At 34.5% G+C, this 69,770-nt stretch overlaps 7 protein-coding genes and 2 pseudogenes across 27 annotated transcripts in view; 6 read left to right on the forward strand and 3 right to left on the reverse strand.

The window, feature by feature from the left end:
• Positions 1–4,896: 4,896 nt before the first annotated feature.
• Positions 4,897–9,414, forward strand: LOC147275488 (proline--tRNA ligase, cytoplasmic-like; annotated as a pseudogene). The gene is made up of 12 exons (XR_015123833.1): positions 4,897–4,933; positions 5,034–5,230; positions 5,318–5,410; positions 5,688–5,804; positions 5,937–6,124; positions 6,371–6,435; positions 6,994–7,118; positions 7,218–7,370; positions 7,466–7,750; positions 8,034–8,252; positions 8,756–8,848; positions 8,961–9,414. The product of XR_015123833.1 is annotated as a proline--tRNA ligase, cytoplasmic-like (transcript).
• Positions 9,415–11,389: 1,975 nt separating this feature from the next.
• Positions 11,390–23,222, forward strand: LOC147275489 (UDP-Glycosyltransferase superfamily protein). Of its 12 annotated transcripts, none has more exons than XM_086254062.1 (15): positions 11,390–11,524; positions 11,682–11,753; positions 12,833–12,926; positions 13,059–13,201; positions 13,794–13,864; positions 14,334–14,415; positions 14,615–14,716; positions 14,937–14,992; positions 15,341–15,375; positions 15,549–15,765; positions 16,030–16,245; positions 16,814–16,873; positions 21,548–21,590; positions 21,883–22,104; positions 22,846–23,222. In XM_086254062.1, the coding sequence occupies exons 1-15, from the start codon at positions 11,444–11,446 to the stop codon at positions 22,900–22,902; spliced, it is 1,551 nt and encodes a 516-aa protein (XP_086110188.1). In that variant the 5' UTR covers positions 11,390–11,443; the 3' UTR covers positions 22,903–23,222. The 12 variants fall into 12 exon arrangements, 9 of the variants coding, with proteins under 9 accessions (XP_086110188.1, XP_086110190.1, XP_086110189.1 ...); XM_086254064.1 differs by having other exon boundaries at positions 21,910–22,104; XM_086254063.1 differs by having other exon boundaries at positions 21,551–21,590.
• A 4,319-nt stretch (positions 23,223–27,541) lies between these two features.
• On the forward strand, positions 27,542–33,990 carry LOC147275490 (bZIP transcription factor 12-like). 4 transcript variants are annotated; one of them, XR_015123955.1, is made up of 5 exons: positions 27,542–28,322; positions 28,441–28,512; positions 28,873–28,906; positions 31,434–31,622; positions 33,648–33,787. XR_015123955.1 is itself a non-coding variant. In XM_086254897.1 (4 exons), the coding sequence occupies exons 1-4, from the start codon at positions 27,657–27,659 to the stop codon at positions 33,770–33,772; spliced, it is 897 nt and encodes a 298-aa protein (XP_086111023.1). In that variant the 5' UTR covers positions 27,542–27,656; the 3' UTR covers positions 33,773–33,990. The 4 variants fall into 4 exon arrangements, 2 of the variants coding, with proteins under 2 accessions (XP_086111023.1, XP_086111024.1); XR_015123954.1 differs by having other exon boundaries at positions 28,873–28,902; XM_086254897.1 differs by lacking the exon at positions 31,434–31,622 and having other exon boundaries at positions 33,648–33,990.
• A 1,069-nt stretch (positions 33,991–35,059) lies between these two features.
• LOC147275491 (protein BYPASS1-LIKE pseudogene) lies at positions 35,060–37,366 on the reverse strand (annotated as a pseudogene). 4 transcript variants are annotated; one of them, XR_015123905.1, is made up of 3 exons: positions 37,186–37,366; positions 36,961–37,038; positions 35,060–36,775 (listed from the first exon to the last, which is right to left on the reverse strand). The product of XR_015123905.1 is annotated as a protein BYPASS1-LIKE pseudogene, transcript variant X3 (transcript). The 4 variants fall into 4 exon arrangements; XR_015123903.1 differs by having other exon boundaries at positions 36,961–37,045; XR_015123904.1 differs by having other exon boundaries at positions 36,961–37,108.
• Positions 37,367–41,838: 4,472 nt separating this feature from the next.
• On the forward strand, positions 41,839–47,780 carry LOC147275492 (tubby-like F-box protein 8). 2 transcript variants are annotated; one of them, XM_086253482.1, is made up of 6 exons: positions 41,839–42,142; positions 42,322–42,403; positions 43,054–43,484; positions 43,695–43,782; positions 45,706–45,838; positions 46,456–47,780. In XM_086253482.1, the coding sequence occupies exons 3-6, from the start codon at positions 43,137–43,139 to the stop codon at positions 47,162–47,164; spliced, it is 1,278 nt and encodes a 425-aa protein (XP_086109608.1). In that variant the 5' UTR covers positions 41,839–42,142; positions 42,322–42,403; positions 43,054–43,136; the 3' UTR covers positions 47,165–47,780. The 2 variants fall into 2 exon arrangements, with proteins under 2 accessions (XP_086109608.1, XP_086109609.1); XM_086253483.1 differs by lacking the exon at positions 43,054–43,484 and having other exon boundaries at positions 41,842–42,142.
• A 3,509-nt stretch (positions 47,781–51,289) lies between these two features.
• On the reverse strand, positions 51,290–54,513 carry LOC147275493 (golgi apparatus membrane protein-like protein ECHIDNA protein). Its single transcript, XM_086254397.1, has 6 exons — positions 54,362–54,513; positions 53,201–53,257; positions 52,887–53,090; positions 52,690–52,749; positions 52,200–52,326; positions 51,290–51,670 (listed from the first exon to the last, which is right to left on the reverse strand). The coding sequence occupies exons 1-6, from the start codon at positions 54,374–54,376 to the stop codon at positions 51,582–51,584; spliced, it is 552 nt and encodes a 183-aa protein (XP_086110523.1). The 5' UTR covers positions 54,377–54,513; the 3' UTR covers positions 51,290–51,581.
• Positions 54,514–63,758: 9,245 nt separating this feature from the next.
• LOC147275494 (octanoyltransferase LIP2p, chloroplastic-like) lies at positions 63,759–65,291 on the forward strand. Its single transcript, XM_086254744.1, has 4 exons — positions 63,759–64,046; positions 64,137–64,401; positions 64,483–64,633; positions 64,781–65,291. Exons 1-4 carry the CDS (start codon positions 63,946–63,948, stop codon positions 65,143–65,145), a joined length of 882 nt encoding a protein of 293 aa, XP_086110870.1. The 5' UTR covers positions 63,759–63,945; the 3' UTR covers positions 65,146–65,291.
• Positions 65,292–65,466: 175 nt separating this feature from the next.
• On the forward strand, positions 65,467–66,234 carry LOC147275495 (Disease resistance-responsive (dirigent-like protein) family protein). The gene has a single exon (XM_086254745.1). The coding sequence runs from the start codon at positions 65,487–65,489 to the stop codon at positions 66,027–66,029; it is 543 nt and encodes a 180-aa protein (XP_086110871.1). The 5' UTR covers positions 65,467–65,486; the 3' UTR covers positions 66,030–66,234.
• Positions 66,235–68,868: 2,634 nt separating this feature from the next.
• The window catches only part of LOC147275496 (ethylene-responsive transcription factor ERF071-like), a 1,577-nt gene continuing 675 nt past the window's right edge, over positions 68,869–69,770 (reverse strand). The window contains exon 2 of the mRNA XM_086253242.1: positions 68,869–69,757. Coding sequence (XP_086109368.1) covers positions 69,039–69,757 — 719 coding nt within the window. The 3' untranslated portion in view covers positions 68,869–69,038. The remainder of the gene's footprint in view (positions 69,758–69,770) is intronic.

Consider the following 69,770-nt stretch of genomic DNA (forward strand, 5'->3'; position numbering starts at 1 on the left):
CCCTAAACCCTAAACCCTAAACCCTAAACCCAACTCATGAATAGTAAACCCTAAACCCAACTCATGAATAGTAAAGTCAAAGTCAACTCATGAATAGTAAAGTCAAAGTCAACTCATGAATAGTAAAGTCAAAGTCAACTCATGAATAGTAAAGTCAAAGTCAACTCATGAATAGTAAAGTCAAAGTCAACTCATGAATAGTAAAGTCAAAGTCAACTCATGAATAGTGAAGTCAAAGTCAACTCATGAATAGTAAGTCAACTAATGAACAGTAAAAGTCAACTAATGAATAGAAAAGTCAACCATTCAATGGTGAACAGTAAAAGTCAACGATGAACAGTAAAGGTCAACAGTCAAACAATAATAAAATATTTAAATAAACAAATGTATAAAAAACTCAAAAATGGGCCAAACATAAAATTGGGCCTGCAAAAGTCAAACTGGAACGGCCCAAAACCAAAATTGGGCTGGGTTTTCAGAATTGCACTTGTACAAAAGGGGATATGTTGTCTTTAAAACCCACTACATCACCCCAATATGCCTTTTTTTTTTTCAACATAATTTCTTATCCACTTTTTTCTATAAACTTCTTTTCTATCTTTTACTCTTTTTTAACTATAAATATTCTTTTTGCTTTTTTTATATCTACACTTTCCTTTTCAAAAAAAAATTTTTTTTTTCTATTTCATACACTAAATATTTTTATTTACTCTATTTATTTCAAACAATATTCTATTTTACTTTTTTTTTTCCCAACAATATATCTTTTCTATATTTTACTATTTCTTTTTCTATAAATTTTTTATTTAACTCTTTTTTTAACTATAACTCTATAACTATTTTTCTATTCTTTTTTTTTTTTTTACTCTTTCTTTTTCTCATAACATATTATTCACATTTACCACCCAAAAATTTTTTTACAATTTCACACTTCACATCCACTTTCTTCTTAAATTATATAATTCTTCTCCTAAATTTCTATTTTCTCCTTCTAATATTTTTTTATAAAATAAATAATCATTTTCTTACTACCTAAATTTAAGGAGTAAAATTTCGGTTTCAAAGAAATTTTCGATGAAAATTTCGTCGGAAATTTCGATTTCGACAAAAGTACACAAAATCGATGCAAATTGCAATCAAAATATGAAAATTTTTAATGAAGCTTAACCCTATGTTTATTTAACATATTATCTACTATTATATTGCACAAACTAAATTATATAGTACGTTTCATATGATATAAGGTCAATATAATTCGCGCCGGAGGCAAATACTGTTAATACTTCACTAATAAATAATTACATAAATAACTCCTCAATTTTATTTATACTATAATATTGCATCATAAATTACATAAATAATCACTACAATATACACCTTCTATAAGCTTCAACATCTTCATCGTCTTTAATTTCCTCATGTGCAAACAAGGTGTGCTGCGAACCATAATCACCACCCCATCATACTTTTCCAAAATAATTTTTTCTAATAACAAAAAGGCATACATAATAATTGAATAATTCTATAATTCTTTAAGGGGAAATTACAGATTTGGTCCACTTATTTTATACCTAGTTCAATTTTGGTCCACAATCTTTTTTAAGTTCTGTTTTGGTCCACTAATTGTTTCATTTGTTCAATAAAGGTCCAGATTTGTGACTTTAAATCTTTTGGGTTGTGTTTTCTTCAATTATAATTGAAGTATAAGTTATATTTCATCATTTCTTAGTCATAAAAACAAATTTGGAGTATTATAATCTAAGAGAATTGAGATTTGGTGAAATTTGAAAAATTGGCAGTTTTGGGTACCCTACTTTAGGGTCAATTATCTTGAGTTTTATAACTCCAATTTGAATGATCTTTATATGGTTGTAAAGAAGAAATGCATAGCTTTAAAACAAGTATATATTTGCTGAATTTGGGTGAGATTTGATAGGGTAAAAAGCAGGCCAAATTTGAGAAAACAAATCTGGACCTTTATTGAACAAGTCAAACAATTAGTGGACCAAAACAGAACTTAAAAAAGATTGTGGACCAAAATTGAACTAGGTATAAAATAACTGGACTAAATCTGTAATTTTCTCATTCTTTAATCATTCATGGATTAATTGTATAATTTGTATTACATAATTTATATTAATATTAAGAGGATATAGTTATATGCACACTATTAATATATGCACACATAACTCTAAAACTTCATATGCCATTTTATTATAATATTCCATTTTATGTTAGCTTACTTATTAATGTCAGCATATACTTGTAATTCTGTATGTGCATATAAGTTATATAACTTAACACTCATTTCGGAACTTTTACAAAAATTAAATTAAACAAAATATAAAAACACATCAACATCCATTTCCTGGCGTCATCAATTGCAACATCTAAAAAATTCCCTTACATCAACAACACTTGTGGGGCCTACCATGCGTTTCCTGTCAACTTGTTCATATAAGATAACCACTTTCCTTTCTTTACTTGTTACCAACACAAACTCTGCTCATCATAGATCAAACACTTTATCTTTCTTTATATTTTCTCTTCACTTCTCTCTTTTCATTTTCTTCTTCATCACCTTCATCAGGGTTTCAATCAGGGTTTCAATCAGGGTTTCAATTGGGGTTTCAATCAGGGTTTCCATTGGGGTTTCGATTGGGATTTCAATCAGGGTTTAAATTGGGGTTTGGATTGGGGTTTCAATCAGGGTTTTAATTGGAGTTTCAATCAGGGTTTCAATTGGGGTTTCAATTGTTCTTTCGATTGGGGTTTCAATTAGGGTTTCAATTGGGGTTTCCATTGGGGTTTCAATCAGGGTTTCAATTGGGGTTTCCATTGGGGTTTCGGGTTTAGGGTTTCAATTGGGGTTTCAATCAGGGTTTCAATTGGGGTTTCCATTGGGGTTTCGGGTTTAGGGTTTCAATTGGGGTTTCAATTAGGGTTTCGATTGGGGTTTCAATTGGGGTTTCAATTAGGGTTTCGATTGGGGTTTCGATTGGGGTTTCAATTCGAGTTTCAATTGGGGTTTCAATCGTGGTTTCGATTGGGGTTTCAATCGTGGTTTCAATCAGGGTTTCAATTGGGGTTTCGATTGTGGTTTCAATTAGGGTTTCGATTGGGGTTTCGATTGGGGTTTCAATCATGCTTTCAATTGGGGCTTCAATTAGGGTTTCCATTGGGGTTTCAATTAGGGTTTCGATTGGGGTTTCAATTAAGGTTTCAATCATGGTTTCAATTGGGGCTTCAATTAGGGTTTACATTGGGGTTTCAATTAGGGTTTCAATTGGGGTTTCCATTAGGGTTTCAATTGGGGTTTCCATTAGGGTTTCAATTGGGGTTTCCATTAGGGTTTCAATTGGGGTTTCCATTAGGGTTTCAATTGGGGTTTCCATTAGGGTTTCAATTGGGGTTTCGATTGGGGTTTCGATTGGGGTTTGAATTAGGGTTTAGATTGGGGTTTCAATTAGGGTTTCCATTAGGGTTTCAATTGGGGTTTCGATTGGGGTGTCAATTGGGGTTTGAATTGGGGTTTCGATTGGGGTTTGAATTAGGGTTTAGATTGGGGTTTCAATTAGGGTTTCAATTGGGGTTTCGATTGGGGTTTCAATTAGGGTTTCGATTGGGGTTTCAATCAGGGCTTCAATCAGGGTTTCAATCATGGTTTCAATTCGGGTTTTAATTAAGGTTTCGATTGGGGTTTTAATCGTGGTTTCAATCAGGGTTTCAATTGGGGTTTCAATCAGGGTTCCTATTGGGGTTTCAATCATGGTTTTAATTGGGGCTTTAATTAGGGTTCCTATTGGGGTTTCAATCATGGTTTTAATTGGGCCTTTAATTAGGGTTTCGATTGGGGTTTCAATTAGGTTTTCCATTAGGGTTTCCATCAAGGTTTCAATTAGGGTTTCAATCATGGTTTCGGTTAGGGTTTCAATCAGGGTTTCAGTAAGGGTTTCAATTAGAGTTTCACACAGGGTTTCAATTATATTCCTCATTAGGGTTTCGATCTAGCTTACATTTACAGTTATAATTAGGATTCTAATCAACATTCAGATTAGGGTTTCGATCTGCGTTACATTTACAGTTACAATTAGGCTTTTGAAACCCTGATTCTAACCCCCTAATTGAAACTCTTATCGTAACCTTAATCGAAACCCTTATAGGAAGCCCAATCAACCCCCTAATTGAAACTCTTATCGTAACCTTAATCGAAACCCTTATAGGAAGCCCAATCAACCCCCTAATTGTAACCCTGATCGAAACAATAATTAGAACCCTAAACGCAACACTAATCAAAACCCTAATCATAACCCTTATCGAAACCCTAATTACAACCCTAAACATAACACTAATCGGAACCCCAATTAAAACGCTAATCGTTACCTTGATCAAAACCTAATCGTAACCTTGATCTAAACCTACAACTTAACCCTGAATGCAACCCCGATCGAAACCCTAATCGAAACACTAATCATAACCTCAACGTAAACCTAATTGAAACCCTAATTGTAACCCTAAATATAACCCTAATCGTAACCCTAAATATAACTCTAATGGAAATCCTAATCTTAACCCTAATCGAAACACTGATCATAACCCTCAAGGTAACCCTAATTAAAACCCTTACCTTAACCCTCAACATAACCTTAATCAAAACCCTTATCGTAATCCAAATCTAAAACCTAATTGGAACACTAATCTTAACCCTCAACGGAACCCTGATCTAAAGCCTAATCGAAACCCCAATCGTAACATAAATTCTAACCATGATCATAAAGCCGATTGGTGATATAACCTGTCCCTCTTCTGGCTGTACGTAAGAACCACAAACACAAAAGGCTGTCCCCATTGTAGCCGTGCAGTATACAACAGAGGAGAAGACCAAGGCAAAGCATCATGGCTTCTAAGTTTGCATCATGTTGCCCCCATTGTGGTAAGCTTTGCACTTCGGCCTCTCAAATTTCTGCTTCTCCTTTGTTTGTCCTAGCCTCTTGGCTTGACTTATAATTTGAATTTCCTACTGATTTTCTTAGGAAGTCTAATGCCTAATGGGGTTACCATGAATTCGCATATTATAGCATGCCAAGCTTTTGACATAATAAAAGAAACTGGCTCTTCGACACAAAGAAAAAAGAAAGAAACTGGCTCTTCGGCCCAAACAAAAAAGAAAGAAACTGGCTTATGTCTTTCTAATAACAAGGATGAGAATTTCGGAGAGTGGTTTTCTGAGGTATACCTGTCTTTATTTTTTATTTTCTGGGTTATTTTCATAAATCTCTTTTACGAAATAAGTAACATGTTCAATTGTTCTCTGCAGGTTGTTGTTTGTGGTGAGATGATTGAATATTATGATATCTGTGGTTGTTATATTTTACTGCCATGGACAAGTCACATTTGGAAGACCATGAGAGTAAGCATTGTTTTTCTTCGTATTTAGTCACACAATCATATTGTCAATCGTGTCTTCCCCCTTCTTTGCTATTTGAATTAGTGAACTACCATTCGTTGTTAGCATCCTTTATACACCTTTCCAGTCCAGTCCTTAAGTTCTGAATATTATCTACCTCTTTTGACTTTTAATACTTTCCCAACTTATGCTTTCATAATTTTTTATTCATTTTAAAAGTTTGCCATGATAACTTCAACTCCAGCACAGTTGATCACTTTCCAATGCTGTTAATTTGTAGGAATTTTTCAATGCACAAATAAAGAAATTAAATATACAAGAATACCTCTTCCCCATGTTTGTAACTTCTGCTGCTCTGGAACGAGAGAAGGATCATATAGACGGTTTTGCTCCAGAGGTTACAAATAGTACTCTTTTGGCATGATAATTGAACCTCACCTGTTGTTCACCAGTAAACTATATTGTGCTGTTTGTGTTTGTGATTTGATTATTCTACCTCTTTTTCCATGCCTATAATTTTTGTAATTAGGTTGCTTGGGTCACCAAGGCTGGAACATCTGACTTGGAAGCGCCTCTTGCAATCCGTCCAACAAGTGAGACTATTATGTATCCGTATTTCTGTAAGAAAATTAGGCGACACTGCGACTTACCATTGAAGGTAAATCAGTGGTGCGATGTTGTTCGGTGGAAGTTTAGCAATCCTACTCCCTTCATCAGGTAGTTCCTTTGACTTCATGATTTTGACATGTCTATACCCTGTTCCGCACATACTAGTTTTTATGGCATTGACAATTACACAATGAGTTAACCTTTCTATTCCTTTGGAGCAAGTCTTGGTTGCATCTTTAGTCAGGGTTGCTAAGTGTCCTCTATTTGACATGATCACTAGCTTTCTTTAATTTTGTCCTTTTGACCATTATGTTATCTTTCATTGTCTCAAAATTTATTGTCTTTATTTTTTAGGAGTCGGCAGTTTTGTTGGCAAGAAGGCCATACAGCTTTTGCAACAAAGGAAGAAGCAGATAAAAGGTTTGAATCATTGGAATTTTGATTTCACGTTATGTGCCTATTATATATGTAGCGAATTTCATTTTCTATTATTCATAAAGGATTGAGTTTGCTCGGTTGAGTTAAATAAAGACATTAGCTTATGTCTGGGCCATGTCTGGGCCACTATTTTTAATATGTTTTAGTCAATTTTTTTTGTTATTTTTTTACGATCTTTAGCCTGCCTATTGTTCCCACATCTTCAGATTCTAAAAACAGTAATAGAAGCTGCAGTTTCTTAATTGTTAATTGTACCCTTTGTTTCATTTATTAATTGTACAGAATTATTCAGATTTTATATTTATATTTATTAATTGTACAGAATTATTAATTGTGCAGTTTCTTCCTTGTCATATTTTATATTCATATCACCTAAAGGTCTATTTATGTCATTTAGTACAGGAAATTATTCCATGCAAGCTTTCTTTCTTTCATATATGCATACACCTAATATCTGATTGTTTATGTGCTTGCGAATAGTATCTCACTGACACAAAAACTTTGAAGGTGGTTGGTTTCTGAATGTTTGTCCTGATTTTAGGTCTATGAGATTTTGGATTTGTACAGAATGATATATGAGGAATATTTGGCAGTTCCTGTTGTGAAGGGATTTAAAAGCGAGCTCCACAAATTTACGGATAGTCTTTACACCACCACTGTGGAGGTACTTGATATGCCCTTTAATTAAGCTTTTTTTTTAATATTTTTTTTTGGTTTAATGCCTCTATGGTAGTCTTGAGTATTATTAATTTCACGCATGCAGGCTTTTATTCCAAACACTGGCCGGAGTATACAAGGTGCCACCTCATGTTGTTTGGGTCAACATTTTGCTGAAACATTTGAGATTAGTTTTGAAAATGAAAAAAAAGAAAAGGCTATGGTTTGGCAAAACTCTTGGTCTTACAGTACTCGAGCGGTAAGTGTGCTTTCTCGAAGACATGAAACTTGTAAGATTGCCTTTAACTTATAATTAATATTCTATTATGATTCATTTGCCATTATCATGTTCAGATTGGAGTGATGGTGATGGTGCATGGAGATGACCGAGGCTTGGTATTGCCACCTAAAGTGGCACCTCTTCAGGCTATTGTGATTCCAGTGCATTTCAAGGATGTTGATATTCAACCCACATTTGATGCCTGCGTGAAAACTGTGGATACCTTGAAGGGAGCTGGTCTTCGTGTTGAGGCAGATTTAAGAGTCAACTATTCACCGGGTTGGACACATTCACATTGGGAAATGAAAGGTGTTCCTCTAAGGATTGAAATTCGACCAGAGGGTTTGTTCAATAATCAAGTAAGACTGCATTTCAATTAATTTGTGATCTTCTATCGACTTGCATCCTTATCCTTTCTATTTGGTTGTTGTCTTCCATAACCATACAGTGTCATATTCCATCTAGTTGCTCCTGCTTTTAACATGACAGCGTACGTTTGATAAAATTAGTTTAAAAGATTTGTAATAATTAATATGTTGTTAAAAAAAATTGTGGGGTTCTTACATCGTGTTTTCGAAGAATTAATGTCATTGTTGGTGATTCACTTAATTAAACAATTATGTTCATCTTAATTGGTTTTAGGTACGCTTTGTTCGTCGTGACAATTTTGAAGAAGTGGACATTCCTCTAAACGACCTTGTTAACCAAGTAGAAGATATGTTGGCCAAGATTCAGAAAAGTATGTATGATGTTGCAAATGTGAAACGGGATGCTTGTGTCAAGGTTGCAATGACATGGGAAGAATTTATGGAAGCTTTGAACCAAAAGAAAATAATCTTCGTTCCTTGGTGCGATGAAAAGGTACGTATTATAATACTCATTAATATCTATATAATAAAACATAACAGTTTTTGAATCTTCAAATTTATTTATGGATCCGAATGAATGAGATTGTTTTGGCTTAAATCCAATGGTCGATTATCTATTTTCCAAATTTACTTTCCCCTATATGAGGATTGGTTTACCGTCTTTCTCTCTTTAATTAATGCCGCCTTTCTCTTTTTAATTTTTTTCCCTTAATTTCACAAAGTCACTCTCCTCTCTCTTCCCCCCTATCTCTCCTTAATTAATTTCCCCTTAATTTCACATATTCAAATATTTTTTTTTTATTTGGATTGAACAACTGAGTTTGTTTGTATTTGTGATTTCAGAATAGAAATAGGAGAAGCCTATTAAACAGATTACGCTTGTCAAAATATCAGTGTTTGCGCAATAAAAAAAACTGAAGTGAGTGTGAGAGGCTAGTTAATAAATATGCTCTTAATTGTGTAGCTGCGATTTTCTTTTTCTTTTGTATTCATTAGGAAGTAGAAGAGGATGTAATAAGACGGACAAAGGGTGAACTGCAGCTGCTAAGTCGCTTTGCTCCCCGTTGAAGTAGCCAGAACTTCCTGAAGGTAAAATTTTAGGTTATATGCTTGCACATCTTCATAACATGTGCATTAATGTTTCAAAACAAGAAAGACATTGATGTTGGCTAGAAACTATACTAATGCAACTTTTGTGCAGGGACACTTTGCTTTGCCTAAAGCCAGCGAAGAAGTGGACCTATTGGGGCAGGAGTTACTAAATTTGCCGGCAGAATTAAAGCCATCGCCCGCGCGCTTATCTTCTTTCAAGCACCTCGTTTGATACATCGGACTGGTCCATATCGTGTTATATAATTTATTTTGAATTATAATGTTTTGGATCATCTAGTAGTGACTATTACTAGTACTCTGTTTATTAATTTGTTTGGTGTGTCATAGAGGTATATAATGGACTGGGCCGGCCCAAATCAGACATGGGTCCAACCCGTTAATAAGTGGGCCGGGTTGAACTCAATTCAAATGTATGGGCCAGATTAGATCAATATTTTTTATCTCGTTAGGCCGATTCGGTCCGAGTTAGTTATGGGTTTAGGCCGGCCCGTTTATACTAGTATTATTAAATTTTTTTTATAAAAAACTTACTATTAGACTTGTTTCAATTTTTAATTTTGATTTTGGTGGTAAAATTGAATAGAAAATGGAATGAAAGCAGTAAAAAATTAAAAAATTTGATAGAAAATAGAATGATATCAAAGACTATTTGATTTATTAAACAATAATAGAAACTTAAAATAATTAATTGGGTTGGCCTGGCCCAACATGACCCATTATTGGGTAAGCCATTGATCGGACTGGGCTTAAGAATTAAAATAATTGGGCCAGCCCAAACACGACACGAAGCATGAATGCACCGACTTTAAATGATCTGGACCGACCCGTTTTACACCTCTACTGTGTCATGACATTCCATATTTTGGCCAAATGGAGATCCAAAGCTTTTTTTTTGTTGGCCCGGGAGATCCAAAGCTTAAATAGCCATCACCTGTTTCTACACGTTAACCCCAATATAGTAAAGAAGCCTATCAGGCATTTCAAACATCTAGTAGCTGCCCTTTTTTTTATTTTGTTTTTGGATAAATTGAAAAAAATCGTTGATTGATGGCTCTACTTTCTTGTTTGTTTCTCAAAGCCGAGACTTAAATGACCAGTAGAGCTGATACAAGGACTTAAAAAAATAATGTATGTCCATTACCTCCTTATTATTCAAGTAGACCAGCGTCTCCGCATTATTCTAAATGTGAGTGCGTTTGATTAATTAGAGTTTGTTTGTGAGTGTTTTTAAAAGAAGTGCCCTTTTTTTTAGAAATTCATAGATTTTTAAAAAAAAAATTAAAAAATTAAGTGTTTCTTATTAATATACTTGACAGTATTTCTTAAAAAATCACCTTTTACCCGAGAGTGCTTTCAAGTACTTTTAGAACTTCAAAAATTTTTTTTTTGTGCCAAACATAAGCATTTTTTTCTTTTTACCAAACATAAGTAAAAACGTTTTTGACTATTTGAAATCCTAAACCCTAATCTACATACGTGAGTGCGAATAAGTTGTAACGTGTATTAGTAGAAAGAAAGAGAAATATTTGTAATGCACATAGGCTGTAACGCGTATAAGCAATTGAATACGCGTATTACTAATAGGCTGTATCGCGTATTTGTAGAAAAAACAAAAGCCAAACATGACCAAGGAAACATGAAAAATTAAAACGAAATTGCAACATATTCAAATACAAACTGTAGATGCAATAAAGGAAATCAATGTGTTAACAAAACAAGGAAATCAATATATATGTCCAAAAAAGGAAATATCTTATGAAGTTAATGCTTCCGTTTTAAATGTTTTATAATATGTCTACTAAACCAATACATTTGAAGTTATGGCTACCCTTAAATATGTAATTGTAACTCTTTTTGAAACACTAATCGTAATTTTAATCATAATCCTAATTGAAACCCTGATCGTAACCCTAATATGTTTAAGTTAATCTAATTGAATTTTTTTTCTCCAATTGATTTACCTTTTTTTGTCAAACAAAATTATGTTATGTTTAGCCATAATTAAAAGTAAGGGTCAGGTCGGTTGCATATCGCCCAAATAACCGACCTGATCCGACAAGACCGATAAGGTAATTTTGACAACTAACAACCAACCTATCCATTGTACGTCAGTTGTCGATAATGCCGATAATGGCCAATAAGGCCAATATAGGTGGGTCAATTGAAATTATTAGACCAACATTTAATTAATTTAAAAACCAACATCCAAACCAACTTTAATAAGTCGATTGGTATTATCGAGCCGATTTGGTGGGTTCATTGTTGGTAGAATTATCGGCTGACCGGCCAGTAAAACAATCCATTCCCACCCAATTTAAAAGTATGGTAAAGTGTGGTACCAAAAATCTGGTGTAGAGGATCCAAGTCCCTAAAAACGTAAGAGGACCCTCTACAGAGGTAATTTCTCTAAAAATAAGTGTGTTGTTTAGAAAGCAAATATCTAGTGGGATCCTTTTAATCCCTATTTTAATAGATGCAGGGCCCAATTAAAAGAACTCAGGCCGGGTCCACAATGCATTCAGATTAAAAGTATCTGTTCTGCGTTTATACCACCATATCGGGGGAATATCAATGGAGGTCGAGACGGAGAGGACGAAACCCGTTGCTGTGTTCATGGCCTTCGGTACCAAAGGCGATGTCTATCCAATTGCTGTAGGCGTTTCTTCCATTCATCTCTCTAACTATTTCCTTTTGGTTTCCGAGAAAATACAAAAAAAAAAAAATTCAAAGAGTGCCAAAACCTATTGGGACTATGTTGTTTGGAGGTTGTGATTCTCTGTTTTGTTTTGTTGCTGTTTGCACTTTTCAGGCCATTGCGGTGGCTTTTGCTTGTGACCAGAGACAATACCACGTTGTTCTAATCACACATTCAGCACATGAGGTTTGCTTTTGAGGCTCCTGTGTGGATCGTGAATAATTTTTGTAATTATTTATGTTATGACATTCATGCATGGAACCCTTGCTCTTTAATGGTTACCACTTACCAGATATGGTAAATTACCATGCAAGCAGAGTTAGGCCACTAAAAGTAAATTATTTATCTCCGTGAAGTCCACAATTATGCATTTTCCACTGTCAGGGAACTCCAGTGAATTTGCATAAAAAATCAAAATCATATTCAATTGATAAAATGTATTTGGATGTGTCCTTGACCTTTTTAAATACACCCTTTTCGTGCAAGTCTATCAATGGTAATTGTCTTTTTTTTGTTCAATGATATTTTGCTGCTGGGTTGGGGAGATTGTATGGATCAAATTCTGGTTTATGCTTGAGCTACAAGAGTTGAACTTTTGTTCCCATATTATTGAAGGCCTTTACACTTCTTAGAGCTTGCATCTTTTCAGGTTTACTGGTGTTAGTCAGCTACCACATTTACTAAATACATTTTTACCAACCCACTCTGATTTTTAATCAATAAAACCGGAGTGTTCTTTTTTAAGGATGGTTTCCTAGTATCACACACACAAAAAATGAAAAACACAATCATGTCACGTGTTTTTGTCTACACTTAAGTGAGAGCTTTTTAATCCTGAATCTCAGGGTCAAAACTGACTACTTGTTTTGGTCATTGACACGGAGGTGCAACTCCCTCCTCAACACTGTTGATTGCGCTAATTTCACAGCACAGACAACACAAACAATGATCCACGGTGATCCTAAATTGACATGGTGCAAGTAAAAATTTTATTAGCATTTGGGCTATCAACAAAAAAGAAAAAAAAAAAACAAGAAAGACAACATTTTATCAGTTTTTATTTCTATGAATAATTTTTTATTTTCAGTACCTTACCCCCATCCACCAGCTCCAATTCCCTATGAAGCTGTGAAGACATTGATATTAATATATTAACTAAAATTTTATCTTAACTTTGGAAAGGTTCATTGAATTGCAATTCTTCTTGTTTGATAAGTATATTGAGCGATTTTGTTGAGTATTTTAATTTGTTGGCTGTCATGTAGAACTTAAGTTGTCATTTGGCTGAAAAGCAAGTTTCATTTCTTCCGATTTCATCACCACCTGTTCTCTCTATCCATCAGAAGCATGATACTCCAGGTTCAAGTTGCTGACTTTTCTCTCATTGTTCTCTCAATATAACAGCACTTATTGGCTCTGGCTTGTGTAAGGAATGGTCTAAGAACTATGTACTGAAAAGTTCTTATTGGTTTTTTTTTTTTGTCTTACCAGGCTCTGTGGAGTTGCCCTTTTTTCTGCAGAAAAAGATGTTTTCTGGAGAACATAGACAAGAATGTTATTTGGTAGTTGAAACAATACTTGGATCAGGCCCAAGCATGGAGGGTGATTTTATTGTGACAAATTTCTTTGCTTTGGTAGTTCCTTTTGCAGTTCTTTTGTTTTTTGAAAATTTAAGTCAAAGTTATTTAAAAAACTTATGAAAGGCAATATGCAATGATGTTGAAAATAAACATGCTAAAAGCTCTGTTTAACTGATTTACATTCAAAGTCTTCACTGTCATGTGTCGATGCACATACATAGGCCAATGCCTGCTTAAACATCTGCGTGTCATTGTCAAGTGAGAATTATGTTAAAGTTGGAGCATCTAACCAGAGACCTAAGAAATTTATTTATTGAGATGCAAGACTTAGATTACATGATATGGGATTTTTCTATTAGGTGGCTTGGAGCACATGTGGCCAAATTGGGCATGTACATGGAAGAATTGCCTGTTTTGGTACCATGTTAAAGTTAAAGTTGGAGCATTCAATCCAAAACCAATTGGTTATGGGTGGAGAGGCTCATGATTTTATATAATGAGATGCAATGCTTAGAGCATCCAATGTGACATTTTTACATGCTCAACAACTTATATGCCTGAATTTATAACACAGTCAATTAGAGGCAGTACATGTAAATTGTAATGATGTAGTCCCTAAAATGGGTTTCTTTGTGTGATGGTCCAGGAAGGCTGGAGTCTTGCGGAAGTTTTTCGTGTTCGCTGCATGGTTGCTGCTCCTTATGTTGTTCCGTACAGGCAATTCTTTCCTTTATTAAATCTTTATTTTACTTAATTTAAATCTTCATCTTATGCAACTGTGTATGTTCGTGCCATCTGGCTACCCTCAAATGTATTGTTTGTACAAAGGAGTCTCCCATATTTATGAGTTATGAGTGCTACTTATCATATTAAAAGATAAATTTGTATTTTTGTTGATGTGTAATTGTATGATAATTATAAAAAGTGAAAAAGTGTTTATTTTATATCCTCTATTCCTCATCCTCATTATCAAATAATCGGGATAACATTTGTACTACAAGTGTGCATTTGCATATATGAGCAAGAATTTCTGTCTTTTATTTTTATTTTTTATTATTATTGAAATTTTCAAAAGTAAAATACTTTGTAAGAACTTTCAGATATTTTAAGTTTATAATATTTTGAAGTTCTGACCTGATGATTTGTAGTTATTTTTTTGTTTATTTTATTTCAATTTACTTTCCAGTGCACCTTCATCATTTGAGCGCCACTTTAAAGAGGAACTTCCACTTCTGTATAAATACCTGCAGGAAGCTCACATCAGCAAGGTACTTTAATGTTTTTAGAGTAAATATGTGGAAATACTGCTTCTGTAAGTGGTTTTGGTGTCTCTTTTATGTACCTCATGAATTGATGGTGTGCAGGCTGACAAGTGAATTTTAGTTTTGGTCTTTTGTCTACTTTATAGCAAATAAGTTTGTGAGTTGCTGAAGTAATATATTGTTTTTAATCTTTGTATGCACATAGGTTTGCTGGAAAGACGTGATGCACTGGATGTGGCCACTTTTCACCGAATATTGGGGATCTTGGAGATGTGACAATTTGAATCTGAGTCCTTGCCCTTTTACAGTTAATGTCTTTGACACAAAATTTCTTGATGCATTCAATGCATTATAACAGTTAGTGCTTTTGTGAAAAAACTAGATACATCCAATTTATTTCTGCTCTGAGTCCTTGACTCATCAAATGAAGTTTCATACCACCTGAGCTGAAACATAGTATCTTCCTTAATTACATGGCTATTGTGGTTATCTTTAAACTTATGCATTTGCTTCTTTGTCAATCACAGGATCCAGTAACAGGTCTTCCCACTTGGCATGATAGGCCTCCATCTCCCCTTCTTTTGTGAGTTCTTAGTTTTTAACTTGAACATAGGGTATAGGTAACACACAGAGAGAGAGAGAGAGAGAGAGAGAGAGAGAGAGAGAGAGAGAGAGAGAGGAGAGGGAGAGGGGGAGGGGGAGGGGGAGGGGGAGGGAGAGGGAGAGGGAGAGGGAGAGGGAGAGGGAGAGGGAGAGGGAGAGGGAGAGGGAGAGGGAGAGGGAGAGGGAGAGGGAGTGAGAGGGAGAGGGAGAGTGAGATATATATATATAAAATTATAGTTGTATTCTTACTTTTTATATTTATTTATTTATTCTCCGTTTAAAGAGATATGTGATATTTCTTCTGAAAAGTTTCACTATTGTATGACAGGTATGGATTTAGCAAAGAAGTTGTTGAGTGCCCTGGTATAGAACTTTCTTTCGTGTTTCTGTTGGCCGCAAAGATGTTGTTGCGTGCCCTGAAAAGTTTCCTAAATGCGTTAGCAAATCCCTTTTCCTTTTGTGGACAAACTTGATCTGTTCAGTCAAGTTTTATTCCAACTATTTCAATTATCTCACTGATTTTAGCACTTTTACAGATTATTGGCCATCGAGCGTTCGGGTTTGTGGCTTTTGGTTTCTCCCTAATGAATGGCAGTTTTCATGTAAGAAATGCAGTGAAATTTCAAGGCTTGTTTCTTCAGGGCATCTGTACACAAAAGATGAAATGTGTTCAGCTCATGTTCAGTTAGAGTATTTTCTGAAGACTCCAATGCCTATGCAACCTGTTTTCATTGGCCTGAGTTCTATTGGTAGGCAAGTTCCTTTTCTAGATTCATTAGAAACTTCTTTAATGCATTCTTACAAATTACTGTACAAGAATATCAGGTTATAGTCTGTATTTGGTCAAATTATTACATTCTGTGGCCCTTGCAGCATAGCTTATAAATCATTATTTTTCTTCTACTTGGATGAGTTATTTCTTACATGTTAAAGCATGATCAACTTGTACAGTACCTCTATTATTAATTTTTGTTGTTTGTTGTTGTACTGATATTGAGTTTCCCATTGTATTTGCAGCATGGGATTTTTGAAGAACCCTCAAGCATTTCTTCGTCTTCTCCAAATTGTCCTAGAGATAACAAATTACTGCTTTATCCTCTTTACAGCTGGCTATGATCCGTTAGATGCAGCAATCCGAGCGATTGCTGCTAAATCATCAGCGTATGTAACCCACAAACAGTTTAATGACGAGTGCCTTTCTCTCTTCAATGACCGACTGTTCTGCTTTTCTGGGTGAGCATCTCATATTCATTGGAATACTAATGAAAATTGATGAAAGAAAATGAGTTTTTTTTTTCCCCCCTAAGACTAAAATGAGTTAAAGAGAATTTGAAATTTATAAATGTTGTGTATGTTTATTGACACACATATGTGGAAACAGTAACATTTAAAGGACATTTGGAAAACAAAATTCAATCTATCTTAATAGCTTAAACAAACACCATCAGTTGGCAAAGACCTCCTTCTATGCCAATGGTGTTCCAAGTTAATTTCATCATAATGTGTTTTGATAGGCAAACTGCATTTCTATCTTGAGATTTTCGAATGTAGTTTTATGGGGCCTTTGTTTTGAATAGTCTTAACATTATCTGTCATTATGTTTTTAGTTATTATATGTCTACTTGTGTACATGGATTGCACACTCTCGGTGCGTTTTTGTAATTTTTTACTATCTTATTGAATTTTTTTTTATCAGATACTACCTTAGTTTCAAATGATTTGTAGATGAAAAGTTTCAATAAGTTGGTCTCTGATTATTCTTTTCCACTTTGGGCATAATGTCTTCTTACCTGTTGAATAGTACCATACCGTACAATTGGCTGTTTACTCGATGTGCTGCTGCAATTCATCATGGGGGAAGGTGAGAGTGTTCCAACTGTATTTTGTTTTTGGCTTCAGTACTATTTCAGTCCTTTAACGTGTATGGAATTTCAATTTTGTCCGTGTGGACTTGTACTTTTAATTTTTCCAATCAAGTGTATTTATTTTTTCAAATTGCTCCAATTTGATCTCAGTCATTACTCATGAATGTTGTAATTCTGTAAATCAAGGCAAATGGAAGTTAATGACGTGTCAATATTTTGTGCTGATGGCTAAGTATACTTACGGCTGACATTTTAGATTTTTCCCTATAAGAAATATAAATTCTATATCTTAGAGAAATTTTGAAATTGGTTTTTTTGTTTTTTTTTTTCTGAGTGGGACTAGGGTTGCCATTTGGTTGGGGTTTGAATTGGTAACAGGGCTTAGCAAAACAAAAGTATTTTGCTACTGTAGCTCCTCTTGCATTTCTAGCTAGTTTCTAGCTAGTTCCTATAATTTTCAGTTCTCGTATAATTCGATTTCAGTAACCTTGATTTTTTGGTATATATCGGTAATTTCGATTTTCAGTATTTTGAGTTTATCTTTGGCTTATTTTTGGTTTATTTTCTGTAATGATAGTTATAAATCATATAATGTTAAGAACACACATTTTTAGAATTGTTATAAGTTACAATAATTAATTTTATGACACACCTACTTAAATATATTATGGAATACACGCTTTGATTTGAATTATATATGTAAAGTTTCACTATATTGAACTATTAATTGTAATATTCGTACTAGTAATAGAGTAATATATCTTAGTACCTAGTCCTTGTCTAGAGAGGATTACTTCAAACATAAAATTTGCAGATGCGTATAGGATGAATTGATTCGATTCGACCATGAAATATCAAGTCATTCTATACGTATCCGCAAATTTTAAGTTTGCAGTAATCCTCTCTAGAGAACTACTAATACTTATATAATAACATTATGTGTTTGATATTTTTTTCTTAGTAATACATAAATTTTCTATGCAGGACGTTGGTTCTTTAACTAAAGAATGGATGTGAGTCTTTTTATAATTTTTTGTCATTGTTTATCCCACTTTTGACAGTGTTCAACATTCTAGGGTATAGGGTTGTTGTGTTTGGCTCGTTGAAGTCCTAGTTGGTTTTAGGATTCCTAATCAGTTTAGGAAACTAGAGAAAAGTGTGCACAAGTATTTCCTAGTAGCTTTAGGAAATAGTTCTCTTCTATTCCTAGTTGATTTAAGGTTAGATTTAGGGAAGAAAGTTCTTTTCCCTATTCTAAAAGGTTTAGGTTATCCTAATAAGTCAAGGAATGTAAGCTAAACCCTATAGTCTATAAATAGGGCTTGGCAGGTCTAAAAATTAGAAGAGAGGAGTTTCTCAAGTCTTCATAAGTTCTGAAGAAACGCAGAAACACAAGAGTGATAGGGAGAGATAGTGGAAGCTGCGGGTTAGGGTTAGTTTTAGGGTTCAAAAGTCTGTGTAATCTCTAAATCTAATTCTATAGTGCAGTGATCTCTCTTGGAGAGATCACAACTGGAGTAGGCAAAAGTTCTGCAAACCAGTATAAATATCCGGTGTTCTCGTGTGTTTTACTTTTGCTGTTTTTCTGTGTGCTGCTTGTTCCTATTTGCTAAACTGTTCTAATCCTAAATACATCAAAGAAAAGATCACAGGGGGTGTTAATTCACTACAAGGGTTAGAATCTAAAATATAAAGGGATTAATGTCATTTTGGTCCCCAGACTATTACACTTGTATCAGTTTGGTCCCCAAACTTCTAATTTGGAAAAATAAGGACCCTTACTTTTTCAATTTTGCCAATTGAGCTTATTCCGTCAATGTACACATTTTTCATCCAAATTTCCGTTTGCATAGCATCATGTGCCAATCACGTGGGGTCCTTTTTTAGGGCAAAATGGTCCCTTCCATTTATATCTTACCATTTTTTCCTCATGCACCATTTTTCCCTCCTTGATTTTCCGCTAAATTTGGATAGAAAATGTGTAAATTGACGGAATAACCTCAATTGGCAAAATTATAAAAGTCAGGGTCCTTAATTTTCCAAATTAGAAGTCTGGGGACCAAACTGATACAAGTGTAATAGTCTGGGGACCAAAATAATCTTAATCCCAAATATAAAATATAACCGAGGAACGAGAGCCCAAAACTACAGGAGTTAAAACCGAGGAACGAGTCTTAATTGACAATTTATAACCGAAAGTATTAAACCCTGCCAAGAACAAAATCAAAAGGTGCAAAAAAGCCATAAAATATACGCGTCCGTCGACGTCCAGAGAACTGTTGTCAATAGTAATACTAGCAATGTAATATTAACGAATACTAGTATGATAGCATTATTTGCGTATAATTTTAGTATATATACATGCTTGTGTTTGATATATATATAAGAGGAACTTATATATTTTTTTTTTCAGTTTGGTAATCATTGATTCGATAATAATCAGTCGGTAATCATTGGTTCGGTAATTATCACTATTAGTAAAGTTTGTTTTTTTTTTTAATTCCTGTACATACCAAACTGACTTCTTTCGGTATTTTTTCGATTATTGGTTTTTGGATTATAGACAATGCTTACCGAAATAAAATTAAAAAATCGGTTGGTAATTGGTGAGTGCAGTAAAAACCATACCAAATGACATTCCTAAGAGGGACCTAGTTGAGCTCGACCCTCCATCAACACCTCCAGCACCCACTGCTTCACCATCATACATAAACACCTCAACCACTCAGATGAGTAATCTGGTTGAATACCTCACTGAAACTAAACTTAAGCTCCACCAATCATCCTTAAGTACCCAAATTTCTTCCATATCAATTTTTCTTCTCCAGGTCCATTTCTCAAACTATTGAAAAATTTTCCAATATTAAAATGTCTTCACCGGACCATATTTCAATTTTCTTAGGGGTCTGTTTGGGAGTTTTCAAAGTCCAGCCATTGCTGTTTTTTGGGTTCAAAGGGTGAGAGAGAGAGGAGAGGTATAAAGGAAACAACTCTAGCAGCAATGATGACAGAAACAGTGACAATTCTATTGATACCGGAGATTTTCTTTGGGGACTAATTCTCTTTGGCACTTGGTCATTTGTAGCAAATATGGTTTACATGCTAATGGTTGGGACTCCATTGAGGTGGTCAGAGGCAGTTGTCGATGCCCTTGGAAAGACATTTCTCAGGGACTCTGTTCTTTTCCAAAGGGCGACTCACAGCATGAATTAGGGAAAGATTCTGTTTTTGGGGAGATATTTGGGTCGGGGAATCCTCTTAATAGAATTTATTTTTCTCAAAATGTCTAGTATGCTTGATCCTTCTCATGCATCTCCTGGGTGGAATTTTAATTTCTGCCGAAATTTGAGAGATTATGAGGTTGTGGAGCTTTCCACCCTCCTCTCTTTGATTGAGAATAGTTCCCTGTCTCACTTCAGAATTGATATGAGGTCATGGAGTCTTGAGTCATCTGGCATTTTTTCTTGCAAATTGAAATCGTTTTTTAATTCCTTAGTTATGGATCACATGATCCCTACTTTCCATCCATCCTTTATGATTTGGAAGGCCAAGGTTCCTCCTAAAGTCCAATTCTTGGATTGCATTGTTTCTCATGGAAGGGTGAATACTTGTAAGGTCCTTCAACGGGAAGGCCATACCTTTGTGCGTCCCCTAACTGGTGCATTTACTCAAAGGAGCTTCAAAGGGCATTGATCATCTCTTTTTTCATGGTTTACTGGGTTTGAAACTGTGGTATAATTATAATATGATCAAGTTGCTAGCATAAGTTGGGCATTGCCCTCTTTCTGCAGTTCTCTATTTTGGTAGAAGTGAGAAGGAAAAGGTCTTGCAGAGATGCAGTGTATTAGAGATCTTTGGGGTGATATGGACAGAAAGAAACAACTTAATTTTTGAAGGAAAGGTTGGGGAGTCTGTGGACTGCTCAACAGCTAAAGCTAGATTTCTGGCCTCGGTTTCGTTTACATTGGCGACTGCCATTTCTTTCTGTTGAATATGGATTGGAAGGCTGCTGTTTCTTAGGCTTGTTTGTATTTTCACTGGTTACTTTTCTGTTCACGGTTAGGATGGGTGCTGTTTCGTCACTTGTTGTGCTATTGGTGTTTGATTCTTTTAGTTTGAGGGTTGTATCTTTTGTGGACTGCTGGTCCACTCTGATTGTACTTCCCAATTTTTATTAACATATTTAATCTTTTTCTTATAATAATTAAAGAAACTTAACACGACAAAAACTTCCGTCACCCCTCATTCACTGCATCCATGGTTGGGACTACTAGAAAATTTAATATGCAGTATACATGTAGAAAACTCAATATACATCATTGGATCAATTATAATTACATGGATGAAATTGAAATTTTGAAATTTCATACAAGTTGGAGGACCAAGATAGTAATTTAAGCTCTTTATTTATTTATTTTTTGTAGAAATATGTAACAACTGCATCCATAGTTGGGACTACTAGAAAATTAATATACAGTATACATGTTGAAAACTCAATATATATCATTGGATCAATTACAATTACATGGATGAAATTGAAAATTTGAAATTTTGATACAAGTTGAAGGACCAAGATGGTAATTTAAGCTCTTTATTTATTTATTTTTTGTAGAAATATGTTACAAGCAAAGTAAGTACTATATGTTTTTTGTTTCTTGTAAACATGGAAGTAGTGGAACTACTGCTGCAGCACTACTTGCAGGAATCCCACAGGTTAGTACTCATAGTTCCATATTTTTTGCTTATTATATCTCCGGTCTTGAAAATGTATTGCATTTCTTTTAAAGTAGTATATATCACTTATAACCAAGAAAAGGGGAAAAAAAGAAAAAAAAAAAAAAAAAAAAAGAAATGCCAGTATACATAAGGGGAAGATTTACAAATGTAGTCAATCTGTGAACTCTACAAACCTACCTCTACTACCTGTAGCTCTAGCATTGTACTCTCTCTCTCTCACTCATGTGACATATATGCACAGAGAAAAATTATTTATCTCAGATGGCAGGTACTATGTCCTTTTATGCTAGATCAGTTCTATTGGGCTGAAAGAATGTTTTGGCTTGGAGTAGCACCAGAACCATTGAAAAGAAGCCACTTGATTCTAGAAGAAAGTGATGACAAAAGGATCCAAGAGGCAGCGAATTTGCTATCAAGGGTCATACGTGATGCATTATCTCCTGAAATTAGAGAACGTGCTTTAGAACTTTCTAAGAGAATATCTCTTGAGGTAATGCCTACTCTTGAATTATCAAGGTTATAATTGTAGGTGGATTTCGAAAGACCAAGCATGTTTGTCATGTACCAATTTAGATTTTGAATAGAATAATGATTGTAGCATTATTGTTACATCCTTTATAAAGCTGTTGCTCCATTAAGATCTGCAGAAATAATTTGGATAATACCTAATTTTTCACCTTGCACTCTCTCTTTGGAACTGTCATCCTTGATACCATTCCCTGTGTATACAATTTTAACCCAGTTTTCTTTTGAAAAGGCATTGCAAAGTAGAGTAATTAGGGGGGGGGGGGGGGGGGGATCATCATTCTCGGCTAGAAACTTTCTCAGTGATGCATACTGATCCTATTATATTGCAATTAGTTGATGGTGGCTTGTTAAAAATTAATCCAGACTACATGGGGATTGTGTATCTACTAGGTCAACATTTTCTAGTTTCAAAACTATTGAGAATTTGATTTTTTTTTTTTTTTTTTTTTTAATCTAATGGGGTTAAAAACTAGAGTTGAAAGGTAATATTGTAGCCTAATACTACATATTGGTTAGGGGGCAAAAATGGTTGATAGGCATATGCAGTTTTCAGTTATGCTCATCTGGTTTTTGATAGTGGAAATAGAAGGAACTACTGGCATCCCAGAGCCGTTGTGGTTATTCTCTGAAAATTTGAAGTTTGAAATTATGAACAATAAGGCGGTGCGAATCTGATTCACTCAATTATGTTTTCACTTTGCAGGATGGAGTCTCAACTGCTGTTAAATATATTAAGGAAGAGATGGGTTGTTCAAGCTGAGTATTCAGGATCTCTTTATGCATTGTGCTATATTTGCTTGTGACCAGTCCGTTCTTATTGAAGATATTTCAAAGTATTGGAAATAATATCAAGTATGTGGCTGTCCACAAACAGTGAAACATATATTTAGGGTTGATGAGTAATATGTTTTTAGTAAAGTCCTTGACAGGTAAAGGAGGAAACCTTAGCATCCTCCAAGTTCAACCTTGCCTATAATTATGTGGTCTAAGGAAAAGTAACGACACTCAATTTTCTTTCATCTCGCTTTCTCACTATTTCTCTCCTGTTTTATAATACTTTATGAGCATCGAACTTCTCTCTTTGTAAAACTCTCTTCCTCACTATTTTTCTCTTGGTTTATAATACCTAATGAGCATCAAACTGAGTATCTAGTGAACATTTACTAAGTTACATTGTCTCTCATCACGCATTATATTCAACTCATTAATCACCCAAAAGTCAAAACTCACTATGTAATGAAGTTTTTCTAAATAAAAAATTGTCAAGGTAGTAATAATTGATTAAATAAAGATCTCTTGAAGTTTTATTCAAAATTTTTTTATTTTACTCACAATTATCGTTTCTGTCTAATTTTTAACTACATTGATATATTTTTTTGAAATTTTTGTATTTTTGGATCTTCAATATTTCCATCAAAACCGAAATTTAAGACCTCCATTGAAGGGTACTCATTTTTTTTTTCCTGCATAATACATATATCTTTTTGAGCCGGAGATCTTGGTTGAAGAGAAATTTGCATAGAATTCTCTGACCAATGTTTTGTTGGGAGGACTGAAGGGATACAGAATTTTTTCACATCTTTGTACAATAATTGGTCGAAATTTTTCAAGGAAGTCTCCGAGAATAATTTTTGTTTCAAGTAGAACAGTTTTTCTTGATTCTTTAAGAAAAGTCTGGTTGAAAATCTTATGCTACTTAAGCATTTTATTATTGGATGTCGCTATTCGGACCTAACTTTTTTATCAATAATTTCAACACACTTTTTACACGCGCCTTTAATTTAAAAAATTTAAAAATTTATTAATACACCCAACATTTTTTCAAAAAATACTCTTACTAAAACCCAACAAACAAACCAACTTATGCCTACGCTTAATACCCAACACCCAAAACCACCACCCATTGCCCTCTACATCAAATAATTTATTTTTGGGCTGCAATAATTTGAATCCTACTTGTTTAGTGTCGAACTTGAACACAAAGGGGAGGGTTTTGAAAAAAAAAATTCGAATTTTGTTCAGCACCGATTCACCGAACAAGTTGAAGAATGTTCAGCAACACACAACTGAACATGTGGAAGAATGTTCAGCGGTGCACAACCGAACATGTAGAAGGATGTTCGGTTGGCAACTGCCAAACACCTTTTTTTAAAAATTTCCTAGAGGTGTTCGGTAATATGTGGCCGAACGGACAACACTATGTTCGGTGCATTGCTGAATGACTCATAACATGTTCGGCTCTAGTGTGCCGAATATGTTGTAATTTTAGTTTTTGAAAATAAACATTTAGTCTATTAAAACTCAAAATAATGATGGAAATACTTCAGTTAAAGACTTGTAAACTGCATTTTAACTATCAATTCGTCAATATTAAACTTGTTTACAGAAATATGGAGAGTGTTAGTGTGTTTAGGATTTTGATTAAGGCTGCCTATCAGTCGGTTCGGATCGGTATTGGGGCTTACCAAACCAAAACAAAAAAGTTTGGTATTTTTTTATTTTGGTATTTTTCGGTTCGGTAATTTTTGGTAAACTTCAGTTTTCGGTTCGATTTCAGTAATTTTGGTATCGGATACTTTCGGTTCATTTTCGATTTACTTCGGTATATCTTCGGTTCATTTTCGGTTTACTTTAATATATTTTCAGTTCATTTTCGATTTAATTATAATAATACTAATAATTATATACCAATATAAATTAAAATTTAATCAAATATGATACATAAAATATAATGTTTGATGAATATATATATTTGCACGAGTAGTATTGGTAGTTTAATATAGTACTAGTATTAATTGCAATAATATTAATATTAGTAATAATATATACTAGTATAATTAGTTTAATAATATGTATTAGTACATATCCTATTAATTTAGTATGTATATATACCGGTAAATATGAGTATATATATATATATATATGCATTACTTACCTAAATATGAGATTCTTATTTTCTTAAAATTAATAACATTTACTTTATTAAAGAATGACTCTATATCTTAACTCACACTTTTGATAATAGTAATATGATAACATTATACAATTATATTTTCTTATAGTTGTTTAAGATATTAGTAGTTTAATATTTATTGTACCACTAACATAATAGTATTTTATAAGCATATATAACTAAATTTCGGTAATTGTTTCAGTTTTCTTCGGTATATATTTCGGTTATTTCTGTGACAATCGATTCGGTTTTTTTCAATAATAATTTTCGGTGATTAGTCGGTTTACTAACTTTTTTCAGTTTTTATCAAAATCAAACCAACTTTTTTTGGATTTTTTTGGTTTCGGATTTTCGATTTTCCAATTGTGAAAATCAGTTATCAAACCAAAAAAATTTAGTCTATAATCAGTCAGTTCAGTAAAAACCAAACCAAATGGCAACCCTAACTTTAATAAAGAGCTAAGTGGATGATTGATGTTAGATATAGATTCAAGTTAATTTATGTTAGGATAAAATTAGAAATTATATTTTTATTAAAATATTGAGGATATAAAAAAAATTTAATAAAAAAGTTTGGTCTAAATAACAACACCCTTTATTATTTAGCTATATAATTTTTGAAATTTCAAAGCTTTGAGTTTCAAATCACACAAAGCGTAGCTAAATCTTCCTCAGATACTCAGGATAATCATTTTGGATTGCCTACAGGTCAGGTGAGTCGCCATGCTCACCAAATGTCCTCCACAAAATCCTCTGCCCTCCCATTAATAACTTTCATATGAATACTATAAAGGAGTATACATTTATGAAGTGCCATTGGCGTTCTTTTTTTTAGCATTCACGAGCTCTTTTGTGAAAGTACAATCGTACAAATAACTTTTTAGAAAGTGCGGTCCTTTATTCGTTGGTCAATAATACTACAATAATTTACCATATTTTTATATCACAATTTCATATTATTTTACATAGTATTCATATATTAGACACTAAAAATTAAAAAATAAAACTTAAAAAAAAATATCATTCCAGTAAAGTAATGACACATCATATAAGATACAAATGTGGAAGAAAAAAAATGTACGACAATTAACATTATTATTAATACTACTATTTTGTTTTGTTTTAAGATTACTCATAATTATTAATTATGAATTAATACCATTTTACTCCCCAGACTATTAAACTTGTATCAGTTTGCTCCCCAGACTTCTAATTTGGAAAATTAAGGACTCTGATTTTTTCAATTTTGTCAATTGAGGTTCTTCCATCAATTTACACATTTTTTTATCCAAATCTTTGAGGGCAAAATGGTCAATTCCATTTAGATCTTATCATTTTTTTCTCATGCATCATTTTTCTTTTTTTCTTTTTCGCTAAATTATGGTTGATCATCTAGACATTTTAGATGAAAAATGTATAAATTGACAGAATAACCTTAATTGACAAAATTGAAAAAGTCATGGTCCTTAATTTTCTAAATTAGAAGTCTGAGGAACAAACTGATACATGTATAATAGTCTGGCGAGCAAAATGACATTAATCTCTATTAATTATTTATAGAGATTAATTATTTATGGTGTACCAAGTGTACAGTGTCATTATTAAAAAGGTCCATTGATTTTAACTACTAAATTTTAATAACTTTTTAGTTTAGGTACCAAAATTAAATAGCATTTTAGATTAGCTACTAGTTGAAAAGTCAAACAAATTAATAAAGTAAAAAGTATTAGAATTTACAAATATTACATCACATGCTACTACAATAAAAAAATAAAAATAATATTACATCACAAATATTACATTAATTTATACTATATTGTATTTAAAAAAATAAAAAATCAATACAGTCACAACTTAAAAGATAACTCACACCACTATACTATATATTATTTTGAGTAAAAGTATTGTTTTGACCTCTATTTATACTATATTGTAGTATAATTTCTCTAAAAAAACAATTAAGTCACAACTTAACTGTAACTGTCTCACAACTTAGATGTGACTATCGTTCAGTCACAACTAAATTTGAAGTTGTGAGTGTCGTACAGTCACAACTAAATGTGAAGTTGAGACTACATTAGCAAATTTTTAAGATAATATAAAAATCTCAAGGGCAATTTTGTCAAAACCTTATAAATTTTAACTAACACTCATCATATGTGGGCCAAAAGATAAAAATATCAAATGGAAAAGGCTCAAATCAAAGGGGCCAACATATTTGTGACCTAATCTAAAAAACTACATTTAAATTTGGTAGTTCAATTGAAATATTATATGGTTTTCATGCTATACTAAAAAATTATTGAGATTTGGTATTTAATCTTAATTTTCTATTATTAAAATCGTGAGGAATTATTGATTAATTATGATGGTAAACTATGAATAAATATAAAAGGTCAGGTGAGGTGAGCAGGCAGAGTAGCGAGTACTAGGCAGTGCCAGAGAAGTAAACAGAAGAGAGTTTGTTTTGTTGCTTGGAAATCCGAAGGCAAAAGGCAGCAGCCCCAAGAGAAGCGTAAAACAGTTGGGTTTCGGAGAAAATCAGAGGGCTAGAAATTCGGATGGCTTGGTCGAAGGTGGTGGCAACGAGGAATTCGGATCTGCCACGCGAGTCGTCGTCTATATGTTCCCTCTCTACGCTGATGGGCGACGACGACAAGCAGCAGCAATCCATGGACGACCTCCTCAAGAACATGTACAACCAGCACGAGCACCACACACAGCCAAATGCATCTCCACCAGCCGCGCAGGTGGGGAGGACTGTGGAGGAGGTCTGGAAGGAGATTGTAGCCGGAGGAGGAGGAAGAGGAGACAGAGAGGAAGAGGCTCATGCTCAGGCAGTAGTAGTAGCAGTAGAGGGGGGAGAGGAGGGGGGGAATCAGGTGCGGGCGGCTGCAGGAGAAGCAGGAGTAGGTGGTGGTCTCGAGGAGATGACGTTGGAGGACTTTCTCACCAAGGCTGGGGCGGTCAGGGAGGAGGATGTCGGCGTCGCTGGGGCTGGGGTTTCGATTGGGTACGGGCAATTCCAGGTGCAGCCGCCGCCTCCTCAAGGCCACTTGGTGTACGGCAACGGAGGGACAAGTACTACTACAAGTGGAGGAGGCGGAGGGCGAGTAGGGAAGAGGAGGGCTGTGCAGGAGGCTCCACTTGATAAGGCTACGCAGCAGAAGCAGCGCAGGATGATCAAGAACAGAGAGTCCGCTGCTCGGTCCAGGGAACGCAAGCAGGTTCAATTCATCCTTCAATTCCTGTTTGTTTGTTTGATTACTCAATTCAATGTTAAGTTCAATTTTGTTGGGATTTTCATCTTGCATTAATTACAAGTTTCATCTTTTGCAATTTTAGGCTTACACATTTGAGCTCGAAACTATAGTGACGCGGCTGGAGGAGGAAAATGCAAGCCTCTTGAGAGAAGAGGTACAATTCATCATCATCATCTTTTGCATTTCAAAATTCCATAAACACCACCATTATACTCTACTCCAAGCCAGTTACTGATCGATCTTTCTTAATTCAGACATTTTAAACAAGTGAAATTATAGCTTTAAACAAGTGAATTGGATTACAGTATTGTCATTCTTTAACTCCTTAGGTAAAGGCTAAAGCTTAATTTCTTTGATACTAAGTCTTGGTCAAGGAACTGGGTTCTCTATTTGTTGATGACCACACATTGATATCACTTGCTGCATACTGGTTTCTTACATTGTAACTTCTATTTTATTTATGCCTAAATCATTATCAATTCTGAATTTTCTGAGATATCAACTCTGAATGCAGGCTGAGCAAAAGAAGCGGAGGTTTAAGTGGGTATGTATGTACTTTGCCGTTCCTTGAATGCTTTCTCATAAATAAAATGTTCTATGCATTGCATGCTCTATACATGTGATGACAGAGATCATCTAATTATATTTATTTAGATGTCTATGCATGATAATTTTATATGTATACAATTTCTGAATTGTGAACTGTCTTTGTGTATCTTTATTACTGGATTTTTTATGGTTACAAATTTCCTCTCTGGGCCATCCGTAGGTGCGATTATGTTAGTAATAGGCTTCCTGCTCATACAGGGTATGTTTCATATCATTTTCAATCAGCTTTACTATAAAAAAATTTAAAAATACAAAATGAATTGCAGTATTTTGACCTTGTATTGTTATTATTTCTGTGTGTAGCATGCAAACTGATGTGAAAACTTTTGGTTGTGCCCTTTACTCTTCATTTTTTAACCTATCTGGCTTTTTTATCATTTCCACTTGGTGTCCAAATTGATAATCCGGTGTCCAATAATCTGCAAACTTCTAATGCTTTTGATTATAGATTGAAAGTTAGTTATGCTTTCTTTGCTGTGCATTGTGATATTCAAGTCCAAATGAACATGAGTTTAAAATCTGAATACACAACATTTTGTAATTATAAACTGTTCAAATTGAATGCCGTATGTAAATATGAACCATTTTCTGGGTAAGGGTTGCTTGATGTTAGACTAAATAAAGATTAAGCCTTAGTGCCACTTAGACTCTTCCCTGTTTAGAATATGGCTTTGGAATGCCAGGAAATTATTGAGTCATTCTTGTTTCACAACTTTAAAACTCAATAAATAATCTTACTGAATCAATTAAAAAACTTCATATAATTTGAATAACTCCATTTGATTTATAATTTTTTAAAATGTTAATAACAATTTTGGTGCTAATCAGTTTCTGTGCCAATGACTTCTATGCTCGATGTTTCCTTTGTATTTTTTCATGACTAGAGTTCCATTACTTTTTTTATTTACCAACAAATGAGATGATCTTCTAAAACTATCAATTAAGACTCAATTGACTACAATTTTACATGATGAACCACTTATGGGATCATTGGGTTTCTTTTTGTCTTGAAGTTTACATCTACCACACTACGAAAGAAGGGAGGGGATCTGAGGAGGAAGATAGGGGGTCAAAATAATTACCTGTAGCAGATAATAGGATGGGTAGAAATCATTTAGCTGTACAAGATTGAGATTACATTTTATGAGATGCAACCTGAAGTAGATGAACTAAAATACATTCAAAAGGTTCCATTTCTTTCTTAAACCTTTCTGATGCAAGAGAAATGGGGCAGAACACTTAAAAAAAAAAAAAATTAATTTTTCGTATTTATAGCCTTTTAGCTTCTTTCTTTCTGTCTATTCTCGTGGTAAGACTTCCTAGCTATGTCCCACTACCACCAAAAAAAAAAAATCTACAGGAAATCCATATCCACATTGTCAGATTCTGGTACTTAGATGATGATCTGGCACTTCATTCATGTGTGAAAAGAAAAATTTAAGTTTGGATATGGGATATTAGAATGGGCTAAGGTTAACTTCTGGGTTAATTAAAATATGATAAACGTGCATATGTAACTTGGAAATCAAGTGATTAATAATCTATGAATAGGCTTGTAATACTACTAGAGTTTAGTCTTGGTGCGTAGAATTGAATTTCTTGGAGTGTGGAACATCTTATGTCCATCACTTCGCTCTTGTAGCGTGGTGGTATCTATCTTCCTCATTAAGTGGGAGGAAGCTGATTTCGATTCCTAATGTATTCAGCAGTTGAATGCTGATTTAAAGGGTGCATGTGTTGTGTTGTTCCTCTATTTTTTTCAAGAGGAGAAAAAAATCTTCATCCTCGTTCCCTTGTGTCTCACCGCTATATTCCCTGTTTCAATTGTTAGCTTCTCTGTGATCACTCACGGATATATCTTTATGACTGATTTCCCTTTGGAATAATTGTTGCTTCTGGATGAAAATCAATGGAATTATGTTTAGCCATCCGAGGATTTTCAGCTACATGTTGTATTCTATGAAGATTAGAATTTATAAAGTATTCTGCAATTTGAAATGTGATACAGATCATATTTGTTAAAACCTTTCGTGATTCAACAAGAGAGTTTCCACATCACCTAAAGATCAAACGACTAATCTGATCCAGTTTTCCACCATGTTTGTGAATAAAAACCTAATGTAGATTGTAGATTATATTACTTTCTTCTTTATTTCTTCTTCATAAAATAAGAGTAGATCATGTTACTAATCAAATGAACAAAATAGTTGTAGCATGCCATGAAACTGTTACTGTGTGTAGAACTGTAGATGCATGAGCCAGATTAATGATTCTTAGAATAAAATTTGCATACCTATTGCAATAACAAGATAAGATAATGATTTTTTCCCCTTCGGTCTTTGAAATTCTATTGTTACTAATTTATTTTCTTTTCCGTTCTTCATTTCTTTTCACTGTGTATGTACTTGTCTTGGCACACTGCTGGTATTTTTGTAGAAACTTCATTGTTACTCCTCATTGTATCAGGAATTGCATGGGGATTATGAAATTAGGGCAACATCTTCTTAGATATCCTGATGCAGGACAAGAGGTTGATACCAATTGATGTAGGACAGGGAGAGAAATATAGAGAATAGGGAGATGAGAGAAAAAGAGAGTAAAAAGGGAAGAGACAGTAGAGAGAAGGAGAAGAACTAGAACAAGGAGAAAGCTAAGGTAAAGTCAAATCAATATTTTTAATCAATTTTAATATGTATGTTTGAAGCCTGAAATCCAATTACAATAAGTCCTCTTTATATAAGCAATTCTATACTAATAATAAAAACTGACCAAAAATACCCTAATAGAATAGGAAGCCCCCTATATTCCTAAAAATAAAACCAAGGAAATAATTAAGCCGTAATTTCTAATTATAACTATTAAAAAAAGAAAAGAAAATAAATCTAATTTCTAAGTTTGTGCGTATGCCTTAAATAATACAATTTTCTTGCACCTATTGTCACGCGTTTTCCGTAAGTGGCATGAGAATGTTCCATAGACTAAAATCAGAGGAAAGCTAACTTTCATTTTGTTTTAATGTTACATTAATTAATTGATGTTGTCACATGTCCTTAGTACTATGGTAATATCGTGGTTGTAAAGAGAAAAAAAAAAATTAGACATATGGAGGTAGGATTGTCTTTTGATATGTGTGTTGCAGTTGCTATGTGTTATTTTGCATTAATTGGTATGAGGAAAACCCGGAAGTGTCAGCACCCACTGCTCAACCTAGTTTGTCTGTTATTTGGTTTGTGAATCTGAACTTACTTGTATGAGGCCTATCAATGAACAAATCTTATTATAACTGAATTGTTTACTAGGTGATAACAAGAGTAAAATTTCAGAAGCTGATCAGGTTGAATTTGGCCCTGTATCTGGAACCTAAGTTGAATGCCACCCTTTCATATCTTGGTCTGATTTTTTTAACCAAAAGTGGGTTGTTCTTCTATAAGTCATATGTGCCTGAATGTCAGTAATTGCTCATTCTACATATTGCATAAGGCAACTGGTTGAAGTAACTTTATGAGTGAAGGAATACATGTGCGTCTTCCCTAGGGTACTCATTATATTAATTGTTTAGCTAACATGTCAAATTCCTAAAGTTCTTCCAATGGAAAGGAAGATGTGTCATGTTTCCATATATCTTTACTTGATTCATTCAGCATTTAGTGGAACAAAACCTTATTTATTTATCCGTTAATTCTTTTACAAGGAGAGACAAGATAAAATTTTCACAAATTGTTTTCTGTTATCTAACCTTTCTTCCAAAAATGCTAAAGTTACTCCAGAATTATTTAGTGTTCCATGACATTAAAGGCCCTGCTTGCTGTATCCCTGTAGGTTTGTTGTAAACATGACGATAGAGGTCTGTTCAACATGAGAAAAGCTAGACTAGGAATCTTCTCAAATATTGTGTGCTTTTCCCATATTTAACTTAGCTTTTCCAGACTACTATGTAGCACTGTCAATTTATTCAATCTTTGGTTGTCTCATTTGATAGAGGTCTGTTCAACATGAGAAAAGCTAGACTAGGAATCTTCTCAAATTGTGTGTGCTTGTCCCATATTTAACTTAGCTTTTACAGACTACTATGTAGCACTGTCAATTTATTCGATCTTCGGTTGTCTCGTTTGCATTAAAAAGTGATTGCAACTGTGATAAACTGTTTCAAATGAATTAGAAATCTGATATGCATTGTCTAGGCAGTTGAATAAGGCTGCACATTACTGTCTTTCTACGGTGTTACTGAGGATGTTGCATTTTCCCCTCTTCTTTCCCTTCCCTAAAAGCTATATTAGGGGAAAAAGATATGCATTATATTACTTTGAGGGAAATATTATAATTGTGCAGATAATTGTAGTCTTTTATACTACAGTAAGAAGCAGCACCACCATTCTTAGCGATCACTTGTAGCATGCACCATATGTATGCTTGGTATTGAGTTGTTTAGCTTGTAACTCAATGAAGTGGTGCAGACAATTACTTCAACACTAAAATGCATTGTAATCATTAATTTGGTTCGAATTCAACCACATAATTATAGTGAACTTGCTGATTTCATTTTTCCTTTCATAAACAAAGCAGCATCTTAAAAGTGTGAGTAAATGATCTAACTCTCTCTCTCTCTCTCTCTCTCTCTCTCTCTCTCTCTCTCTCTCTCTCTCTCTCTCTCTCTCTCTCTCTCTCTCTCTCCACATGCAGCTCATGGAGAACCTCATTCCAATTGTAGAGAAGCGAAGACCTCCACGTGTTCTTCGGAGAGTGCATTCCCTTCACTGGTAGTTGGGTTAATAGATAATATAGCAAAAAGAAAGAAAAGGAAATAAGGGAAAGAAAAAAAAAAACCATCTCAGGGTTTATTAACCTCTGGTGGTTCTCTTCTCGTCTGTCGAAGTGGATTTGTAAAGAGAGCATGGTACAGTGGAAGATTTGAATTAATTTCAGTACAACTAATGGTGGATGCCCTTCAATTTACAGTTTGTGGGAGATCCTTGACAAAAATCTGCCGGGCCTATGAAGTTAGTCTTGTAGAAAATGAAAATAACTCATTTACATAAAGATTGGTTGCCCTTTGTGCGGTTTGAAGGGCAAAGCTGATAGAACTAGACCATGGACTAATTTATACCAATATTACGGACTTACAGTGCTCTTATATGCTTTTAAATACCGTGCATCATACCAAACCCACTTTCCTATTTGATGTTTTGATTATAATATATAGAAGTTAATCCGTATTAGTCTGGTGCATTAAGATAGATCCTTGCATTGCTATTTCCAATGCGATTCACTTTGTCGAATAGCTCAACAGCCTTTTCTTAGAAGTTAGAACAAACAATGTCATGGGTTAACCAGACTCATTTGCCGGCACCAAAATGAGTTATTCATATGTTTGGTTTAAATTAACGTCATACGTGCAAGAATGTACGTGTAAGAATGTAGAGTATGTTGTCACACATTGGAAAATTATAGTCTCATTAAGTGTTTATAAGATCTTGAGTCTCTTCTCTTGTAGCCAATTGATGGGTTAGATGCTCAAATTCCTTCATTGGAACTGCGCCAGTGCGCCTTTTGCCATCTCTTCTCAAAAAGCTTGTTTGTTTACTTTTACTTTACAGTTCTTAACATATTTTTGAAGATCGAATGAATTAGAGAGTACTTCACAGAAAACAAAAAAATAGTTTCTTGGGAGTGGTCATTTTGTAGTATACAACTTGGTCTTGATATGATAAAATATTGACGAAATTTCAACGTCTATTAAACCTTTCTTGCAAATTAATGTTGCAGTTGGTAAGACAGTTTCATCTATAATTAACTTGGGATCAAATGATAAATTCCACTCACTCCAGACCCCCTTGAATATGATAAATACAAGCTAAGACTGCAATTTTGGGGGTGTAAAATGGCACAAAAGTCCAAAGTCCGACGGGTTTGAAAAGCTGTTTTCTTTACATGGACACATAAAATTTAAGACACCACCTCAGAACATATAAGACATCTGAAATAAGCAGCTAAAGCACTCCGCAGCCACCACCTCTTGTGGGAAAGTAGAATTGTGAACTTCATTACCTGCTCTTAATGAGATTGAGTTATGCATATCAGTGAGTAGTGCTGAGTTACAACCAAATTCTATAAATATTACAACAAATGACTGTTTCAAACAGAACACATACAAACTGACGACCCTTAAAAAAAACAAAAATATGCAAACTGTGGCATAATTAAGGATGTAACTAACATGGCGTGAACAAAAGACCAAAAAACAACACAATCAGAACAAGCAAGAAAGTAGAATCATTTTAGGAAGACACCCATTAAAGATACCATGTTGTTTACAGACATTAAAGAGATAAATACAAGATACTGACTTAACCTTTGTATTGTTGCTGACCATCTTATGTCCTTGTCTCTCCATGCAAAAACAACAATATATTCGCAAATCTTTACATTTCATGCTTAGTCGCAATTTATCTATTTGGAGTTACTCCAGATTGTTTGCCCTACTCAAAAGTTCGAGACCCTCAGTTCTGCAATTCATAATCTTACGGAATACATCTCTAATTTGGTGTTCTAGTGGATCCAATCCATTCTTAAATTTTTCACAAATGGAAGCTAACTCCTGCAATCCTTGTTCAACTTCAATTTTCTGTTCCTCCGTCAATGGGAACTGAACCAGATCTACCAAGTCTGTCATGTGTCGCGCACATCTCTCAACCTCATCAATCTCCCTCAGCAAGCCATTAGAGTTCTGGCGCTCTCGCTTCTTAGATTCCTCTATTATCCGTTCGTGAAGTGAGGTTAATGGGATACCCCAGGAGTACAGTTGTGGGATTGAAAAATGATTATTAAGACCACAATCCTGACAAGGCATTGCAGCCACAAGAGCTGACAAAACAAACATGAGCACAGAACTCATTGTGAAAACACAACCTGCAAGCCCATTTGCTGCAACAATGTCATTCCCACGAGGTGCTACCAAGTTGTTTGCAATTGATTGGAGCTGCTTAGCTGCAGACCAAGATTGGGACAGACTCCACGAGTGAGAACGAGAATGCCCAGATGAGTGATGGCGACGGCGATGATTATCCTTTCTTGTGGTATTACGCCCAAAAGACCAGTTCCGGTGTGAAAATACAGATCCAGAGCCTCTCTCATCAAGCATTTCAAGTGCCAAATCCATCAAAGCCTTTCTTGCTCGACGGAACTGGCCCTCACAAAATGCCCTCTGGCGAGATTCCAAGGCACACAGAACGATCTCTAAATGCTTATGCCACAGACGAATCTTCTCAATCCCGTTTCGAGCTGCATTGCAAATGTCAAGTGCCTTCAAACTCCTATCAAAGTATCCATCAGTCCAATGGTCCAAGGGCGGTTTAGAAACCCGTGCCTTGTTTTTCAACAAGATAACCCTGAAATTTTCTAGGCATTTAACAAATACATCTAAAAGTTTCCGAATCCACGCAATAGAAAGCAATTCATCAGCATTAACAGCTGAAAAGTCATGGAATAGGTCTGTAACTTGTTTTTGGAAAGATTGAAGCTCTAATTCCTGGGCACTGGACTCATGATTAGCTTCCATGGAATGAAACGGTTCTCGCCGACTCCAAACTGAGCGACCAAATGAATTCAAAGGTGAGGAAGAACCCAGATTATGCGTAGAAGGCATAGTCACAACAACCCACAAGATTCCAAAACCAAAACTCTCAGGACACTCCAAATGACACCAGAATTCACATAATCAGTAGAAACCCAGCTCTGGTTCCGCTAAATTAGCTGGTTCAGCTAAATTCAATATATCAGACCCACCAATGTTGATAAATTTCAAAGCCCACCTACAATTCATTCAGGTTTACCAGCTTAGAACTCAAAACTAGAGAAATCTCAACAGCCCAACTCAAATTTTTGTATTTATTCTTACATAAGCAAACCATCAAGCCGTTAACCTACCTTGAATATCACAATAAAAACAAAAAGAAAGAAGAATTCACAAAAATTATACAAAACAATACAAACCCACCTTCGCTTGAACCAGAAGTATCAACACAAACCACCCAATGCGAATTTCAAATCACGAAATTGAAGCATATACATCAACCTAGACCCTTGAAGCCGATAATAATAAATACCCAGATTCGGAAATTGTCAGATGCCAAGAACAAAAAGATCTAATGAGAACCCAATACCACCCAAATAGAGAGAGGAGAATAAATGAAAAGAAATGTAGAAGGAAGGAAATATTTACCTTGCTTGTATGTAAGGGTGTCTCAAAGAAATAATGTTGTTGTTGAGAATAATGAAGACAGACATGCGCCGACTGACTGTGTCTGACTCAGAAAATCAAATATATACATACAAACACTGGATCTTCTTTTTTTTCTTTTTTTTGGCCAAAGACAAACACTGGATCTTCAAACCTCAGCCCCCTAATTCCAACCCAAATTCCAGGAGGACCGAAACATACGGATATATGTTTTTTTTTTAATTGAAAAAAAAAAAGACAACTGTAAAAACATGTTGTTTAATTTAAAAAAAAAAAAAAAAAAAAAAACCATTTTTGTGCCGGACTAATTTGCCCAGCAGAAAAAAAAAATAACACTCCCGGAGGACCAAAGCTACGTAGCTCAGTAACTATCACCTTAGAGAAATTAGAGGAAATTACAGATTTGGTCCACTTATTTTATACCTAGTTCAATTTTGGTCCACGATTTTTTTTAAGTTCTGTTTTGGTCCACTAATTGTTTCATTTGTTCAATAAAGGTCCAGATTTGTGACTTTAAATCTTTTGGGTTGTGTTTTCTTCAATTATAATTGAAGTATAAGTTATATTTCATCATTTCTTAGTCATAAAAACAAATTTGGAGTATTATAATTTAAGAGAATTGAGATTTGGTGAAATTTGAAAAATTGACAGTTTTGGGTACCCTACTTTAGGGTCAATTATCTTGAGTTTTAGAACTCCAATTTGAATGATCTTTATATGGTTGTAAAGAAGAAATGCATAGCTTTAAAATAAGTATATATTTGCTGAATTTGGGTGAGATTTGATAGGGTAAAAAATAGGCCAAATTTGAGAAAACAAATCTGGACCTTTATTGAACAAGTGAAACAATTAGTGGACTAAAACAGAACTAAAAAAAGATTGTGGACCAAAATTGAACTAGGTATAAAATAACTGGACTAAATCTGTAATTTCCTCGAGAAATTAATGTGTGTGACTGTAACACCATGTGACACATACAATAATTTACAATAATTTTCCGTTATCTTCATTATCTCAATAGAGTATTTGGTTTTTACTTTTAATTTTTATTAATCGTTGTATATCAGATTTATTTTTAGGACTTATTCCAATAAAAAAAGACTAAATGTCATTTATCAGAGTAAATAGTCATTGGGATAGACTAATTAGTTTGGGCACTCTAATCTCCCCCAGATAGTGTGATAGTTTTTTTAAGGTCTGTTGAATTTAGCTATCAAATTTTAATAATTTTTTAGTTTAGATAACAAAATTTAATAACATTTTAGATTTGGTACTAATTGAAAAGTCAAACATAATAATATAGTAAAATGTATTATAATTCACAAATACTAAATCACATGCCACTACAATAAAAAAAAATATGGTCAATTACAAATAAATTAATAAAAAAATATTATGTTTGTGTTTGCCTGCTATGCAGCAAAACGACTTAGGGTTTAAGTCTCGGGTTTTGAGCTCCGAAATCCTAATTCTAAACCATAAACCTCATTTATATATCATGCACCTCTTTTCTATACCCTACATCACATTTCTATACCCTACATCACATTTCTATACCCTAAACTAAATTAAGGGCTACATTGTAATTTTATGCTCACAAGTACAATTATACTACATTAACCAACTTCTAAGACAATATAAAAGCCTCAAAGACAAAAATGTTAAATGAAAAAGCCCAAAACAAAAAAGCCAACATGTTTGTGACTTAATATAAAAAACTACATTTAAATTTGGTAGTCCAATTGAAATATTATATGGTATTCATATTATTCTAAAAAATTATTATAATTTGATATTTAATCCTAATTTTCTATTATATGATAGTAATGTGATAGTTTTTAAATAATGAAAAAAATTTGCAGACACCCTAATGTTTTACAAAAGCCCTTACCGCCCATGCTAACCGGTCAACACTCAACACCTCTATTTTCTTTTCTTTTTTAGCCCATGCTAACGATTAAAATAAATTTAATTATTATTGATTTTGCATTCATTAAAATAAAATATATAAACTACTAATAAATTTTTGCAATCACCCACGTCAATACAACCAATCCTTTCCGGTAAAAGGTCCAAAGCAACAATTTCATAGGGGAAAAATGCTAGATGTACCACATTTTAGTACCATCTAATATACTATATTTTTAAATAAAGATGTACCACATTTTGTATTGATAGGTTTCACCTCTATTAGATGGATGGTACCAAAATATAATACACCTAGTATTACCCTTTCATAGGAACAAGTGTCACACCTTAAAACATGTATGCAACAATAACACATGTCCTAAAAACCTCGACCAAAAGAATAAACCCATACCATGAACATTAAACTCATAAGTTTCCAAAGACAAGTTAAACCCTTTATTTGTAAAAAGATTGGATTGGATCATAATAACATATGCACACATGATCTTTAGGAATTGCATCGATTAAAAATATTTAAAAGCAAATCAACCCACTAGGGTATTTTGTTTAGATAAAAACAAACTTAGTGAACATCACTAAAAACAGTAGTGATGCTCAATAATAAGTACAACAAAAATAAGTCAACCCATGACATAATAAAGCAGGATGAGATAATTACAATTTACAAACAAGAATTTTATAGGGAATAAAATGATGGATGACTAACTGGAATGCAAAAGACATGGTACTGTAACATGATCTAAGACCTTAGGATGCACCATAAGAGATTCGAATGCCACACCCCACGAATCAATCAAGATTGTCAACTGGAGGATTATTGCCCCGAAAGAAAATAGTACAGTAGAGGACAAGCATCATATACGTTTATAGTTTCCCCTCAAAGGACATTGGCTAAGTTTGAAAACTATTGAAAACATTTTCTAGTGTAAAAGCTCAAAAGGGAACCACATTTAAAAGAAAACCATAAATCACCAATGATAGTTGAAAATCCACAAAAAAAAAAAAAAAAAACAACTGTCTTTTACTAGCAAAACCTTTTGATTCAACCATGCAACAATAATAGGATCCCAGGTTATCATACTTACATAATGATTGCACCCAAGTGGACAACTACTAATACTGAAAACAAAATGTTCGGCCTTGTAACGAGAGTATCCATACAAGTAGTATGTACCCATAAGCTAGCCTCCCAACTGGACAACTCGACTAGCTTATCAGTATACTACCCTTTTGGACGTTTAGGGGGATCAAAACTTAAAGTCATGCTCCAACATGCCCTTTACTCTCAGATCATCAAAGTAATGAACAAATTGCATAAATAACAGCACAAGACATAAAACATAACAATTCTGCAAGAATGTTATCCCATTTGATAATAATTTATAATAGATTTAAGGGAGACTTAGAGTTCAATTTATTTTATGAGTTTTTCTTAGACTAAGACTGGTAATGATTTAGGGTTCTTAATTAAGTTATTTTATTTTTCTTATTTGACTGCTTTATGTTAGGTTTTAACTCCAAAATTTTGGGCTCTACCCAAAATCTCGGGGTTAAAACCTAACATGCAGTCTCTACAAATCTCACTTTACACTCTAAGAGGGGAAATATCCTTCAAATCAGGGAAGAACTTTATTATGAATTAAAATGATTTTGTTATAAATTAAAAAGACTTTATTATGAATTAAAAGAATTTTCTTATAAATTATTATGTTTTAAAATGATTTTCTTATAAATTTTAAAACACTCCCGATCTCCATCTAAAAATTGTTTTTCTAAAGAACCTAAATCTAATTATCTATATATTTAATTATATTCATTATTAATATCAATTTAAAGATTTCATCGGAAAATTTCTTATACCACATTCTTATACCATCTCACGTGTCATTACTTTATTGGACATAGTTTTTCTTTTTCTTTTTGGGTTTTTCTTTTTATGTTTTAGTATCCGATGTATGAATGCCATGTAAGTTGCTACATAAGGTGGTATGAAATTATGGTATAAAAATGTAGTATATCTAGCACTACTGTAATTTTTATTACATTGAAGTTTATAAAATTCAATTTATTGGGTACTTAATAAAATTAAGGGATATTATAATTTAGTACAAAAATTATACTCTTAGATTTGACATTCTGCAACACTTAAACAACAGTAAATATGAGTATTACTCTCACTTTTAGGCATCAACCATTGGAGAAGATCTTATATGCAAATACTTATACTTTAAAATCTCAAATAGTTAATTTATAAGTGTAAATTTATGTGAAAATCCAATAAAATTTAGGGTCTTGAGGTGCCAAGACTGAAAAAGAAGGAAGAGAAAAGAAAAAAAGAAAAACGAAAGATAAGGTCACATGGGTGAATGTGAATCTACTTACTGTAATGTAGTTGGGAAATTAAGATGAAGATGAATATAGACGAACAAAACTCTGCAAAACTTGTTCCCCTCGTCAGTCGTCAGTCAGTTAAGATAAAGAGAAAGTCAAACACCCATTTGGTCATCGTCTACTGTGACTGGGATGTGGGAATATAGAATTCCACACCAAACGTATAGATATTACTATATTAGTATTAGTATTACTGTTTTTGATTATTTGTATTAGTGTTACACTATTACTTAACAGTTAACGGTTAACACCAAATCAAACTATTCATTCAATATAAAATTCCCAAAACAAAAAAGTAAAAAGGAAACACACAGAGAAATGATGTCTCACTTTTCTTCTTTGTGGTTCGTGAACTAAATTTATGTGGGCTTGGAGTCCGTATATGTGTGTCTTAGAGAGAGAGAGAGAGCCCAAAAGGTAGAAAGAGTGATAATGATAATGTAGAGGGTGGTTTTCTACTTTTTGACCCGACCTCCTTTCTCTTCTTCTGCTCTGCTTGATCTCTTTGTAATTTGCAAACCTAAAGTAAAAAAGAAGAAAAGAAAAAGAAGAAGAAGAAAAATAGAAAAGATTGTCTGATTGTTTTTTGACTCTGTCTTTGAACAACTGATCTTTTGAGGTGCAGATCTATTATTTGTTTGGTTTTTGTTTTTATTATTAAGTTTCTAAGAATTTTCCGTAGAATTTTAGCTTTTCTACCTGGGTTTTCTCTAGAAATGCCCATAAAAATCCAGGGTTTAAGTGTAAGCTGCTCAAGTCTTAAGTTTTTTTAATTTTAAGGTGTTCTTGGTCTTACAGATCTTTGACTTCTTGTGATTAAGCAATGGAGCAGCTTTGACCAACTCAAGCTCTGTAATAATCTGGGCTTTTTGTTTAACAGGTAAGTCCCACGCTTATGTTCTTGGTGGATGCTCAAGTTCACCCTCTTTTACTTTCATCATTTGCTAGAATGAGCTTAATATCCATATATAACAGAGTTATAAAGAAGAAAGTTTGACAAAAATCAAGAAATTTTTTTTTATTATGAACATCAAGTCTAAATTTTGAGCCTGTCCGTGTTATACTCTATCATCATGCAGAAATGATCTACTATTTTCTACTTGAGAATTTGTTAATTATTAATGCTTTACATTTCTTTCCCCATGGTGAACTTGTGATTGGATTTCCAGTGAATGAGTTAAACAGTTCTTTTGAGACCAGATTTCCTTTTTAATCTGTTATATATGCAGTTCAATATATCAAATTTTAGTCTATTGATGGGTGTTATTGGCATTCTTTGTTTACATGGCTTAGTAGAGCGTAATTAGCCTTTTTTTTTTTCTTTTCAAAATAATGTTTATGAATCCAAAAGTTTTGTTAGTAAATCTAAAGTTTGGCTCTTTAAGCTACTTTTATAGCCCATATGAATCTGCCTTTTCTACTTTTCTTTTTCTTTTCACTTTTTGTTGCCTTTCCTATATCATCCTATACCTTGTTCTCTATGAAGAAGATATTTTTTTGGCAATTGAGTCAACTTTTGTTTGTGGGCAGCCATATGCACAAGCTAAGTGAAAAAGTCAGAAGATTTTGAAGGAGACACATAATTGTTTTGGTACTCTTGTCCACGTGTAAGAATGTCATTCCGTAGCATAGTTCGTGATGTTAGGGATGGATTTGGGAGCTTATCTAGAAGGGGTTTTGAAGTCAGGCTGATGGGCCATCATAGAGGAAAATCTCATGGATCATTAAATGATTTGCATGACGAGCCTCTTATCGTTCAGAACAGTCGTTGGGCTAGCCTCCCCCCAGAATTATTGTATGATGTAATTAGGAGGCTGGAGGAGAGTGAGAGCACATGGCCTTCTCGAAAGCACGTGGTTGCATGTGCCTCAGTTTGCCGTTCTTGGAGGATCATGTGCAAAGAAATTGTTAAGAGTCCTGAGTTTTGCGGAAAGCTTACTTTTCCAGTGTCTTTGAAGCAGGTCAAATCCTTTTAAATTCATTAATGTGATGTGCATCTTGAGTTTGTATGGAATTTTATTTTCTTCCCAAGTTTTTGTTGAAACTGCAGTTGCTAAGATTCTGTTTATGTTGCATGCAGTTGAAGATTATTATAGTCTTTATTAAACCAGCTGGCAAGCCTATGATGTTGGGAACGATACTTACCCCTTCTTTTTTGTTTGGTTATTCAGCCAGGTCCACGGGATGGAATTGTCCAATGCTTCATTAAGAGGGACAAATCTAACCTAACTTACCACCTATTTCTGTGTCTTAGCCCTGGTGAGCATCTTTTCTAACCATTTAATTGTATTTGATTTTTGGCCGGCTTCAAAGATTTCAATCCACATATTCATCAATCACATATTTCTACATTTGAGTCACTATTTATTTATTGATATGAGTGAATCAGTATTTATATAGCCATATACAATCTCATTAATGTTTGTCAATTATTGAATTTCCATTGAATCTTCTGGCGTTTTTCAAGTTAAAATGCGTCGTCGTGTATCTACATGAATGTCACCAAATGCTAGCTTCAAGTAGTTTCGCTATTGAGAAATTTGGGATTCCTTAATTAATTCTGGTTGACTTGCATAAATGCTGAATATCTATATTACGTAGATACCTGGGATTCTATTTTCATTTTTTGAATGATAATCTGGTTTAAGATGGTCAACTAGAAAGAGAAACTTTGTATGCATTCAATTTATAAGAATGAAGTTGAGCATATTCCATCCATATTAGTCCCTAGTGGATGCTTTATCTGCTTTGAAATTGTTAGACAGATTCCTTTGAGGCTGGTGAAAGGACTATGCTGAAAATGTTCAAAATACATTTTCCAACTCTATATATTATGCTCAGTACTTCCAGCCTTCCATTGCTTGAGAGAGTCTTTTGGGGATTCCCTCCTTAAATGGGGGATGAACTTAATTAAATAGGTGTACAGTGAAATGAATATGGAATTGATTCATGAAGACTCTTGGCATTTCAGATGAACCTTCATTTATGGACAAACCTACATTATGGAAACGAACCATCTGATGGTTCCATCATAATGAGGACGATTCTTCATTATGATCCCACCTCCTCTCAAAGCTTATATAAACCCACATTCCCTTTATTTCTCAATCCATTCCTTCACCAGTTCACACATCATAGTTTGAAAGAGAGAGCCTCTCTTAGAGTTAGAAGAAAAAGTTAGAAACAAAAAACTCCTCTAGAGAAAATCCAAGAGAGAGATCGTTATTTATTAACCTTGTAGTAGGTGTTATCTTTCCCAACAACATTTTGGGTAGACAACATATAGAGTTATCAGTTATCACATCTAAACTTGCCAAGCTGGTTTTGTTTCTTAGCATAAGCTGCAACTTCATTGTCCAACTCTCAAGTTTTTGTAGTCCTTTAGGATGTCAATTGAGCTTTCCTGCTAGTAATGTAGTTAAAAGAACACATTTCATGCTTCCATGTATTTTGTATAATCTGTTAGGTCACAACAACTTCATCAGCCAGAAGAAGTTAATAATGGTGATAGCAATAATATATTAATGTAAAATGGCTTTTGAGGTGGCTTGAGTAATGGTGTGGTGTGAAAAATACTTAAATTTGTCAGCCTGCAAGGTTTTAAATGGCTGGTCACTTACATTTTGTGAAAAATTGAATTTAGGTACTCCATTTTTCTTATGCCTTTTATTACATTATAACATATGGTTTGTGAACATGGGGTGTCAGACACAACAACTAGCAGAAATCTAAACCAGGGACAACTGCATGGGAATGACTTTACAATGCACATATATCTATCCATGTTGCAGTCTTTGTAAGCATGCAAAAATGTAGTAGAAAAATTAGAAAAATAAAAAGTTTCTAAACAGCATGACAGTCCTAAACATTCTGCAAGATTAATATTTAAGTCTAATATGGGTGTGTACTCATGTGCCATTTTCATGTCAGCCATATCAATTTTCCAATAGAAGAAGTGTCCTATAAATCATGGTTCATAAGTTATGTAAATATTTTTTTAGTGGGTGCTTTCTAGTTTTTTAATTTTTTTTACCATTTTCGAATCATGAATTGTTATGCTGACTTGATCGAGACCATCCCATATGTAGTCCCCCCTACTTTATCAAACATGTTACACTGTGAAGTTTACCATTGGTCTCGGATTTTAATTCTGTGCTTTATTTGGTCTATACAATTCTGCAGCTTTACTAGTTGAGAATGGGAAATTCCTTCTTTCTGCAAAGAGGACCCGACGAACCACTTGTACAGAATATGTCATCTCTATGGATGCTGACAACATTTCAAGATCAAGCAGCACTTACATTGGAAAGCTTAGGTAAGAACATGATGTGAAAAGACTGAAAGCCTATTTTCTTTCTATAGGTTTACAAGTGCGCTTGCACACACACACAAAGTAACACATTCTTTTCTCATTTCTCAAACCAGCAGTTTGGTTAAATATTTCATAATAATTCTCTTATTAATTTGTTTTATTTTTGTATATATAAAAATAAATTTATTCAAAAGCTCTAATTGATTTTGTTTACTATTTGACGGCATGACGCCATTGATTCTTCCTTCAGATAGAATGAATAAATTTGATAGGACCTGTCTTACTGAAAACAAATTTCCTATTTAGAACACAAAGATCTTGCTTCTTCTTGTAGTGGAATGGATACAGGCAGGTTGAACTGTTGAAGTGAGGCATAAACATTTTAAATTATATGTTTTATAAAATTCCTTTGTCAGGTGTCAAATAGATATTATGTAAAGCACAAATGGACATGTCTTATATAATGTTGTAGGGATGGCTATGACAGGATGGACTTACAAGAACAGTTGATTTTGTAATGTTTAATCATTTATTTATTTTACTGGGAGCTATAAGTTGGCTTATATTTGGACCTTTTACAAATTGTGGTTTTAAGAAATCAACTTTGTTTCATGTCTCAGGTCAAACTTTCTTGGCACAAAATTCATTGTATATGATACGCAGCCTGCATACACTTCTGAACATATTCCCCCACCGGGGCGGACAAGCCGTAGATTTAATTCCAAAAAAGTCTCACCAAAAGTCCCAACTGGCAGCTATAACATTGCCCAGATAACATATGAGCTAAATGTGTTGGGCACTCGTGGCCCGCGAAGGATGCATTGCATGATGCATTCTATCCCAGCCTCATCTCTTGACGCAGGAGGTACTGTCCCCGGCCAACCGGAACTCCTTCCTCGCTCCCTGGAAGACTCATTTCGAAGTATCTCTTTCTCAAAGTCTCTCGACCGCTCAGTTGAGTTCAGTAGTGCACGGTTTTCTGAAATTGGTGGGCCTCAAGATGATGAGGAGGATGGCAAGACAAGACCCTTGGTTTTGAAAAACAAGCCCCCACGATGGCATGAACAATTACAGTGTTGGTGCCTGAACTTCCGTGGCCGGGTAACTGTTGCTTCTGTTAAGAACTTTCAGTTGATTGCTGCTACTCAGCCTGCTGCTGGTGCACCTACCCCATCTCAGCCAGCACCCCCTGAACATGATAAGATAATCTTGCAGTTTGGCAAGGTTGGTAAAGATATGTTCACCATGGATTATCGTTATCCTCTATCTGCCTTTCAGGCTTTTGCAATCTGCTTGAGCAGCTTTGACACCAAACTGGCTTGTGAATAGAATAAAAAAATAAACTGATGGTGGTAAGAAGAAATGACTATCGATAATCATTATCCTCACTTTTTTTTTGCTCATTTCTATTTTGGGTTTATCCTTTAGGGTAGGAAATTGTTTGTTATTCTGTTGTAAAACTCATTTGCTCTCCTGATAACAGGGTTTAACAGCATTGCAATATGAAAGCTTACTTAACTGTTACCCATGACTTTGTGTAAATTAATTGATGAATTGTCACCTGCATTTGGTCTGTTAATTCTTGTATCGGATTGCTTTTGTTGTTTGGCTACCGTGCATTTAGTTATGCTTTATTATCCCCAACCTAATTCTGCGTATTTTGTGGTGGTGATGGATGGTCGTGGCCATTTGATGCTGGTGGATGTCGCTATCATGTTGACCTGGATGGTGGTGATGGTGGAAAGTGGTGTCTTGATGCTGCATGGTGCAAAGTTGGCTTTGCAAGAGTAGATAATGGAGATGCACGTGGATCAGATTGTGGTTGCTGCAAGCCTGCAAATCGGGAAGTGGGAATTGTATATTTGATTAACATGCTCACTAGTTGTGTTAGAACTAGATTTAATGAACCTTAAGGAGGGAAGTAAAGGAAATAATTAGTATAGCTGACGACTAATCTTCGATGCTGATTGACGACTAATCCTTGATTTACAACCAACGTTCCTGATTTAATTTCCACAAAATTAAATAATTTACAGGATTATCAAATTGGATTCTATTGGTGTGTTCAAAAACATTTCGACGCCTACGGTCCAGTTTTTGGCCGAATTATAAATTTGGTTTATGTAGTTTTTATTCGATTTTTGCTCAAATACCTTTAGTTTAAAAAAATGCAATTATACCCTTGTAGTTTGATTTAATTTGCAATTAAGGATAAAAACTCTACTTCATATAATGTTTTGACATAAATTCAATTTAGACACATAACTATATATGACATTTCAACAGGGTCCACAAAATTTAAAATATTTCATATATATACTCAATTTACTATCTAAATTGAAAAATGAACTTTCGTTCATTGATTCGTTGAGATATCAGTTAAATGTCAGCTTGGCTTTTGCTGACCGAGATTACTTGGCGACGTGGCGCTATCTCAGCAAACCTTTCTCGCCAAATGAATGACATGGTGACACTTGTCCACCTAACCCTTGACACGGGCCCACAAACTCATCATCTCTTTCTTGCTCGTTGAACACAGGTGGGGGATTTAAATTCGAATTTGAGGGAAAATGTGATATTTTTGGGAGACTAAATGGTTAGAAAAGCGTTCGATGAGCGGGCAAGAGGTGATGAGTGTGTGGGCCCGTGTCAAGTGGACATGTGTCGCTCATTTGGTGGGGAAGGTATGCTGAATTGAAGCCACGTCGCCAATTAATCTCCATCAACAAAAGTCAAGCTGATATTTAACTGATCTCTCAACAAATCGATGGACGGAAGTTCATTTTTCAATTTAGATAATAAATCGGGTGTATATTTGAAATATTTTAAAGTTCGTGGATCCCGTTGAAATGACATATATAGTTATGTGTTTAAATTGAATTTATGCCTAATGTTTTTGATGGAGATGTACGTAAAGGGACTTACCAAATTGTGCCAATTACATGTACATTAAATGTAATTTGGCCTTAGTTTTTCCTACATTAAATGTAATTTGGCCTTAATTTTTCCTAGAGATTTTAGTATTTTTCTTCATGAAACTTAAACGGAGGAATAAGGAATTAATGCAAATTTGGTCCTCAGACTATTATATTTATATCAATTTGATCCCCAAATTTTTAATTTGAAAAATTTAATCCCTAGACTTTTTTAATTTTGCCAATTAAAGTTGTTCAGTCAATTTACACAATTTTCGTCCAAAGATCCGTTTGCATAGAACCATGTGCCAATCACGTGCCTTCTTTTTTTATGACAAAATAGTCACTCTAAACTATACCATAACTCTACGCGCGTTTCAGCCTCAGAGATGTTCATTTGATTTCAATTTAAATTGACTGAATAACTTCAATTAGCAAAATTGAAAAAGTCTGAGGACTAAATTTTTTCAAATTAGAAGCCTGAGGACTAAACTAATACAAGTATAATAGTTTGCGGATCAAATTGGTATTAATCCCGAGGAATAATTATTTCATAACTGAAATCTTTTCATGTTTTGGTGAAATCTTCTCCTCTTTTTTATTTCAATCAAACATTTTTTTTTTCTTTTATCTTGAGAAGGGATATTCAGAAGGTGAGACCTATCTGACATTAAAAAACTGCTAGTTGGCCAACCAAACATATATTTTTGAGACGTGCAGACCTGTTTGTTCTGTTATACGAATTATCAAAAATAGAGGTGGATAGAGGTGGAGTCAACATTGCATTCATGCATTACATTTAATTATTTAATAACATGATGTGTGTCACATAGTTTAGTTTGTTCAATTATCTATGAAGCTCTATGTCCCTACTAAACAGATCTTACAACGGTATGATCTGAAAAAGTAAAAGGTTGGACATGTGGAAGGAATTTGAGTTAGAGCTTATACTTGAAAATTGTGTCAGTTATTTGTTAATGTTCAACATATAAGTACTATTTAGATAGTCCTGAGAGTGAATTACTGTAATTTAGATCCATGACATTATAAGAGTGAGTTATTAATTACTTACCCTTCCGCAATCTCGTAGTAGTTACTTTGATTGGTTGAATACGAGAAATCATACATTATGAATCTATCTTATTAGTTGAATGGCAATATGTGGCCAATATCTCATCCACAATTCGAGAAAATGCCTAAGAACATTTACCCCTGGGTTCAGGTTGCGACAAAGTGAGTGAGTTGGTTTTTATAATTCCTGACTTGTCAAATTACTATTTTACACTCTGATTTCAAATGCCTATAAATTTGTCCTCGTAACTCGAATTCATGATCCGTTTTTGCTTACATCCTCCTTAACTCGAGCTCTATCTAATCATGCCAAAATTAGAATCTTTATAACTAATTTTCAATTAATTTCCTTTGAAAACCCAAACTTTCCTATTAACCTATTAAGGGTATAAACGTCCACTTCCTAAATAATTCACCAATAATAGTTTATGTTCGAAAAAGATTCCGAAAATTCCTATGAATTCTTCTCGACTTGTACTTTTTTTTCACAGCCTTAACTTCAAAATTTGAGTTCCCGAATTTCATTCACATAATTCAAACATTGCCAATCAACTTTTGATAATTCAAATAATTCCTTAATAACTTCAAACAATTCATCAAAAATCATTATCACATCTAATAAATTTTAGAAATTGTCCAAAATTCATATCGACTCTCAATTAATTTATAAAAAAATTTCTCAGTCACACATCCCAACTAACTTGTTAGGTCTTTTCAAGTCCAAAACAAAATAAAATTTAAATTTCTAGTGAACTTCAGAGACGGGTCATCATATTACAATTTTAACCTAACATGAAAGGACCATAAAAGGCACAATTAAAAAAAAATAAAGGAAACCAAAACCCAACAGTCTCCAGACTCTCCACCCCCACCCCTAGGCATAGTCCAATTTGCAGCCTCCCTTCCCTTCTCTATCTCTCCTCCTCTCTCCTTTCCTCTATCTATGTCTTTTTTCCTCTCTCTCTCTCTCTCTCTCTCTGATCTAGAGGCCAGTAAGTTTGCCGGCCTCCCTTTGCAACAACCAGAGAGGAGGGAAGGAGGAGGGAAAAGAGAGAAAAAAAAAAAAAAAAAAAGGAAGGAGAGAGAAAATGATAGGAAAGGAAAGTGAAGGAAAGAGACATATATGGAAGGAAGGGGAGAGGAGAAGAGATAGAAAGAGAGAGAAGGGAAGGGAGGCTGTGGGTTGGACCGCCAGCGACCTTGTTCGGGCAGGCAGGGGCAGCTGGAGGTGGGGGCTGCTAGGGGCTGGTTTTCCTTTTTTTTTTATTATTATTTTTTTTCTTGGGTTATGAGGGTATTTTGAAAATGTGAGGTGTGATTAGAAATTAGGTAAATTAAAAAATTATAGGGGTGTGAGGTGAAAAATTTGAGAAGGTGAAAATAGCAGTGGTCTTCTGAAAATGGAACTTCTCTTGATTTGCTGACGCAATTACCTGTTGGAGCCTCAGAGGCTGGTGGTGCATGGAGATCTTAAAATCATGTGCATATTAAACCAAAAGAGGTCATAATTCATTGGACAGTGTTCTATCATACAAATTATGATAACAAAAGACAGTCATTGGTCTAATTTTGGATGACTGTATTTATCATACAAACCAATAGATATCAGAAATTCCAAACAAAAACTTTCTAATTTGCATTCTTATCCCTACAAAAGCTCAATAAGATTCCAGGCTAATGCCGGTTGATATGTTGATCATGTACACGCTCTTACAAACTTCTCTTCTTCCACATTATTTCTAGCTTCCTGCATGCATGATTCAGACAACACTGAATGCTGATTGGATCGTAGATGAGACCCGGGATGCAAGGGTCTGGGAGGCGAATTGTTGGATCTGCTTTTTGGCATCTGAAAGGCAACACCAACATGTTTTTAATAATGAATAACCCTTCAATTTAATAAAAGAGATTACACTAACAATTGAGCCGCAGGAAAACAAAATATTGCATTATATACAATGGGGAGAAAAAAATAGAAGGCTTTGGTAGAAGCAAAAAAAATAAAATGGAAAGTCACTTTGTCGATTAATGAATCTAGTTTTAGTGCAATCACCAAGGCACTCACTTTCCCATAAATATGAAATCATTCCAACATATTTCTAACCACAACTTTAAGTGAGTAACCCATGTGGTAGCATGATTTGTATCTAGCATAACCTCGACTTCATGTGCTATTGTTATCTAACATTGTTTTCAGTGTAATCTTCCAAACAGGATTTAAACCATACCTTACAATGAATGTTCACAAAAATACACAACGTTAGAAGGTCTAGTATGCTGAGTTTAAAGTAGACATCCTTTCAACTGATACAGTCTGATACACAATACACAAGAGCATGCTATATATACTGACAAAGTCAAATGAATTGCTTCCATACCTTTGCGGCATTTGGTGAAGCCAACAATATTTGCAATGCTGAGAGTCAAACAAACTCCTATGACAAGGAGATAATCAGCTTGAAACCTTATTAGAGAAAATATTCCAAGCACAATCCATGCAACAGCCTACCAAAAAAGAAAAAGCAGAAATTTGTGAAGTTAAAACAGTTAGAAATCCATAACCATACATGCATACAGATCTTGCAGATTATAGGTACATGAAACAAGACAGGACCTTGCAATACATATTTTCAAAATACTATTCAGTTTTGAAAATTATGCATATAATCTTCAACTCCCAAGTATATCCATCCAGCTTCTTATAAAACATTTCAGTAACATATTACTTCCAATATCTAGTTCTATACTCTATTGTATTTGATTGATCTGTATAGACCACATGATGTATGCGCTAAATCTTTGTGAATATAGTACAATCGAAAATTGGTGCTTCACCACATGCTCTCTAATAAAGGCATAGTTGCTTACCGTGAGGTAAAGTGTCCACCAGAATAACCAAGAATCTTTTTTGTTCATCCGGGCCAATGACTAAAGCCAAACAAAGATCAACATGGATGAGAGTCAAGTGCTAATGGAGCCAAGAGTAAAATACTCTTAAGAAATTGAGCATAGTAAACAAGGGAAGAGAAGCTGATGATAAAATGTTTTGTAATGGTAATACTAACCTCTTGGTCAAGGCATTCAAATTTCCACACACTCTCACCAAGATCATTTATTTCATTCCACCACCTCAAACCAACTAAGATGCGTCCACTCACATTCTTAACTACCCAGAAATCAAGAGCAGCAAGAAGAACAGTCACGACAAAAATGATGACAAAGTTATCAAAAAAGAGGGCAGAAAGTATGTAAAAAGCCAATGCTGCAGCCTGTGGAAAAGAAGGGACAAGATGTTATATAGTGAAGGAGGCGCAACATGTAAAATAACAATTTTTTTTTTAATAAGAAACATTAAATAACAAAGTTATACATGCAAGACCTTGAAAAGAACATGGAAGAAACATGTCTTTGGGTTGGCATAGTTTTCCCCTTGTGGCTGCACATGAGAGTAGAGTAGAATTAGTTAAAAGGACACAATAATTGAAAACACAGCCAAATAGTTATTAAAACAAATTTAGACACATGAATAACTCTAAAGAAATCCTAGTTTACCATGCTAAATTATTAAACAACTACCACATAAGAGGCCCAAAATTTCATGTCAAATGGCTAAAAATGTGGGAAAATTTCATGTGTTTGAGTGTACTCTCATATTATTTATACCAATATTATTTGTCCTCTTTCAAAATTATACAAAAACCTTGATAAGTAATTTAGCGCTCTTATGACATATTTTCCTTTTCGGAAAATGGCGTATTCAAAAGTGAGTTGAACTTTTTCTTCAGGAGCCTTAACAACATAAAATTTCTTACTATTTTAGATTACTCTTTGATAAAACCTTTCATATTCAAGATTTTAATTTCCAATTCCATATCAGCAGTAATTAGAACTAAAAACCTGCACAATGCCAGACCCCTAAGCTCCAAATGGATCTTTAGGGGGGGAAAAATAAAATTATAATGATTCTCGCTTCGTTTAATGCATGATTTTTTAATTTCATAAGTTTTCACAATTTTCTCCTCAAGAAAGCAAATGGTTATGCTCAAAACAGTTGAGCAACAACATCCACCTAAAGAGAATCAGAAAACCTAGATCTACCATTTAGAAAAACAGTAATGAGGACAGAGCTTAATCTAGAAAATTGCATATTGTATAGAAAATTCATAATATTCTCTCTCTCTTTGTTTTTCTTTCCGTCACTGCCATATAGCAGAGCAAATGTCCAAATGAAACGTTAGTTAATTTTCTATCCATTTCCCGTTATTTTCTCACCAACCAAACAAATGGGCACCCCAAAAACCTCCCGAAACCTAAACCCATAACGCAGATCCGATATTAACCAAAAATCCTGATAATCCCATCATTGAGCCCATCATGCATAGATACATATAAGAAAAAAATATACATATATATAGATACACATATAGCAGAGCTAAACAGAGAAAGCGTCAAAGGGCATGCTAATCCTAACTTTAATTCTAGAATCTGATATAGCAAGCAGTAAATTGAAGAGGGTGGAAGTGGAACCGAGTCAACTCACCTGGCTGAGATCCATATCCACCAACTTGGAAGTAGAGGTTGGTTTGAGAATTTTATCAGCTTATGCTATCAACATAACCGCAGATTAACAGATCTCTCCCAAGGAAAATTTCTGAGCTCTGGTTCGATGCAGCACTTCCACTTTATTGTTTTAGGTGGGCCGACCCGTCCTATCACCCAATTTGGAAAAGGATGAACTGGACCCAAAGTATGGAGCCCTTAACCAAAGATTCCTTTGGGCTTTGAGTACCGATGGCAACTTTTCCCAGAAACCGGATCTCCGCAGGGCCCGATCCGAATGGGGGAGGGATGAGTTAGCACTTACCCGGTTTCTCCGTTTAATGTTATATATACTAGCTTCGTATTTTTACTGTGTTTTTTATTTTATATTTTGTTCTTAATTTTATAACTTTTCACAACTATCTCCATATTTTAAGGTAATGGGTTGTTTTTCTTATTATTTTTTAAAGTTTATTTTAATGATTATATTTTACAACTATGCCCTCATTTATTAGATTTTTTTACTAGACTATTTGTTGAATGAAGGGTAATTTAAGCAATTTCATTCTTGGTGAAACTTGTAATACCAAATCTTTCTTCTGGCTTTATAATAGTAAAGATGAGTTAATTACACTTACACCCTCTGAGGTTTATCGTCTTTTCACATACACCACATGAGGTTTCAACAATTACACACACTCTCTAAGATTTCAAAACTATTGCATATAACCCTTTATAGTGAGACAAAAAATGATAAGAAATTATGCAAAAAGGCATGCTAAAGGGTTAAATGGCCTAATAAGATTACTCAAGGTGTAAAGTCTAACCTCAATACAAATATTTTCTTTTTTGTTTATTTATTTTTTTTCTCTTGTAGGAGGTTATATGCAATAGTTTTGAAACCTCAGGGGGTGTATGTGTAATTTTTGAAACTCTAATGGGTGTGTGAAAAAATAATAAACCTTAGGGAATGTAAGTGTAATTAACTCTAATAAAGATAGAGAGCCGCTATTTGTACTCCCCAATAATTATCCTGCACTCCTTCTATATTATTTTTTATTTTATTTTATTTTATTTAGTCAATTTCCAAATTTACCCTTTACTTATTTCTTTCAAACTCTTTAATTGCTTCTAACGTTGTAAACTTCGATCTACTTCTAACAGTCTCTGAGCATCGAATTAAAGCTGTGCTTCCTCCTGGCCAAAAAAAAGTTGTGTATAGAAGAGGCCTCTAATTTATTGGTGGATTGGTGAGGGCTTCATCACAAGCACCCAAGAGATCGAAGACGACATAAGAGGTAGGAGAAGAGATCTTTGAAAAATTCATTTCTTGATTAATCAAGCTTCCAATATTTCTAGTGCAGTTGTGAATAATTGTACAGTACACCCTTGGATTCGTCGTTTGTCGATCTCCTTGACCGTGGAGGCTCAGCTCTTCCACTTTGATTCAATGGGTTACCACTCGCTGGAAAGCATGCCAAAAGGGCTTGACAAGTTGACAAGCTCTCATCCCTCCATGTACTCAAAGGTTTTGTCATAGGAACTTTAGAAAATACTTCATGCAGACTTGAAAAGAGTAGAAAAAGAATGTAGAAGCAAAAAGGGGGCCAATGGTTTCACAAAGAATAAATGGAAGGAAACAAACGGAAGCAACATTCTAGAATGTTGGAAGTAAGTGAGGGTAAATCTGAAAATTAAGTAAATAAAAGGGTTATTTTTTTTAAAATTTACTGTTCATCCGGCCCATCTGCTACAGTGAAATACATTTTACTGTAGCTGGCCACTTTTTAAAAAATTCCCGTTACTGTAGCACGCTACAGTATTTAAAAAAAAAAAAAACCAATTTTTGTTTCCTTCTTCAATATTTTTTCTTCATTTCAATGCCAATCGATACCAAAACAAAAAATAAAAAATCATAATTAAGGTATTTTTCATTCCATAAACATGTTAAATAATAATCATCATAAAACACAAAAAATCAAGATAAAGCATCCATAATCTTTTTCAATCACCTATTGCTACTGTCTGGCAGTAACAATCACCTATTGCTACTGTCCGGCAGTAACAATCACCTATTGCTACTGCCCGGCAGTACAATCACATATTGCTACTGCCCGACAGTAATAATCACCTATTGATACTGCCCGACAGTAGCAATCACCTATTGCTACTGCACAACAGTGGCAATCAAGTATTGTTATTGTTTGATAATAACAATAACAATAAATTAGATAATATAATTTAAATTTAATACAATCACTGTGAAAGCATAAATAACTAAATGAATTATAAACTTATGACACAATTACAACAAACTAAATCAGAATCACAATTCCGTTGAAAAAGAAAAATAACTTAAAACTTCTGGATATCCTTGTTCTTAACATGGCATTTCTGTCGAAAGAAAAATAAAAAGTTAAGTACTCAGCAAGAGCAAGATTGATAAATGCAAGCACATTAAAACAAGTGTGTGTGAATGCGCAAAAAATATGTAGAAAGACCTACCTGGTTGCTCAAACATGGCTCTTCTTGCTTCTGGTTCAGGCAGAGGCACAAGAATCTAATTTTTCATGGTCAATGGATAACTTGATTAAAATAATAACTGGATTCAAAATATGCATGATCATGTGAGAAATTGTCATCATATTGTGATACCTAACTAGAAGATAATGCAAACAAGGGCCAGAGGATGAGATACTGTAATCTACTGGAATTAAATATTTCCATGTTCTATACCATTATCAACTTCAATTAATTACAACTAAACCCAAAATGATCTGACATCTACCATATGGCAGTTTGCAACACAAATCCATTAACACCTAATAATAATTGGCAGCACTCAACAAACTCATGCTCAGATAACGATTGCACAACTATATTTTTATTCTAGCAACATCTCAATTTGTCATATCAATCCAACATAACAATCTTAATATATCACCTGGAAGTGTATGCTTGTATCATATTAGCTCTTCAAAGCATACTCATTGTATACACATGCCTAGTAAGTGTGATGACAGTCACCTCGAAAATGCTTGTGAAAATGTTTCATAGTCAATATTTGTACTATTGGTTTTCTGTGTGTAAAGCTTAAGTGTTTTTGCTGAAATTTGTTTGTAATGGTTGATATTTCCAGAAAAAAAAAGGATAGTTGTCATGATAGGAATAGGATTTGGAGAATTATTTAAGGTAGCCTAGGGTTTCAAATTAGAAATTTTCTAGTTACCAACAATCAAACTCAAATCAATTACACTAACAAGTAGAAGATGTCAAAGGGAGAGAGTATATACCAAAATCGGCCGGAGCCGCCATCGGACTCGTTGGAAAACAGGGAGAGAAGGCGCTGACTTCCAAGCTTCGATTCGCTGCAACTAGTGGTCGAATGAACGATCCAACCACACCATCAGACTCCTCTCAACGCAAGGAATATTCTGGTGGTCACCAACAGTCGCACCGTCGTCGGAAAACAAGTTGATGGTGGCAAGCCGTCGATCTTATTCTTTGAGTCGCCTCTTACAGAGGTCATGGAGGTGAGAGAATGACACCAAAGAGTTCAGATCGACGAGAGGAATCGACTAGTGGTGGTTCAGCACCTTGGTGTTGCCAGAAATTGCAGATCACCGGAGATGATAGTCGGCACTGGTGGTTCTCAAACTGTTCTCACAGTGGCTCATCTTCTCGCAATGGTTCTCAAGCCGTCGATCTTCTTCTTCAAGTCGCCACCTACGGAGGTCCTATACAGAAGAGAGAGAATGGGGGTGAGGAGAGATAAATGAGAGAAATGAGAAAGGGAGAGGCAAAGAGACGGAGTGACAGACAGAGAATGATGGAGACGGAAGAGAGGACCAGTTTGGTATAAACTGGGCCTTCTTCAGAAACCAAAAAATGACCTGGATCTTAAAAGTAGTGAGAGTCCAAAATTAGACTTTATAATCATTTACTTTAAATAAAATAAAATAAAATAATAAAAAATATGGGAGGAGTGCCACATGACTCTTAGGGAGTGCAAATAGCACCTCCCTATATATATACTCAATAATGCTAGTTGTCCCACATTTTTTTTCCCACATTTGTATCCCACCTGATGTGTCATTATCTTACTGGAAGGGTATTTCCTTTTTCTTTTTTAGATTTTAATTTTTAATTTTTAGTATCCAATGTATGAATGCCATGTAAGATGGTATGAAATTGTGGTATAAAAATGTGGTAAATGTAGCATTACTGATATATACTTGTACTAATTTTTTCAATTTTTAGCTTTAATTTTGTGTCTTTCAAGTTTAATATATGTTGCTAATTTATAAATTTAAGTTGTTATCTTATGATATTGTTAATTTTTCTATATTTTATTGTAGGGAAAAAATTTTCAAATGGACTTAAACTTTTTGGTTTATGTAATTTAAAAATATGAATTTTGTTTGTGTCATTAGAGGATATAAACTTTTGGCCTTATGTCATTTCAAGCGGTACGCAATTTATTTGAATGGTAAAAAATGTCATTCAACCTTAGCACTCAAGTCATTTTGTGCATGACACATAATTTATTTTTGATGTATAATGTAATAGATCGAGATGACGAAATGAGCCAGATTGACACAAAGTAAAAGTTTATATCATCCCATAACACTGGATTAGAGGTGTGACATTGGTAAACCATGACTCACATAAACCCTTTTCTCAAAATAAAATAAAAAATAAAAAATCATGCCTTTATATATTTGCATATAAATTTGCCAGCGCAATCACTTGACTTACATGACTTCTATGTTGGTACGCATATATTTCTTTCTCTTTTTCTTGAAATTTCAATAAATTAAAGAAAAGGATTTCAATCGTTTGAACTTTGAAGAAATTTACAGCTTGTGACATATAAGGGTTAAGTAGCGTTCGATGTTGCTATATATAAATTGAATTAAAATGATAACAACCGTTTAACTTCCTAAAAGTGTTCTACACCACAGGAAGAATGTCTGGCTTTAGACAACCCGTATATTACATTAATTAATTGAGTCCACCCTATAAAACCCAATTGCGCAATGTTGTTTCGATCGATCTTCACGGTCTTCTTCAACCTTTCTCTTACTAAAAAGTAGAGAGGGAAGAAGACTTGTTTTTGAGATGGGCAATTGCGCTAGTGAACCAAAGACCAAAGGTGATGATCGTGTTCCAGCACCCGAGCCCAGGAAGGAGGAGGACGTGGACGTTGACATTGAGCAGGAACAAAACAAGCCAATTCACAAGCAACCCTCTCTTGGGGCCTTGCTAGTCAAGGAGGTATTATTCCATATATTCATATTATATATATTTCTTCTCTTCTCTATTATTTATTCATTATGGCAAGGGTATAATGGTTCAAAAATAAAAAAATTATTACCTTCCGCTTTTGATTGAAACAATTATATGTACTTCTGCTTTAAAGGTTTTAATTACTATTTAAAAATTTGACGGAAATCATATTTTGAAATTTTGGTGCAAGTTGGCCGGCTTAAAATATTATATTATTTTTGTCATCCATAAGGATCAAATTCAGAATTACACTCATATAAAAAAAAATTAGATGTCATCTACTAAACTAAATAGTCATCGATGAACTTATTGATCATGATCTTAAAATATATTTTAAAAGTTTTTTTCAAATATTCTTTAATTATTTGTTACCTCTAAGTATTTTATTGTAATTTATATTATCACGAGTACACCTCTTTTTGCTACTGCAATAAATTCATGTCCCCCCTTACACAGCATGCGTGTAATTACAGGATGAAGAAAAGATAGCCGAATTAGTACTTTCCGCAAAGTCAGCAGATGAAGAAAAGCCAAAGACAGCTGAAAAGGAAGAGGAGATGGTAACAGCTGCAGTTGAGACAGAGAAAGCATCTGAAGCATCACCAACTGCAGTTAACCAAGGAGTACTAGACAAGAAATCTGAACATGAGGAGACAAAACCAAAAGAGATAGAAGAAGAAAACATGATAACCTGCTAATTAATGATGTCACTGTCCACTTGTGGTTTCTACTGGAAGATGTATAAAATTTTGTGTTTCCACCTATTTTGAAGAAGAAAGGTATTGAGCCTAATATTAAAGGATTGGTTGTGGAAATATTGAGCCTCGTTTGTCTATATGGGCTGGTTAATTTGCTGGTTTGCTGGTTTAAATGATTCTAAATATGAGTCTGTTTAGGGTTTAAATGATTATATTGTTGAGAATAATGTGGAGTAATGTCCTACACCGAAAAACTAGAACTTAATATATGTATTTATAAAGTCTTGGGCCTCTCCACCCATCGTCAATTGGTTTTCGGTTGGATGTTCAAATTCTATCATGGTATCAGAGCTTAATTATTTGTGTATAAGGCCCAACGACCACACGTACTCCCACGTCATCCAATACAATTTGTTCACGTGTTAGGCTCAAAATCTCCTCACACGTGCGGGGACATGTTGAGAGTAATGTGGAATGATGTTCCGCACCGGAAAATTAGAACTTAGCATGTCTGCTTATAAGATCTTGGGTCTCTCTACCCATTGCTAATTGATTTTGGATTGGATGCTCAAATTCTATCATATATATTTACAAGTGGCTTGTAATATTAAAGGGTTCCACCGTTCCACTTTTAACTTGCAGGACATATTCACATTCAATGTCCAACGCTAAAATAAAATAAAAAGTTCAAGTACAAATATATCAACTATAGGGTTTTTTTTTTTTCAATTTTGGTATCTGAATTTGGGGCTTTATCCCAACTAGGTATCTAAATTATTATATATCCTAATTTTATACCTAAACTTTTATGTTGTTAAAAAATACTAACAAAATTTGGTCAATGTGTTGGACATATCTTATACTCAAGGTCAATTTGGTATTTTCACAATCTTAGGTTGACTAAAATGCCCCTAATTTTGATGTCTTATTTGAAAAAGTCATATTATATACTAAATTAGAACAAAATAAAATTTAGATATGAAATTAAGACAAATAATAGTTTAGATACTTGGGACGAGGCCCAAAGTTAAGGTACCAAAATTGAAAAAAAAAAAAAAAAAACTCTATAAACTAATTATAAGGGGTATTTTAAATTGATCCACGAACAAATTTAAAAAGAAAAACAATTTTATTCGTTAATTAACAAAAACTTACAATATAGCATATCTATCAAAATTTATGTCCCAAAAAATGTTAAATGCCACACTAGACATAGCTTACGTGACATATTTAATAATATTTACATATTCACTGCAGAGTGTTCTCAAAAAGATTTTGTTTTGTTTTATTTCTATTTCTTATTATTATTCTTTTAATTTTTGATATGTTTTTATTATTTTTTGGCCATATCGCATAAATTTGGTGTACATATCATTAAAAATGCCATAACCTGCATGGGAGGTGTCTACGGCTTTAGAACAACGATTGTCATGCCTTTCTTAAATTCACAAGCTAGCTAGACTTTAATATTCTTTTGTTGTTCATATTTTTATACATTGTTTATTATATATATATATATATATATATAGAATTCATTGTTTAATTAATATGATATTTATGATATATAATGACTAAAATTCCTAATTAACATAACTTTTGTATGAATTTTCTCTCTTTAGAAAATTTAATTATCATACAATATACACAAAATTTCTATCTTAAGGAAGATTTCTTCTTCTTCAAGTCTTCTCTTCAATACATATCATAATTAACCGTTTCTAGATTCAATTGCGCTCAAATTTACTGATGGATCAACATGTTTGATTTTGTTGCAGGGTTTGAAAATATTTTGTATTTGATATATCTTGATGGGGAAGATGCATTTACATGAATTTATGACTAGCTCCTTGATATATTGCTTATTTTATTTTCCATGAATTGCAGGTCTTATGTGAAAGGATGATCAAGAGAAAGAAAGGACAACACATTGATTGTTGGCACAATGTTTACACTTGATTACACTTAATATGTATGTAATAATTATTTAGTCATTTAATTCTGAACAAGTATTTCTCATTAATGAAACACTACAAGTCTACAACAGAAGCATGCCATTGCAAACTAGTAAAATTGGTACTAAAATGTCTTACAACTTGCAAGCATTTGGTTTCTCAATTTCATTTCTTTCCTTTTTCCACTTCCTTTTTCACATGTGCGTGGATCATAAGTTGATAACAAGGCAGGGGTGTAGTACAACTTGTTCTTTGCTTATATCAAAAATCAAACATTTACATGCCTTTTGACTAGGGGTGGGCATTTTAACCGCGCACCACCAAAACCGGCCGAACTGCACTACCAAAAAATCGCGTTGACAAAAAAAAATCAACATCGCCAAAAAAACCGAACCGCACCGGTTCTCTTCGGTTCCACACCTTATTTAACCGCACCGAACCGAACCGAACCACATACTTGCAAAAACTATATATATTTTTTTATTTTTATACATATATACACCATTATATATATATTTTTATATATATTTAACCATTATTATATACTTTTTATACACTTTTTGTACACATTTTTATACACTTTAGACCATAAACCCTAATAAAATATTAGAATCAATATTAACGTAGCTATATTTTAGGGTTTAGACCCTAAAATATATTTTATATAACCCTATGACCTATTTTCTAGATATATAATATAATAATAGATTAATAATATTTTAGTATATAATTTTAGTTATACCCATTACCCTATATAATAAAATTAGTATATTCTTTATATTCTATATAAAAAAAATTAGTATATTATTTATAGTTTATACTCTATATACTAAAATTTTTAATTGTTTATAGTTCTAGGGTATAATATATAGTTATATACTATATAAGTGTATAGGGTATATGCCATATAAGATTTATCACTTGTAGTAACTAGTAAGTTAGTAACTTTGTTTTAAGCAGGTTCTTAACTTGTAGTTGTAGTCATTGGTTGTATACTTGTATAATTGATTTTGTTTTTAATTTTTAAGTTTTAAGTACTAAGCAAGTTAAACAAAGTTTAATGTGTGAGTTTTTTTGGTTAAATTCATTGAATTAACTTGTAAATTTTTTTTTTGTTGCCAAAACTTGTTAATTAGGATGTGTTTACATCATTAAATAATTGGGCTTAGGCTTAAAAAAAATAAATGTGAGTCCAAAAGTGCTAATCTGAATAATAGCCCATTAGGCCCAGAACTGCGGTGGAGAACCGCACCGCACCTTGAATGGTTTTGTTTTGTTTTTTTATTTCTTTCACGGTTTTAAGCACCGAACCGCACCGTGTATTAATGTCCGGCGCGGCGCACGGTTCCAGGGAAAAAATGAGTTGAACTGCACCGCGCCCACCCCTACTTTTGACTAAAAAAAAAAAAAAAAACATTTACATGCCAGAAAGCATTAATTAAACAAATGGACCGCCTGCCTAGTTCCCCTTTCCTATGTCTTTCTTTCGATACAAACTAGAATATATAAGAGATTCTGAAGCTGCAAATCAAATTTTAATTTCTGGAGTCTTTTAGATTGATATAAGCATTCTTGTTCATATGCTTGCGTTGTGTTTATCTAAGAATTAAGAGTTTTCTTTCACCAAATTACAAACATCATAAAACATGACTCTCGCGGCGACTCACTGTGTCGGCTCAATCCCATCATACCCAATTCATAAGCATCCGCGCAAGTCTCTCTCTGGGCGAATCCAATCTCTCTCATCGTGAGTTTTCTTAGTCGCGCATTTTCACATACACCTACCGTGCCAATTCCCATGGAACTCACCTCACCGGGTCAACTCGGAATTGTGCAGGTGCGAGTGCTTCAATTTGTACAAGGAGCATGTTCCATACTCTCAGGCGTGGTCTTGGCAGAAGAGCATAGTAAAGGAGAAAAAGGCTCTGATTGGGAGGAATGAGGGTTGCCCAGACTCGCTGTTTGTTCTTCAGCACCGTCCTGTGTACACATTGGGCACTGCTAGTTCGGAACACTTCCTCAATTTTGACCTCAAGAACGCGCCTTTCCAAGTTTATCGAACCGAACGCGGCGGCGAGGTTACATATCATGGTCCTGGTCAGGTGAATAATTGTTCATTTATAGAGGGTCAGTTTCTGTTAGATATATAACACTTGATATGATGCATATTGGTTGCACTGTAGATTGTTATGTACCCGATTATGAATCTCCGAAATCACAAGATGGATCTTCATTGGTACCTCAGGTCACTTGAGGAGGTGATCATTCGTGCTCTTTCAAACACATTTTCCATCAAGGCATCTCGGCTTGAGGGCTTAACTGGTGTTTGGCATGGTATGACTTATGAAAGACATGATGCTTCTGCTTCCATTAACTGGTGTTTAGTTTTGTTAAAATGCATTGTTTGTTGGGCCGTTAGGCCCCCATCTTACCAAAAAAAATGCATTGTTTGTTTGATTCTTGGATTTAACTTCTCTTCAGGAAACCAAAAAGTGGCAGCCATCGGAATACGAGTGTTTCAGTGGATAACATATCACGGATTAGCAGTGAATGTCACCACAGATTTAACCCCTTTTCAATGGATAGTACCTTGCGGGTTACGAGACTATCAGGTTGGGAGCATTAGGGGGTTGCTGGGGGAGTTTCAGTCATCCGCCGATGGTGGAAAAGCGCATCTACCTGATCCTGATGATGGCCAGCTACTTGATATTACTTGTAAATCTTTGATCAATGAGTTTTCAGAAGTTTTTCAGGTTAGAATCAATTATGAAACCATCTCAAGGTTGGAGTCTCTAGAAAGCGAACCTGTAAGCCCTCTCAAAGAGGAACTAAACGAATTTAGTTGAGGGATTGAGCCCTCTAAAGGAAATGCTATAGTTTGATAATTGCATGAATTCAGGTTGGAATAAGAACTCACAATGGATGTTATTGTAACTTGTAAGACTAGAATTGATGTCAAATTATTTTAAATTGATATTGGGACAGGTAGGGTATTGGCTTTTATTATTTTCAACTGATAATGTGAAAGTACGTAGCACAAAACATGTTTGATATATATTGGTTTGGTTGAGGAGCTCCCAAAGTGGATTAGTTGGCCAAAACAACAATGGAAATTATGTATTAAATGGTCTCTTAAGAGACATAATATCCAAGTAACCACTTCAAATTAATTTCAATGCATGAATGAATGATGCTGCCTAGGATCATATTCTGCACTGCAGTCTTGTTGGCGACACTGGCAGTAATTCTCTTGGCTTTGCTTTCACCACTTCCCAAAAGAAACCCATCACCACCTTGGCTGGCCCTTTCCCTGTACATCCAGCAACCACATATTGCAAGCTCCAATGCGCAATCCGTGGCACAATCAGACACGGGAGCGTTCATCTTCCACCGCATGCTCACGGAGGGGCCTGAGAACACTTCTCGGGTAGTCGGAAAAGCCCAAGGTTTCATTATCCCCATGGACCAATTTGCACACTCGGCATTCAATATAATCTATCTCACCTTTCACACGCCTGAGTATTCGGGTAGCCTTGGTGTTGAGGCCAAGCATGTTTCGCGTAAAGACATAGAGCAACTTACTGTGATGGGAGGAACGGGATCTTTTGCTTTTGCTCGAGGACTTGCTGTGTTTGCTCAGACGGATCAGCAATCGTTGGGTGTGGATGCCACTTATCATGTAAAGTTGCAGCTTAGATTTCCCAATCAGTCTCGGACAGTTCTAGGATGATGAAGATGATCACGTTCTGAAATGCTCTCTCTTCATTTCTGCATGTTCTTGCTCTGTAATACCTAATAATTCATTCTTTCTTGCCATGAGAGACCAAAGTCTAAAGCCCAATTATAAATTATGTCCAAGGATGTTATTAATCACGACTTACATGCTCCTTCTAATTTCCATCTTCGTGAGTTTTGGCATTGTATTCAGAAAGGTATTAAGAAAAACCCCCCATTTAGTTTTACCATATGATGTTCAATATACAGTTATTTCAGTTTTTATTTTGTTTCCAACAAACTCTCTGATGGTCACATATTGATCCTTCTTGATTGAAAAATCAGCTTTATTGATGCAGTGATGGATTGATTTCAAAATTTCGATTCTTTCTGCTTACCTTGATCTCTTCATATAACTAATAAGTTGGCCTGTAACTTTTGCTGTTGTGATATCCCAATTCCCAATAGAAACCTTCATTCTGTAGAGTGTACAGTAATATGGTTGACGAGGAACTTGATAAGCCTCTTGATGGTCCTTCTTAAGTTGTCCATCATGTTTAGTGTATACAAATAGCAAGCTGGAGATGCATTAATTCTGCTTTCTTCCTTAATTTCTCGTTTGTTTAACTTTACAAATGTGTGAATTGCAGATTTCTCATCATTTGTGATAGAACCTAATGAAGAACACTAGTTTCAAGAACCTTTTTCACTGGTTATGACAATCATGAGACTGTGTGTGTTGACATGGAGCTAGATTACAAATAGCCCTATGGATTATTGATATATTTTAGACCATCTCATTGTGTTGGTAGTTACAGGTTAAAGAGAAGAGAAGCAAGCATTACTTGAAATATTTTTTACTACATTTGTCAGAAGAGCTAGCTTCCTTAAATTTGTATTATTTTCAGTGTTGGAAATTCATTCTACAAGGGATAAGCTGCAGAGTTGTTTCTTTGAGCAATTCAAGTACTTTCGAAGTTCCTGCAAACTTGAAAGGGAGAATGCCAAATTGCCAATTGCATATTTGTAACACTCGAAATAATTTCTGGATTGGTGGAGCTTGGGTTATGTTTATGGATAAATTCGCGTGGATTTAACAACCAATCACAGATCAACACGTGGCTGGTCAGACCATTTTTCAACTTTTACTGTTCAATGGTCAACTGAATCAGACTTAAACTTTTATGTTATCATGCCAGCTCAACAACACATTTATTGTCAGTTCGGATCGGCTCATCTCAACAAGTCCCTCATACCCAATCCGAACCGATCTTGGGATTTTTTAAGAATTTGAGTGTTCATCTTTTCTTGGATCTCAGGTCGATTTGGCTCGTCATATGATGATCATCTTCTCAAAAAGATCTAGTGACAACAGATTACCATCGAAGACAGTCGTTACACTATTCATTGGACCCTTATGAACCAGTTCATCCAGGTCTGATCCGAACAAATATACTGTTTCATACCCGCGCGTGTAAAATATCTGTAATTAGCTCGGCTCAGACCCCACCGCCATCCTAGAAGATCGAAGTTGGGATGAACCGCCATACTCGAATATCCCTGACATAGCTCTATGACAGATGAAACATTCCCAGCTCACAGTCATGACTATTAGGTGGGTAGCTGTGCATGCTACTGTTCATGACCGAACGCGTGGCTTTGCCTCAACCATCCATCTTCATGCAGGTAACTTAACGTTTATTACTTCTTTTGCCTATAAATGCTCAGCCATGCTCAAAGACACACATTCACATTTTTCCCACACAAAGTACCACTCAAAAAAAATACACAACCATCTGAGAATAACCCAGAAGATCTTACATTGTTCTTCTTATTCTCCTGATCATCTCAAAACAACATCCAACTCATCATCCAACAAGACTTCCAATCAGTCAGATCATCCATTTTAAGTTGTTGCATCTCTCTTACGGATTTTTGCATCAACAAGTTACAAAAGCCTAAACTAGGAGCCCTGTAACTGTTATATTGAACTCATCAGATAAGGGACTTAACCATTAATCTGGTAACTGTTATATTGAACTCATCAGATAAGGGACTTAACATGATGATAATGAAAAACAACACATTTAATAATCATATTTAACACATTTTAATAGCTCTGTTGCTTGCTTGACTTGGTTATATATCAAATTCAATCATTTTTGTTTTTATTTTAATTTTTGGAAACAATCTCAGGTGTTACGCGCGCTACATTGTTAACGTGGTCTTTATGGTATTGGTAGTACAAGAAACGTACGATATGGGACAAATTTTAGAAACGTACAAGTTTTTTTTTTTTTGGCAGGAGTAACGTACAAGTTTGTAAAGGCGGAATGTGTATTCTGTAGGCGCCCACAGCCCCATGATGGGCCCATCATCTCAGGAAAAAACGAAAGCTGGAAACTGGAAAGGAAACCAGCAGCGCCGCTGGGAATGAGATTCGCAAACTCCCAACAACCACTTGCACTCTACGTGTAGAAATTTGCCAATTCTACTATTCATGCTATGCAGACTATATATAATGACGAAAATCTAGTAAATAAAATTTCATAATTTAGTATAACTCATCAAAATAACTATATAGAGGGTTGGGAATTGGGATTTACATAAACTTTTTTTATTTACATAATCCATTAAAATTCGAGTTGGATAAAAATTCGAAATATGACAAAATGCGCACTACCTATGTTGTTTTGGTGATCTCCTCCTTCACCTAGTAAGGAGAAAGACGAAGAATTGTTAGCAATCACTTTTTAAAGCGCACATATAAGTCTATATCAATTAAACATAATGAAAGAGATTCAGAAAAAAGAAAAAATAAAAAAATGAAGGAAGATGATAGGAAATTAGTAAATTGAAAATTGTAAACACAGTTGTATTTGGATTTGGGTAATAAACTAATAACAAACAAAACATAAACTAAGCAAAAATTAAACGCCTAATAAGCAAGAAACAAATGATGAAAATTGTCAATTCCACCCCAAGACCCAATTTACAACCACCCAAAAACTAAACAACAACACCATTACAGAGCCAGTGAGGTCACAGAAGCAGAAACGACCTCGTCATCGAAGCTCCAGAGGTCACCAACCACGCCAACCTGAGCTGGAGGATTCGAGGGTGTCACTGTGGACTGCCCATCCAGATATGGAATCTGATAGAACTTCATGTAGTTCTCGTACGCCATTAGCTCCTCAGAAAGCTTTTGCATTTCAGCCTCTTCAATAGCTGCTGCACTCAATTTCCCTTCTTTCATTTCCTCCCCACCATTCTGATTGCAACCCAGTAACCCAGTCGAAGAGTAAGCGCCCTCTGAACCAGACCCATAGTTTTCTTTCCCAGAAATAAGGTCAGCATTCACAACCCCCATGGAGTACCCATTGGAGGGAAATGTTTCAGTCTGGTTTATATCAGAACAAAATCCAAAATCAAAGCTTTTTGGGACATGGCTGTTGGGCTGAAACAGAGGAGGATTGGGGTTTCTTAGATGGGTTAGGGTGGGACAGTCGTCGTCGTCGTCTTCGTTAGGGAAATTGACCTTGGCTTTCTTGCCGCGGATTTTGCGAGCCTCCCTGTCGTAAGCTCTGGCTGCCTCTTCAGGGGTGTTGAAGGTACCAAGCCAAACTCGAACCCCTTTTCTTGGATCACGAATCTCGGCGGCCCATTTGCCCCATGGACGCTGCCTGATGCCTCTGTACAGGTTCTTCCTCTGCCTCTTGGCGGGCTTCTCTTCTTGCACATCAACTGTTTGTAAAAA

The sequence above is a fragment of the Dryas octopetala genome, chromosome 8, assembly GCF_963921425.1.
Source record: "Dryas octopetala chromosome 8, drDryOcto1.1, whole genome shotgun sequence".
NCBI classification, from domain to species: Eukaryota; Viridiplantae; Streptophyta; class Magnoliopsida; order Rosales; family Rosaceae; genus Dryas; species Dryas octopetala.

Bases quoted from the DNA above. Each gene is read 5' to 3' on its own strand.
- LOC147275494 (XM_086254744.1), top strand. From the start codon at position 63,946: ATGACTCTCGCGGCGACTCACTGTGTCGGCTCAATCCCATCATACCCA. The intron at 64,047-64,136 runs GTGAGTTTTCTT...GGAATTGTGCAG, and splicing joins CGAATCCAATCTCTCTCATC to GTGCGAGTGCTTCAATTTGT. The intron at 64,402-64,482 runs GTGAATAATTGT...GTTGCACTGTAG, and splicing joins CATATCATGGTCCTGGTCAG to ATTGTTATGTACCCGATTAT.
- LOC147275495 (XM_086254745.1), top strand. From the start codon at position 65,487: ATGATGCTGCCTAGGATCATATTCTGCACTGCAGTCTTGTTGGCGACA.
- LOC147275489 (XM_086254062.1), top strand. From the start codon at position 11,444: ATGGAGGTCGAGACGGAGAGGACGAAACCCGTTGCTGTGTTCATGGCC. The intron at 13,865-14,333 runs GCAATTCTTTCC...TTTACTTTCCAG, and splicing joins CCTTATGTTGTTCCGTACAG to TGCACCTTCATCATTTGAGC. The intron at 15,376-15,548 runs GTATAGAACTTT...GCACTTTTACAG, and splicing joins AGAAGTTGTTGAGTGCCCTG to ATTATTGGCCATCGAGCGTT.
- LOC147275493 (XM_086254397.1), bottom strand. The intron at 53,091-53,200 runs GTCTTGCATGTA...TCTTTTCCACAG, and splicing joins TCTTCCATGTTCTTTTCAAG to GCTGCAGCATTGGCTTTTTA. The intron at 51,671-52,199 runs GTATGGAAGCAA...GTTGCCTTTCAG, and splicing joins CTTCACCAAATGCCGCAAAG to ATGCCAAAAAGCAGATCCAA.
- LOC147275492 (XM_086253482.1), top strand. From the start codon at position 43,137: ATGTCATTCCGTAGCATAGTTCGTGATGTTAGGGATGGATTTGGGAGC. The intron at 43,485-43,694 runs GTCAAATCCTTT...TTGGTTATTCAG, and splicing joins TTCCAGTGTCTTTGAAGCAG to CCAGGTCCACGGGATGGAAT. The intron at 43,783-45,705 runs GTGAGCATCTTT...ACAATTCTGCAG, and splicing joins ATTTCTGTGTCTTAGCCCTG to CTTTACTAGTTGAGAATGGG.
- LOC147275490 (XM_086254897.1), top strand. From the start codon at position 27,657: ATGGCTTGGTCGAAGGTGGTGGCAACGAGGAATTCGGATCTGCCACGC. The intron at 28,323-28,440 runs GTTCAATTCATC...TTGCAATTTTAG, and splicing joins GGTCCAGGGAACGCAAGCAG to GCTTACACATTTGAGCTCGA. The intron at 28,513-28,872 runs GTACAATTCATC...CTCTGAATGCAG, and splicing joins CAAGCCTCTTGAGAGAAGAG to GCTGAGCAAAAGAAGCGGAG.